The sequence below is a fragment of the Phaethon aethereus genome, assembly GCF_964289735.1.
Source record: "Phaethon aethereus genome assembly, chromosome: Z".
Classification (NCBI taxonomy): Eukaryota; Metazoa; Chordata; class Aves; order Phaethontiformes; family Phaethontidae; genus Phaethon; species Phaethon aethereus.
In genome coordinates this window covers 50,325,955-50,398,043 of record NC_138577.1, presented here as the reverse complement: position 1 = coordinate 50,398,043, position 72,089 = coordinate 50,325,955, and the positions used below count along the sequence as shown (strand labels likewise).

General features: G+C 37.3%; 1 protein-coding gene across 1 annotated transcript; it reads left to right on the top strand.

The window, feature by feature from the left end:
- Nucleotides 1-36,196: 36,196 nt before the first annotated feature.
- Nucleotides 36,197-65,015, top strand: LOC309415966 (hippocampus abundant transcript-like protein 1; the record flags this gene model as incomplete). Its single annotated transcript, XM_082013701.1, has 12 exons — nucleotides 36,197-36,352; nucleotides 44,985-45,080; nucleotides 48,424-48,486; nucleotides 50,735-50,862; nucleotides 51,742-51,856; nucleotides 53,617-53,835; nucleotides 54,516-54,629; nucleotides 55,187-55,258; nucleotides 57,393-57,505; nucleotides 58,427-58,524; nucleotides 60,355-60,512; nucleotides 64,812-65,015. 12 exons carry the CDS (start codon nucleotides 36,197-36,199, stop codon nucleotides 65,013-65,015), a joined length of 1,536 nt encoding a protein of 511 aa, XP_081869827.1.
- Between the last annotated feature and the right edge of the window lie 7,074 nt (nucleotides 65,016-72,089).

Sequence of the window (72,089 nt, the reverse complement as noted above, 5' to 3'; positions counted from 1 at the left end):
CACACACACTGACATCTGTGACAAAGAAAAAATATTTACTCTCTTGGTCTGGATAAGAGCTAGTTTTCAGTTATTTTCCGTCTGTTTTGAATGCATCATGGCTACTTGACATGATAGAATTAGTCCTAGTCTTTAAAGGCTGATATTTAAATCATCCCTGGTAATTTTAACCAAGCTTCTTATGTGTATGAAGAACTAACAAAGACTAGCCAAGTTTACATGCCCCACATTGCTTGATTTAAGCTCTTGCTTTGGAAATCTAGTTTGAAAACACAGAATAATTCTTGATCCAAGTATTTTATGGTCGCCCTCATTGTACTGCTCCAGCTTGCCAGCTTGCCTCTAGGCTCACAGTCTTCTCTCCAGCTGCTGTACTAAACCTCTATATCATTGATAGGACATACTCCTCCTTGAGTCCCAGAATGCATCAACTATGAGATTGCACTTGATCCCTGACTTCGGAAAGACATATGAAAATACATTGTAGGATGAAAAGCAAAATAAATCACATGGGGTTGAAGAGATGCTACCAGGAAATGGATCATGCAGAGCTTAAAGTCCCTTGCATCTCGCTGTTTCCTCTTGCAGTTGCAGGGTTCTTAAATTAGGGGTTTATACAACTTTAAAAATAACAAGCTCCTAACAAGAACCACCCATCAGTGCAGGCACAGATGGCCAGATACCACCCTCCTTAAAAAAAAAGACATGCCACCAAAATAGAAGAGTTGCTCACATCACTGGAAAAACTCCATTACCTCTTGACAGAAGAGCATGAGTCCAATGGAAGACAGAGCTACGCTGCAAAGAAAAGTGGAATTACAGCCTGTTCAGAGGTAAATAGTGGAACATTATAAATGGCCCAGAGCTCTGAGTATCAGCTCATATAGCGCTGCTGTACTTGCCAATATATTCTTACTACTAATTGTAAAGCAGGACTGTGGAGTGCATACTAGTAAAACGGTCTGTAATTGTGGAGGGCAAAGAAAGCTGGAGCATGTTTCTGTGCTAATACCTAAGGGGTGGCATAATGTGATGACATTTCATTACAGTTGAGGAAATTGCTCACTCCTTAATATGCAGTTTTAGGCTAGAAACATAGTAGATACATATCACTGAGATGTTGGTGACTAAGCTCTGTAATTCACAAAATGAGCACTGTACGGCTTAATGAGTCACACAGCCTTTTATGAATGAGACACAGAACTTAGTATCTAAGATACTTTAATGCTCTTTAAAATATCATGAATTAAAATCGTTCCACCGTTGCAAGTGATCCAAAACCATTGATTATATATGTCTGTGTGTTTATAGCCATAAGTACTAATGTTGTGTACACGCCAGGCATTATTTCAATGTGGAGAGAGTTGTTTTTAAAGCTGTTTACATTTGCATTACATGTATGCTGTACTGTATAGATCAGGGACAGCCAATGGCTAGAGGAGTGAGAAGAAATTGGTTTATTAAAGCTGTACTTTTTATTGAGATCAAATTCTACTTGTACAGACTCAGAGCTTAACAGTCTAAGAAGACTTGAAAACAAAAAGATTCCAGTAATCACAGCTTGATCTGTAAAAAATTCTACTGATTTTAAAAGGTTAATATTACAGAGGTAAGTTTTGTTTGGATAGCCCTTTTTTGATCTTTTGTGTATCTGGAGGTAAGTAGACTTGTTCCCAATTAAAAAGCTGCAAGAAGAATAGTAAATTATTGCTCTTTTTGCTTTACTGGAACTGCTTGACTGTTTGAGGATAATCTTGTCTTGTTAAATTGCTATGCTACTATTTTAAAAAACTTTTATGCTGAAATCAATCCTGTTTTAGTACAATGACTATCCAAAGTGCAGGAAGCATTTTTTCCCTGTGAATGCTCACTGTAGCCAGTAAGATCATGTGCCATAGCTCTGTAGCACCAGAACTCAGCAGAACACTCATGAATGTAAAAACATAGTTAAACTTACCCCTGTTCTTAAGTCTTACATACCTACACAGGGCTAAAGCATGTGCTTACAAACTTTCCTGAATTGAGGATCTTATTATTGAAGGAGGGTTGTTATTAAGCTTTAGGCTGCCTGGAGCCTTGAAAAAAACATGGCCGTTGAAAGCAAGAGCAACTAACAGACAGAATACAAAGTCTTCCAGCTTCACAGCTTTTTGTATACTTCTGAATGTGCTGCAGTAGTTAGAGGAGTTTTCATTTTTCCCTGTTTGACTTGGAGCCTTAGGCATAGGTAGAGTTTAGAGCTTCTGTGGCATTACTGACTTAACACAGGATTAATGCCCACACTAGTTTGAATTTGAGATGGTTTGTATCATTAATAATGATGATTTACTCGTTAGGGTCCCCAACTGGGGTCCTATTTTTTATTATTTTTGAACAAAATGTTACAGAGATTACAGAATGTTTGAACCCCTCACACATTAGATGTGGTACTCCTTAAACTGGTATGTTGGTATCTAAGTAGTCCACTGTTCCTACTCATTTTACAACATCTCCAGGCCCTCACCAGAAGGCTGAGGATGAATGTGAGCATCAACAGTTGTTTTCCACCAGACTTAAATATTCTTACACTACCCATTTTAGTGTTGTGTGGAATAAGTGGGACTCTCTGAAGGAAGGTTCTCTTGACTTAGGGTTGAGTATTTCAAGGCAAAACCTTCACTCCCTAGTTTCCTTCATTCAGGGAACCTGTAAGTTTTTACTGAGAGAATCAGTGGTGTTTCTTTCAGCTCTTTTAAATCAAGTCCCAAATATGGAGAGAAGAACTGGAGTCTTGAGCTGTGTTCTACAATAGATCTTGTAGCTAGGTAGGAACAAGTCAGGGTTTCAAAAAGGGAAAGCACTCTGTATATTTGTATTGGTATTCTGTCAAGATTGCTGGAGTTAGATCTCAATGGGAGCAGAGAGCCAAACAAGATGCAGCTGCTTTCTAGACCAAACAAACAGCTCTTCTGTGAAACCGATTCAGACTATTTCTTGTGTTTACCCATATTGATTCTGCTACTTTTGGGGGAGACCATCATACATACCTTGTCACCAAAATCTGTTCATAACCGAACTCTGTCAGCTTCATGCTCATTTACACACACAAACAATTATGGTTGATGTGTGCTTCTGAGCCTGATTTGGGATCATGCAAACTAATTGATTACCACACTCTGTGTAAGGGCATCCACTTCTGGTTTTAATTATGACCTGAGGTCAGAGGCTGAGTCAGTCTTTTGCCATCTAGCTACAGGATGTTTTCCTCCTGAAGCAGTAAGAAATGCTCTCACAGAATTTAACTTTAGATGAGAGCAGGGAGAAGATAAAGATCTCGGCTAACTGCTTCAACATTAACAGTAAGTTATGAATTTACCAGCTGTCCATTGGAAGGATTTATAAGCCTCATCTATCACATCATTGAACTTTCTTCTTTCACTCTGCCAAAGATTTAAAGGTAGGAATTTGAATAAAAGTGAGAGACATCAGTGCAAATCAGCATATGCCAAGAGTACCCAATTGCAAAAAACATGTGTATGAAAGTTTATTGATAACCTCCGCATCCTTTGTACCCTTCTTATATAATATTGCTTTGAAGTATTATGATGAAACCCATATGAAAATTACTCAATGCCTAATTATGCTGCAGCCTTGGAACAGGATGAGGAGCTCTTGCAACTGATACACTGTGTCTGCTGTCTGGGAAATGTAAAGGAATGTGTGGGAGATGTCTAGGTCTCTCTACCCTATGTCACATTTGGTCATACAGTATTTTTGTATGCAACTTGCAGGGTAAGAAAAGTTTTATATGTAAAAGGAGACCTTCAATATTTGGTATGTTCAGGGCAGTGAAATAATAAAGTAAAAACCAAGTAACAAAATGAATGTCAGTTCAAAGGAAAGTGATATAGAGCCAAACAGGTAAGAAAAAGTGGTCAGAGTTTACAGGTATCACTGTGAAAAAGTACACACATACACCAAACAAGTTTTCCCTTATCTGGGCAGTACAAGACATCAAGCAAGCAGAGGTACTAAAAGTTAAACAGCACTGAAAAAAACCCCAAATTAGGAAGTACTGTAAACATGTGGAAAAAATGCCCCAGGAAAATACTTCTGTAATGTAAAAACTGCACCAGATATTAGTGGAAAAGATAGTACAAGCTTGGAGACCATTAGTAAAAGTCTCTTTCATGAGATATATAGTAAAAATAGACATTTCTGGGATCTGAAGAGAAGACCTCGCAAAGGCTATGTATTGCAGGCCTTAACAAATACTCATTTTCTGTCTGCAACTGAGAAAGATGGGAATGTTTGGAATCTCACTGCAAATTTCAGAAATGGTGATAATGCTGTTAAGTCAAAAGACTTGCTGATCTCTCTTTCTACTAGTAATATTTTGCTAGTAGAAAAAAATCCTTAATATATTTCAGCTTTGCAACATACTGATAAACCATGCTCTTCATTGTCAGGTACAACTATTAAACTGCCTTCAGTTCCATTAATGAGATTTGATAGGAACTGAAGTACAGAAGATGACAGACAGTGGGTAAGGAGTAGACAGTGACTATACGTGTAAGAACTGAAGAGACTGCAAGTCAGTATATTGCTTGAATAACCGCTAGCTGCATGCAGAGCACTTAAATCAGCCAAACCAATTGTTTGTTGTGACCCAGGTTTGGCAGAAGGCTTATTCCAATATTGTTTTCCCTGGCATGGCTATGAAGAATAAATGCCACATGGCTGCAGCTACAAGCATGAGACTTTCCTATGTAAAGTGGCATCTTCCATTTCATCTTTTCTATAAAATACAGCAGAAAAAACCAAATATAAAATAGGAGAAATAATATACTGCTAGTGCATTAAGAGACACACCTCTGCAGTGGATTTCATCCTAGGTCTTCTTCATATTACAAGTCCATAGCGTAATGTTTACAAGTCTAGGATATTTGTAGAATTATATTCCTTGCCAAGTAAATAATTGCAGCAATGAAATCTACAGGAGAAGGAATATGCAGGACTCCGGGCAATCACATAATCACAGATAGGAAGATTCTGTCAGGCAGATACCTTTCATTCTTCAGAACAGTGAAGGGTTTAGTTCAAGAAGCTCAAAATGCCTAAAACGGAAGACATTATCCCATTAAAACTATATAGGGTTTATAATAATAAAAATAACTGTATTTGAAACAGGCTGCCAAGAAAATGTTCAAAGGATGACAGATGAAAGGAAAGTCTGTTTGTAATGTCAGAAAGGATAATAATATTATGAGAAAATCTTTTGTATAGACGGAGTAGATTTTAGTCCTGCATGTTTTATAAGCTGTATTTGGGAATCATTTTGCCCACCGGTGGAAGCCACTGAGGAAACATAAGTTGGTTCCTTCCAGAAGTACACAGGCTTGGACTGATTCCTCCCTGAGAGAAAATGTGGTTTTGCTCCAGAGAAGCAGCTGCGGTTACAGGGGCGGTGCAGAGTGCAGGGAAGGGCACAGAAGTGCTGGCACCAATGCCCACAGCTTCAGTATTTCAGTACTTGTTACCTGTCCTGACATCTCCTGGAAAAGTGAATCAGAGATGTTTTGCATTACAGCTCTACATCCACACAGGATGTCCACCATCAAAGGAACCCGCTGGTGGAAATACCTTCTTATTGATGCAAGGCCAGACATTGCACGCATTACAAAAGCAGGTGTCAGAAGAAGATGTGATACTTCTGTGCCGAGGTAAAAGGTGTGACAGACAACAGGGCTGGCCACGGAGAAAGGGCAGGACACATGTAACACAGCATTGCAGTACAGATATTCAGTACATCCCAGAGAAAGGCAGACAAATTCACTTCATTGATTTAAATTTTGGGACTTCAAAATACTTAAGCACGTCAGTTATTTAAAGGAAGAGAAGCTGGTAAAAACAAAATCAAGAAAATCATCAAGCTAACATGAAGAAAATCAAACAACAATGACTTTACAAAAACGAGAATGTTTTATTTTTATCTGATTTTTTTTTTCTTTTACTATTAAAAATTAAATAATTGCCATAAGCAGTTACGCTACCACAACCTCTCTGCACTTCAGGGTGCAAGTCCATGGCTCATCTACCTTTCTCTGTTTCCATTCTGATTTAAAAGAATAACTAAACTTTTAACTTATTTTACTAGAACTGTGTTTGCTTACAGCCATTTTTTTTTTACAGTGGACCACACTAAGAAACTGGTAATTTCCTTGGTAAATAACTGCATGTCTAGGCTGACACACAGACTCATTTGGTACAGGCTGCGTGAGTGAATGCTCACCATAAAAATGAAGCAAAGGGCTCTCAACATGTGTCTGAGGATTTGTGTTATCAGAGATAAATAGGGCTGTATCTTGCAGTCTCCTGGGCAAAATAAGGTGATGGACTGAAGTTGTTTAGCAAACTTGTGTAAAGAAATATTGTAACCTGATTTAACCCATAAAATGCTGTCCAGACTTGCATTAGATATTCCAGACAATTACCAGAGGGCACAGTAACTTTTTTTAAGAAAGCACAAAAAAGCAGACTTAGATTTAATATCCAGTGTTTCTTATGCATAGATATTATACGGTCATCATTACACCTTACAGATTTGCAACTAACTGTTAAATGAAGGATCACAAATTGACTAGTGTTGTGTTTGGATATTCTTTTATACAGTTCCAAGCAGATGCAAAATCCTATTTTGTTGCCCTGGTGTATGTTTAACTAGAATACCTCTGCATGCTGTGTTATTCTATTCAGCAATTAAAAACTGTGCTTCTTGACTAACCCATTTTTGCAATGTTACTTACCTACACTTAATTTCCTTATATTGTTCGCTGGTGCTTTATTGCTATTTTTGAACCCATGCGTTCCTCCAAACAAACAGATAACCTCTAATAAAATATACATATCACCATAGCCAGATCAGTGTCTTATGCAAAGTTTTTCCCACATATATAGGCGGACAGACAAGTATTTATAAGACCAAAAAAATATTCCTTTCACTCACAGAGGAAAAAGAAAAAAAGCGGGGGAAAGAATGAAAGAGGGCGTCAGTTATACTCTCTTATTAAGGACAGAAGGTAAGTGTGGGATTTGATGAAATCTACCATGATTTCTCTGAGTAGACCCCATTGACTAGGTGGGTACTAAGCTATCTAGTATCCTACTACAATTTTAGTGGGTCCTTAGGCATCCTAGATGTTTCCCATGTGCCAGGGAAAGAAAAAGAAACCTCAAGCTGTTGAGAAGTGAGAGACGTTTGGGACTGCAGCTAAAAAACTTGTGCAGTCCCCAGTTCTGGCACATGGGTTGCCTGGTGGCAATGTTTGGATTTTCAAGGGAACAGCCCTGCCAGTCAGCACTCTCACACAATCTCACAGGCTGATTGGCGGTGTGGCAAAAGAGGAGATCACACAATGAACAAATGAACAAATCATGGCTTTTTGTCTTCTGATGTGAACTCGGTGCTTGCAACACTGCACTGCTGGAAATGAATCTCTCAATTATACACCCCTGGGAAGTAGTGAAATTCAAGTAATACCCACATTGTGCTGCTTGTGGCCCTCACCTTAGTGCTGGAAAAATCACACCATAGGGGTGAAAAGAGAGGGGTTCCTTTCTTACCTGTCCTGGATGTCCTATCAGACTTCCAACCTCAGTGTTATTTATTCATGTGGACAACAGCTCTCTTTTCTGATTGTTTTCAAAAATCAAAGAGCCACTAGAAAGTAATGCTATTCAGTCATTATTCTCTTGAAGTTCTTTGAATGCCAAAGGTTGGAGAGCCCTTTTGGAAATCCAGGCCTGCAAGTTGTACCACTGGCTGCAACAGGGCTCAGGGATGTCAGAGGCAGGATCAAGGTGCAGGAGATGCTGCTTTTTTGTCCTCTGCTCAGGCTTTTTGAGCACACTGTTGTTCAGCAAGCCACAGAGTGGAAGACTGCATAGGAACCCCCCTTTATTCTGTCTCTGTTAGAACTCTGAAAATGAGTAATTGATATATTTTTTTACACACTGTAAGGAAAATTATGTTGGACAGAGGTGAAATCAGTCGTTACCTTGTCATGGTGTGCTGTAAATATAATGATGTGTCCTCCCAATGGGTACTTTGACTTTGCATTGCTGCCATATCAGTCTGAGGGAAAATGGCTTAGAATAAGTATCTGATTTCCATTTCTTCCTTTGTTGTCTGAAAACTGTATTTAAAATTCTCCCTCCTTCCCAACAAATCTCAGTTCTTTGAAATGCAGCTATCAAGAGAAAGGTACCTATAAATAAGTAATAGTGCTGTCTGCAGTATAGGGGGTGATGCAAAAAAAAAGAGAATTATCTCCTTCTACTTCTTTCTTAGACTCCTATTTTCTGTGAAAGATTAAGACAGGCTGTCTGCACATCCCACATTGCAAGGAACACTTTGAGTTTCTGACCCTTTGATAGCCACACAAAAGGGCAACCAACAATTTTATTTTAGAGTAAATTTGTTTCACTGTAAAAGTGCCAACATCTCAGCAAAAATGACTAATTTCCAGATGAACCAATTGAAACGAAAGCATGGGTTGCAGGGAATGGGAGCAGGAAAAATGGGGAAGAGAAGAATATTTCAGTAATAAGTCTTAAAGGATAAATATTTCATAGGAGCATAGCATGCTGTAGGATATCAGTGTTGGCTGCAAAAGTCTTCTGCGTCTCCTGGGAAGCTGGTATTAGCAGTTGGCAGGAAACTCTTCTTCTTTAACCTGATATGAACATAAGGGCATTAAATATCTTACAAAGGCAATAATTTGTGATACTGAAAGCTACCTGGATTCAATATATACACATCAGTAGAGTATGTATTTTCATCAGAAAAGCCTCCAAACATAATTTGTCACACTGTAGTAAAAGCATGATCTGAAAAGAATGAAGTAGCTGCTGATTCCAAGAATGTTCCTAGAATTAATTAAATGCAGGGAAAGCAAACTAGCATTAGATGAAGATGAGAATAATATGCAGAAAACATAGCAGCTTTATCTTGCTGTCAGTAGGAGTTTCCTTCCCTTTTCTCAAGAGGTTCTAAATCTTAATTCCATATGCCCAGTTTGTTCCAGCATCACTGAAGCAGTAATTCTTCTTACCACTGGGCTCCTTTCATCCATATTTCTGCATCTTAGCATAACTCTCCAGATGTACAAAATGGGTATGCATTGAGGGTGGAAAGCACTGTGATTCATGCTCTGCTTGAGCTTATAGGAGAATATGAGATTCCTCCTTGAATCAAATAGGTATTGAAGACATATGTCCTTTGTACCATCTGAATGAAATAACATCCATTTCCACATAAAATTATCCAAAACTCCTGAAGAAAACATAGTTTATAAAATGGGCAGACTACTCATCTATTTGAACATCTATTTAGCATATGTAAGACTTCTACAGAACTTTTAAAGTCTTAGGTAAGAAAACAATAGCACCATCCAGGATCTTTAATTTAATAACCTAGGGTTCTGATTTTTTAAAGGAATTTATTAGATTCCCTTAAGGTCTGCTCTATAACATCTGTTTTTATAACAAATCTATTAGTCAGAAGTGTGGCTTTTTGCCTCAATAATTGTACTGGAACAGTCCATTATGGTACTATTTTTCGTATGTATTGTGGGGTATTGCCTAGGATCTTTCTTTAGCAGACCACATTATGCTAGGTACTGCATAAACACAGAAGAAAAAGGTGACGCTTATCCCTCAATTTTGCAGTCTATAACATGGCAGGTTCACTAGTTCCACTTTCTTGTATATGAGCAAGTAACTGTACATTCAACTGTTGCACATGCTTGATCAGGTTATATCAAGAAAAGTCATGGAAAAGCTCTGGACCTTCAGAGCAGGATGCTGTTCACTGCGATACTGCATAGCTCCTTTCTTCAAAGCCTATTTAATCAAGGTGAGAGGATTTAGGTCTACCTACCCACTGTGCAAGCCCCTGTGTTTTATTTGTAGTGAATAATACTTTGTCACGGAAATGTAAATATGGAGCCAAGGTCAGAATGCATACTGTGGCACAACCCATTCTTTGTGTACCTCTTTCATAAAGCAGACCTTGTGATTTTTGCTGAAACGCTTTTTATGGTAAAGGTGGAGGCATGAGAAATATTTTTCCATTACAACTACAGCTCTGAAAAACTGCAGCACACAGGATGGCTAATTAGTGTTTTGATTGTACAGCTGGCATCATAGCCATGAAAAACTAGTCACAATGTTCTTAAATTCTGCATTCCATATGTATTCAAGTTACTTCAGTAACTCAAGTGCAAAGTGTATAAATTCAGTCCTGGTGTAAGAGTGGTGCTGCAATTACTGTTCTGTTTCTGACTGAGGTAAACATATCCTTAAGCTATTTATCTGCTATTTATCAACAGAGTGTGATTATTCCTGTTTTTAACAATCATATTTACTTCTTCTGTTAACCATGATAGTATAACCACATTCATGCCCATTCATTAGATACTGAATTAAACTGAAAGGTAAAAGCAAGATGGGTCAGAAAAATCTTTTTGTACAATTACAAACACATCTGTGTCATTATAAAACTTGTAGTACATATGATTCTGTCAACCATCACAAACACATTTAGCTTGAAACAAAAACAACAAAGGACAAAGGATGGCAGATGGTTATGAAATTAATTTCACAACTAAACTTTCTTGATTCTGCAATCAAAAGTGCAAAGAAAGAGAAGAATCCACATCACAAATCATCTTTATGCACATTACATAATTTGATTTTACTGATACTAGAAAACCCTTCATTTAAAAATATGCTCAACCAATATGTTTTTCTGGGGCACTAAAGCTGCTTAATTTTCCATCCTCTAAAAAGTCTCAGTGAACTTCATTTTTCAAGGAGTCTAAAGCTTCACATTAAGCAGAAAAGACCTTTTATTGTCATATTTCTTAATTTCCTGGAGTATTTCTCCAGGACAATTCTTGTTACAGATTCTTGCATGAGATAAAAAGAAGAAGCACTTTTGTTTACCTACACAGTCATTTGTCATCTTTCATGACTGGAATGACCTGCATATTAAATTAAACTTTTAAATGCTGGGAAACTTACTCATAAGTAGTAGCAATCTGACTGAACTAGAAACATTTACTTTTAGCTAAGGAAATACTCCAGCAGTAGTTGTCTATAATATTTTCCAAGACTGGCTAAATGTTTCAAGAGCTTGCCTAGCTGGATTAGCTTCATATCCACTTCAGAGGGAATTTCCCTTCTAGGACATATTTTAGGATTTTTAGCGATGTACAAAATCACACTATTTATTAATAACCTTTTGTTTTGTTCCTATTTTTTGTTTCTAATCAGGAATTTGTGATTTACTATGAGTTTGCAGATTTTAGCCTTCATAATGTCAGCAGTATCCTTCTGAGTCAGTTTTGGGTGCAGATGCATTTTAAGATTTAGCTTTTATGAACCACCGAAGTCCTATAAGGTGTTTAAACAATTGTCTTTCATTGTTGGATGCCATGCAGGAACAAATCTGGACTTTCAGGCATAATCCATAGCAAAGAAGCCTCGATTGAGTTCAGTTTTGTTTATACAGCTGAGATTCGATTTCTGTGTTAAATATATGGAATTCATCCTATCTTCCCCAAACATTTAGCACTTATTAATTGAATTCTGAATTAATTTTCTCAGGATTTACATATAAAGTGATAAACTGAATAATGGATTAAAAACAACTAAAAATGAGTCAGAATTTTAGTATCTGAGTGAGCTGGTCCTTTGCCCTGAATAATACAAACAATGGAATAAAGCAGCCCTTTCAGGCTCATTGTGAAATCTAATTGAGATTTTCTATACAGGCTATATTTGAAGACACTGTTAATAGTTGCTGAACATATTTAATTCGAAAGACTGGAAGAGGTCATCAACTCTGACGACTTTTAAATGGAATTGCGGGAGTAGGTTAAATAATGACTGTTCATCCTCTAGACCTAACACAGTGAAAAAGTTCTGCTCTTTTTTGTGACTCGGAGATAATGATGAAGCCAGATACTCATGTCACTACCAGATTACATGTTTCATCAATGCCTGTTATACGTCCTATGGTTGCAGACCAGCTCATGTGTCAACGCCTAATGGACACCTGGGGGCAGCAGTGGCTTGGCTATAAACTGGTTAAGCCTAAAGTGATTTTCTTTTCTGAAGCATGACGGTGTCATTAATTAAAAGTCCTGAACTGTTCGGAATTGTTCGATTTGCAAACTGTAGTCTTATAAACTCAATCAACTCCCACCCCTGCCAGCTTTGTTATACATGTACATGGCTATATTCTACATTATTTCACCAAAAGGCCTTAGCAGAAACTTCAACGTGTATTTATAGGATGAGAAAACGTGTCAGTCGGTATTTCTACACAGTCCTTGGCTTCTGCAACAAGGGTGTTAAGAGATGGGATTTTTGTCTACTGTGAAAAGAAGGGAAACCACCAAATATGTTTCACATAATTGCATTATAAAACTAACACATTGTGATCATTGCCAACATAGGGTGGACATAGTGCAGGACAGCAAAAGTGGGAGTCTGTATATTCCATTTCAACCCCTGTGATCTTTCTAGTTTCCTGTAAGTTAATGTATTGTAAAAAATGGAAAAGGAAAAAAAAAATCTGGGGTGAGAGTAACACATAGATTGTTCATGCGTTTGATCTTGGTTTTGAATGTTTGGAGAAACTGCATAAAGGGAGGAGATTCCAGCAAAACTGTTAACACACCCACCCTCAGGCCATCAAACCATTTTAAATCTACTTATTACTGCCTTCAGAAACTGAGGTGCAGGTAAATGACATATCTCCCCCCACCACACCCTGGCCCACTCAAGTTGGAAAGTCAGAAAGTACATGGGATTAATTTAGGTCTCTTGAGCGCGTACTTTGATGTAGTCTGTAACTTTACGGTTGCCTACTTTTTCCTCCTTGAGTCCCTTGCCTCTTTCAGTGCACAATATAAACATTACACATCTCATGGTGAAGAAATAAAATGGAAAAAGAGAAATACCATTGCATAAAACTGTAATGCCACCCATTCAGGTCATCAGTTGACTTGGAATCTGAAAATTCTCTGCACAGACCTCTGTACTTGAACTAATAGACATTTTGCCAGCCTCTCTTTGGACAAGCCCTAAAGGAAGATGAGATAATCCTGTGGTTTTTAGCACCACGTAAATACTGAACCTCCAGAACATTGAGTTACACTGACATGGTTTTCTCCTTCACAACTCAAAAGGTTGTGAAAGGAGAGATTAAGAACACAGAACAGGTAGACAAAAGGTAGACCTTAAATCACAGAATCACAGAATCATTTAGTTTGGAAAAGACCCTTAACATGGAGTCTGACTGTAAACGTAACACTATCAAGTCCACCATGTCCCTAAGCACCACATCTACATGTCTTTAATACCTCCAGAGATGGTGACAACCACGTGTCTGGGCTGCCTGTCCCAGTGCTTGATAACCCTTTTGGTGAAGAAATTTTTTCTAATATTCTACCTAAACCTCCACTGGTGCAACTTGAGGCCATTTCCTCTCATTTTATCGCTAGTTACTTGGAAAAAGAGACCAACATCCACCTCGCCACAATCCCCTTTCAGGTACTTGTAGAGAGCAATAAGGTCTCCCCTCAGCCTCCTCTTCTCCAGATTAAACAACCTTGGTTCCCTCAACCGCTCCTCATAAGACTTGTTCTCCAGACCCCTCACCAGCTTCGCTGCCCTTCCAGCAATTCAATGTCCTTCTTGTAGTGAGAGGCCCAAAACTGAGCACAGTATTCAAGGCGCGCCCTCACCAGTGCCAAGTACCAGCGAACAATCACTTCCCTCCTCCTGCTGGCCATACTATTTCTGATACAAGTCAGGATGCTATTGGCTTTCTTGGCCACCTGGGCACACTGCTGGCTCATGTTCATCTGGCTGTCGACGAACACCCCCAGGTCCTTTTCCACCAGGCAGCTCTCCAGCCACTCTTCCCCAAGCCTCTAGCGTTGCATGTGGTTGTTGTGACCCATGAAAGACTCTCCACAAAATTTCCTGTTATACTTCAAACCTAAGCTTCCTAAAAAGAACGCTTCCCAGAATTTTTCCAGAATTTCAAATCCTGAACAAAACAAAATAGTAATTTTGTTTTTCCCCCCCAGCATCATGGGAGAGACATATGGCTTGTAAAATTGAAGTTGTAATGATTTTGCTTGGCAAAGTTATATGGCATGTTATAATTAGAAGTGATAATTGACCTAAAACTACTAGAAAATTTACTGCCTGAAATATTTACATGTATCTGTAGGAATGTTCTAAGATTTGTATAGTTCATTGAAAGAAACAGACAATTTAGATGCTTATGATACTGTGATTTTAATCATCACAATGATGCTTAACTCATTTCTGTAGAGCTATAATTCTCAAATGACAGGTCAAGACCCTTAAGAAAGTCATGAGTTGTTAGATAGTAAAAGACAGAAAGCAGCAAGCAGCAGTTATTTAATATCCTGTGAGCTGTCCAGAAGCTCAATTCCTTCAAGGTGGAAAAGTGAGAAAAGACCATAGTGACTGACAGCAAGTGTTTGTTAGCCAAGGATCTGCCTTTCATTACTGGCAATCACTCAGTTTCTCCAAAGAAAGGAAGTAAACATAGACACTTGCTGCCAGTTATTTTATTCACGTTCTTCAAGACCCTGTCCTGGAGAAGTCAAGCTGCTAGCATGGGTATACCTTTGCTAGGTTGTTCAAAGAACAGACCTTGCAATGAGTTTGACCACTAATGGAACATGTATGCATTTACCTATATTAATATCCAAATACTTCCCTACATAGTGGACCAATGAGAAAATCACATTGCTTTCAAGTTCCCAAATTCCCGTAAACAAAAACTTAAAAGACTTACATCTGATGAAACTTTAAATAATGGTTGTCATATATGTTGCTACATCTACTGACATACCACGAGAATGAAATCAAAACTCAAAATGTCTTGATGATGCTTCCAAAAAACACTAACAGAGACTACAAATTCCATCTTCTTTTCAAATTTACTGTAAAGCCTGAAGAATCTTGCTCAGGCTCTTCCAGGCATTTTCTCATGGCAGTAGGTGATGAAAGATAATTTTCCCAGCATTTCTCCAACTGAATTGTAGGCTTAGCAGCATTAAATTGTACATATTTTTGTCATGCTTAATAGGGTTTAGTCTTTAATCTTAAATTGCATGAAAGCCTCACTCTGAAAGTAAACCAGCAAGGATGCTGTTTGAGGAATGAATGAAGATTTTTACCCTTTGAAACACCATACACAGTAACCTTTAATTTGTCATTTTGTGTTTTGTTATACTGTCTCTTTTAATGGTTTTTACACTGGCTACACATTTATCACTTACGTATGTGTTACAATAAGAAGTGCATTGCAGAATGTTAATAACAAAAGCATTATTTCTTATTCTATGAGAATAGAAAATTTTGCAGCATTCAAAAATTGTATTATGTAAAGACTGCCTTATAGAGGCAGCAGTGATGACACAAAAATTAAGTTGCTTTGTGATTTGCATTTAAAGCAGCACTGAAATTTTCTTCTCTCAGTTTTCTGACTTTGACATGCTCATTTTTTTGAGGACAATTAAGTATTTCCTGTTACTTAAATTGCAGAAATACTTGCAGAAGAATGTTTTTCTTACCTTAGGTCTTATGCATCCATGTAATACCTCTGTCAAAGTATTTGCTATTTTGACTTCAGTTTATTTCATCTTATTCTCTAGAATATAAACTTCTCAGGCCAGCTAACTGACTTTTTAAATGAGAATCATTTTCATAGCACAGTATCCCATTTGTTTCCAAAGAAATGTTTCTTAAGTACGCATCTTGAATTATCATGTCACAGTCTAAAAATAAGAAAGCATTTTTTCTATGTGTTTAAATGTTAAAAAAAGTTACATTTTTGCAGTGACAATTTTGGAAAAAATACAGAACTATACCATATAGATGATGCTTGGAGCTTGAATTTAAGCTTGAATCTGAAATTTGTTGGTAAATTCATCATTTGTGAGCTCATTTTATTTATTCCTTGTTCTTCACTTAAACTTATTCTTTATCCTCAACTATGATAGTCTTAAAATAATTCATCATTAATCTGCAACCACATACTAAACTAGTGGTTTTAATAGGGGCCTAACTAAGAGATTGTGAAACACAATATTTAATCTTAAACCAAAACTCATAGTAACAGCAGGGTAATTGATTATAACTTGTATAACAACTCCTCTGTAGGAGTTGTAAATTCTAATGAAGAATGAGGACTCTCTAGACAGAACAGAAAGAATGTTACTGATCCAAAAAGGTATTGCCATTATTTTAGCAGCATTAAGAAAGGAATACTTAGATGCAACATAATCCAACATTTTACCAAACCCCAAAAAAGTGCCTAAAGTTATCCAGCTGTGTAACTGGTTGTCCTATACGTAATGACAACAAAAAAAAATCCCATCCAACTAAATGCATCCTTGTGAGTTTCAACTCCATTGAGAGCTAGGTTATTTTCTTAGATGCATAAACATGTGCTTTGGTAGATAATGAGCAGAAAGATGGGGATTTACATGTATGTCCTTAAGTCTTATGCTGTATTGATCTCATGGGAGGAAGTAAGAAACTTATTAAGCAATTCATGTTTATATAGCATATGCCTTAAGTTTTGTAAGCCTGATTTTTAATGGTATTCTTCACTTAATGCAACGCTGTGTGTGCAAACAGAGCTTTCCACTTTCCAGTTGCAGTTTTTCCTAAGGTTGCACAGACTTACTCTGAAACTCAAATATAAGGTTTCACATTGTGAGATATATTTCCTAAACACAGAGACAGATTAGGATGGCTTTATTTACTTGACTGAAAACTTATAGATCATCAATCACTTTCTGATAGTGGATACCACGATACACACAGACACTTTCCCCTTCCACAGCTGAGCTGTGTCTTGAGTGTCTGAGGTGTGATGCTAATAGCTTTTTTATCTTCTGGCATGTTAAAAAAAAACAAAATAAGAAATAGAAATTTTATAAATAGATCTAAAAACCCCTCTTTGCTTTCATTACTTTGGAATGGGAGGGGAACAGGGATGGTGTATCCAGAGAGAATTAACTGAGGTTGGTTCAATGACACAAACTTGCTGTTATAGTGGACAAAACCAATCTGCTGTATCAGCCTTTTTGACAGTGGATGGCATGCACATTTGAGCTACTGAGAATGTCTTGCCTATGTCTGCAGGGATCTGATTTGTACCCAAATTAATTTCCTTTTTTTTTTGACATGTGTGGTTTTGTTGTTTTTTTGTAATTTTAGTCACCTCCTGCTGACTTAGGTTCCTCACGGCACATTATTGGTTAGCCACAGATCCCTAACCACTTTCACTGGGGGTGCAGAGAGGCTGGGGAAAGAGGTTCTAGTCCAGTTACCTTTCTTTATCTGTGTGCACATGTGTTGGGGGGAGTTCAGGGAGATGCAGATTATTATAATCATTATAATTAAATCCTGTTGGATTTAGTGTTTTAAACATACTACAAGGTATAAGAATATTACAACATTGTGTCAGAAAATAAGAGAAAACTTTTTCTTGTGAGAGTAGTTAAACACTGGAAATGGTTGCCATGAAAGGCCGAGGAATTTCCATCCATGAAGATATTCATATCCTGACTAGACATGGTCCAGAGCAACCTGGTGTAGCTTACCCTTCTTTGAGTAGCAGCACTGAACTAGAGGTCCCTTCCAACCTCAGCAATTCTAAGATTCAATGCTAGATATTTTTTTTTTTTTTAAAAAACCCAGCACAATACCATGCATATTTTGGTTATTTGTTGCTCTGGATGGCTACTCCTAAATCTGAGAAAGAAGATAATTCTGCTGCAGCACAGAAGAGAAGAGTGAGCAAGAAGTTGGGTGCTCGAGGGGTCTAAAATAACATCCCTGACCCTGAAAGAAAATATGTATTGGTAGCATTGAAGATACTCCACGACAATAGAACCACAGCCTAAGAATATAACCAGCAGAGGGTATGTGCATTTGGTGAGAAAGAGGGAGAGAGTATGGATGGGACAGAAGGAGGTGTAATAGAAACAGAGGCAGCAGCTGAGTGTATCTGAATGTGTGATAAGAAATGTGTTAATATTTTTCCATACTAATATAAATGCATTAATTATTCCATAACAACTTATCTTGACTTTTATTCATGACAACTTGTTTAGAGACACCCTTACCTCCAGAGGTTAGTGGAATCACTGAAGAGAAAAGCCTAATATCTTCTAGATCAGGCTAGAAAGAGAAAAAAATGGAAGGAGCAGCAGAAACACCATATGACAAGGTGACAAATGAACTGTTAAAGATGATATTAACAACTGACAAATGAGACAGTAAGAAAAAATGGTAGAAAGTGACACTAGAGTTGCAAAGGGTCTAGGAAAAACAGTAGAGAGGATTCTGCTTGGCATAGTGAAGCAGAGAAAACCAGCTGCATGACTGGAAGAGTGAAGTAAAATGGACAGAGCAACACAAATGATTCTGTGATGGTGTGAGTGTTAGGAAGTAAGTGCTAGGCAGAGAAATAAAGAAGCAAAAAAATTATGACTGTAAGATTCTGGGACATATAAACTGCAGGCAGGAGATTTGGCTGTCTGGAAAGAAAAAAAAGGCTTTTTAAGCAATATTAAGGAGGAAGATTTGAACAGACATGGCAATTAATAAAGACATGAAAGCTTAAGATCTCTTATTTTAGTTCCTCACATGGCTCTAACCTTTAATTAGTTTTGGAGAGTAGTAACGAAGATATGTAGTGTTACAGTTACAACTTGTCTTTAGGTCACAAAAAGAGGCAACTTCTAGGTAAACTTATCTAAAACAGCCCATACTATTCTGTCTTACAGAACATTTGAAAAATCAAGCCCAGAGGTACAGTTTTGTGCTCAAAATGAAAAAAAATTACATAATCTCTTCTTTAACAGCACTGGTTAAATCCTACAGTTCCTTTTAGACACAAAGATTTTGTATGCAATAAAAGCACGAGTCTGTATTCTATCCGGTCATGCAGAAGTGCATGGCATTTGCACAAGAATGGTATCTCTGGCATCCTAGCAAATGACAATAGGGTACTGACCTGTCTACCTTTCCTTCCTCAGAAATGCAGATTTTTGGACATACGTCTAAAGCAAGCTGAGACCTGAATTTAATCCCTTATTTCTTCTTCATAAACAACTGTAGTGACAAGTCATGCATCAAGTTGATTGAACTTCATAATTTTATGTCACCTCTTTGGAAGTGATAGATTTTATCCATGCTGTTCAGTCTCAGGATAATAATTAATTAAAAAAACAAGGAAAGCAAAGCAAAGGATCTAAACAAAAATGTGCAAAAAGTCACCTTGCATGAACAAGGCTAACAAAATTCTTATACTCAAAGACTGATGTAAAACCCTGAAGGCAGATACATCTTAAATACTAATAAGAAGGAAATGCAACCTTCCAAAACATAAATTAAGTTCCTTATGTTCTGCCCCTCCATCTACCCAAAAGCAAAGTGAGTCAACAACTTTTTTCTCATCAGTGTGAATCACTGATTCAAATCTGTCTCAACATTAGAGAAATAAAATTCTGTGTGAGTTCTAATGGATCCAATTAAGGTTGCTGGCTGAACACCCTGCAGGTTATGCACTCCACTAGAAATGACAAACACAATCAACCAAAAAATTTGCACAGTTCTTTCTGCAGTTACAGAAGCTTGTAAGTTGCATTCACAGTATCACAGAATTGTTCAATTTATGAGAGGTTTCCTGTTAGCCTAAGCATCCATACTGCTCTATTGCTGAAAAATGCTGTCTCACACTGCTGGTGTAATATAAAATAATAACCATAAAAAGCTGGAAAATGTTAAGGCTGCTTATGATCAGGGGAGTAAAAACAATGAGCATTTGTAATTGCCATGGCAACAGGAGCAACCTAGACTTAGTAGGTCTTATTCTACTATGTGTAATAAGAAGTCACTCATCCATTAATAAACCTGGAAAGTTGAGAAGAAATAAAGTTCTCTGTAGAGTTACCCTTAAATTAGTTCCAAAGTTCCCACGCTTCACCCAATTCACATACAAGCCACATCATATAACAGGTCAGATTTTGCCCTCTGGCCCTTCTCTTGCTATTCCCTCTTCACAGTTGCTTCAGTGATGAATATCTCATGGCCTGTCTTGTGACTGCCCACTCAACAACACCCATCTGCAGTGACCTTTCTCTTCCTTTCTCAAGCCAGTTACAGGGGAGCCACTGGAGCATTGATTGGAGCTGGACCTTACCCATAACTGTTATATGGATGAAGCAGCCCATAATGTATGTGCATGTTTTCAGATAAGAAATAGTCTGATTCAATGTCACTTTACCTGCTGGAGCTGTTTTACCTTTCCGTTTCCCATTATTTCAGGAAATAAAAAAATGTGTCAGTTTTCTGTATTTGGTTTGTTTGTGCCTCTTTAAAAGGCACTTTTTATAAGCTTTGGGACAGATCTCTTCATCTTTCCCACCAGAGTACTTCCGTTTATATTTATTGACCTAAACCAGAGAATTAGAGAGAGAAAGAGAGTGAATAAATCCATAGTCTTGGAGGTGGGTGGGTACCTCAGCTATGAACCACTCAGGTTCACATGCTTGTTGTGCCAGAGTATCCCACATCACATGGAAATGTCCTGTCCCTGGATCACATATTCTCAATATCTCAGTGTTTTTTCAGGGGACCTGATGAAGGAAAGGGAAACTTCGAAATATATTGAGTTTATCCTGATGTTGATGGCAATACTTTGGAAATTATTAAGACATTTCTTCCACCAAGCTCTACACACAATGTCTAGGAACACTTTTCAAGGTGTATTTATTAAAGTTTCTTTTTTTTATATGAACACTGAAAATGACACAGTTGAAAGGACCTGTGCTGAACCACTGTTCTGCTCACTGTTTCAAGCTATGTTCCTTTGCGGAGCTAAGAAGTCTGAAGTGGGACCTGAAATGCTGTACACTGAGAACTGACATGTGGTACAGAATTAGCGTTTTATTCGGAAAGCTCACAGCAAGGAACCTCACCCACTGAGCCAAGCTGCCTGCAGGGAATGAAGTAAGGAGATATGTAAAAAAGGCACTCCTAAGTAAGTTGCATTCTGGCTAGGTCTGTATGGGAAATAAGCTCTAGAATTACAGCATCAGCTATGCCAATAAAAAAAAGTTAACCTATTCCTATATCCATCTTTGTTCTATTAAAACACCAAGAAGCTATCTCTGTAGAGCTGTCTAAAGTCTGGTAGCTAACATGCCTGAAAGCATTCTTTTTATGGAAAAAATTGCTATAATACGCTATACTTTCAGAATCCAAAACAAATTTTCTTAAGTTTTCGTACCTGTAAAGCAATGGTATTCTAAGGCAATTGGTAGATTTTTTGCCATGTAGTATAACATGCATTATATGTATTTAATATTGTGTTTTAGTGTAGGAAATTCTAATATGTATCAATATAATAATCATAATATAACTTTGATATTTTTGGAGGTGATAAGGATATACAGAGATACAGAGTTCTACTAGGGCACAAGCTGAATAGATGGCAATTCTCATCACAAAAACAGCACTGAAAAAGTGCTATATTTGTATAGAAACAAAAAAAAAAGCCTTGCTGTTTGCATTGAACATCCTGCAAATAAATCTAACTTCCCTTCTACTACACTGAAATTTAAAGTAAGGATTGAATGACTGGTTCATAATGTGCTTCCTGAGTTAATAAGTAGAATCTCTATAAAATCCAGCATGTTTTCAAATTTTTTTTTTTTTTTTGCAAATCATGTATGTAAAACATTTACTGGATTAAGGCATAATAAACTTCACCTGCAATCTGATGAAAACTCTTACCCTAACATTGCTTTCATCTAAAGCTTCTGTTTTCAGTGTATTAAAAAGACCTCAAATAATATTACAAACTTCAGAAGTATTACAGAAAAAACCTTCCTTTGATTTTTTTAGAATTAAAATGCCTACTTTCAACTCATTACTGAGTAACTGAAAATAAGTGTTGTTTTGTCCTTGTGACACATCTTTAAGCAGTGTGCATCCCCAGTGCTGCTTGTTCGTGACAGTGTTTATAAGGAAACACAATGAAGCGCATTTTCTTTTCAAGTTTCTAAAAAAGCACTACAACTACTTGCTGTTGAAATGGAACCATGTTATTCTTCCTTCAGTTTAACCAATATGGAGATTTGGATGCCAGCTGTATTTCCCCAGATTTTGTTCTGTTTTTTTTTTTTAATTTTTATATTGATTTCAACAATTTTCGTTTTTTGATGGGTACCAATCTGAATGTTTTACATCATCTTGCTGACATCATGATTTTATATTTGGTGCTTTGGAGTGACTGATATATTTAAGAACATTTACAGAGACATTTGCTAAGCTTTTCTTGCTAAGGAAGGCTGTGCTACTCTTCTATGTTATCTATTACACATATCTAACTGTTGTATACTTTTTCCTGATTAAACATTGGGGATTTTCGATGCATATGCCATTTTATTATATTGATCCCTTACACCGCTTTTGAAAATGCTAGATATATGTCTAAAGCATCTATCTCTAAAATAATGATGCACTAGTAGCAATATATATGTATAGAGAGCAAAAATCCAAACTGTTACTTTGTTTGACAATAGAAAGTTTGATTTATGAGAGTCATCTCACGTGTCTTTTTTATATCCAATACTGAAGTCTATGCAAGAAGTGGAAATCTTAAAAGGAAAGACTACTGCTACAGGCCAAATGGGACATTGGTATAGCAATTGCATGGATTATAAATAGGAGCTTCAGAAACAGATGATTTCAAAACACAGTGATGTCAGCTGTATTTCTGACAGTCCTTCCACATGTCTCTCATGGTTAAGGACTCCCTGCCATGCAACTGTTTGGCTTTCATGTTTTTTTGTTAGTTTTTTTGGCTGCACCACATGAAATCCATTCCAAGCAACGCGATAAAAAATTTCTGAAAGCAGAAAACAGTCACGAGTTTTATGTACTTACTACAATTCTTCTATTTACAAGAATACATATTACAATGACAAATAAATGCAGAATCTGACGGAGAGCGCCAAGAATCAAGGCTAAAGGCTTCTGGGCCTTTTCTAACCATAAACTTGCAAAAACACTAAACCAGTTCTGTTTCTCACCCTCCTCATGTTTTAAGAGGAAGTAATACTAAGCAACTTCACAGGAATCCTGCAAGTTTTGCTTACCTGATACTCTAAAGAGCTTTAGTATTCTTAGAAGTGGCAATATGTTCTTATTTAAGATTAAAAATTCCATTTTTCTTTAAGAATATATGTCTCTCCAGTAGACTAATTGGCTCCATATGGGAAAAGCCTGTGCAAAAGGCAGTGAAGACAATGGCATAAATCAAGGGTAATGTTAAGGAACCTTGCAAATGATTCCAAAATTGTTAACAAATGTGATCTTTTGCTGTGGTGGTGTGTTTCCACTTAGCACTTGGATTGTTTACTGCAGTCAGGCATATGCAGTTCTGTTGATGTGTATTTCCTGAGAAGCCTGCCACTGAGAGCAAAGCTTTGTCTAGCTTAGAGACTGTTGCACCAGAAAATGCTCTGCTTCACCTCAGTGCAGCATATTGCACTAGAAAATTGCTCAGGAATACATCAACATAATTATACAAGAACGATTGTCTCTAACTCATTCACAGATGGAAACCTCACACCACATCATCTAAATTCTGTATTCCCTAACACCAGCATTCTTCAATATCTTTAATTGATAGATCACTTAACCTTTTTAAAATACGCATGCACAACTGCCAGCCTCTACTATTAAGAAGGAGGAAAAAAAGCTGAGCACTGCTGTGTGTAATGTATGTAAATAAAAAGTTATTACCTTAGCAAATTTTGGTTTATCTCAAAATTAGAAACAATTAAGTGCAGAATACCAAAAAAAGAATGTGACACTTGGGCTGGGATGCCAGAAGATACCAACAGCAATCATGAATTAACTCCCAATTTTCCTTTAGGGGACTTGCTATTTTTCTGATTGCAGTATTTTTATGGATTATCTTCTTCTGCCTTATGAGTAACTTGTGACTTATGCACAATGGGCTAAATAACACTGCAGATGTACCAATGAGCTCCCAACAAGAGAAGGAAAATACAGTAGGCATTTGGAATTAGGTGTGAGTGGGGAGAGGGGTTTAAGCCTGTTGGAGGGAGGAGAACAAGGAAGATGATTACAAACCACACAGAGATACTTAGAGAGTTCCATTGTGGCCTCCTCATGCAGTCAATCAGATGTTCAGCTGACAGCACTTACAGGTGTGCCCCCATAGTTTTCAGGACATGTTGGCTGATGCTTCCACCAAAGGGAAGAATTAGTGTCTTCGGGGGAAGTCCTGAGGGTTCAGCCTACAAATCATACTGATTTGTACAAAATACCGTGTTTCCAGGTTCAGTTCTTTAGATCCTCAGGGACCTTGGAGGAAAGTCAGGCGTACTGTGACATAAAATGTACATCCTCCGTGCTAGCAGAGAGAACACGAGACTGAAACCTTAATGGGAAATGGGAATACTTTGCAAACATGTTCTGTGTGCCAAATGGGCACGAGACACCCGCCCTACCTGTATTCACAAAAGCTGCTACTTAACTTGGAAAAGGAAATAAAATACAGGCCTTTTTAATTGTTCCCTTTTTGCTCATGAAGGAAAGGAGCCATAAGCGTGCTCATTTTGGCAACAAAGTACTTCTTCATTTTCTTGAAAAGGGTTACACATACAATTCTCTGTTTTTTTTGCTCCACTCCATTTCTTGCTGGGGGGGGCGGTGGAGAAGAATACTTGTAACTGCACCCTTGAAACAGCAGTTTTAGTCTTGGGAAAAAACATTACCATTATTCACCTGCTTTTTGAAGAGGAAGCAACACTAAGAAGGGCTAAGCTGCTGCTGCTGCAGTATTTATTACATGGCTATATGTGAACTGCAAGTAGGAAAGTGCTGTGCAAAATGTCTGCTTGTCCCTTCTCGCACATTAGACCTGTGCAAAATTATAAAGAACTCCAGTTCTATGTAGAAGGAAAAACACTTTTAAACTGACTCTAAAATACACATATACTTTAGCAGTTCTAGGACTGCTTTGTTTTTTTAATCTTTTCCGAAGTTCTGACGGCACAATGCCAGGCTTCATATTCCAAATAAACAAAAAAACCATGAAGAAGAGCCAAATAATCACCCAGGAGGGAATTCTCAAATGTGATATAGGTGTAAACACAGCTGCAAGGGAAAAAACTGATTCTGCTAAAGCTTAACATGCTCTGTAATGGAGGCACATGTCCTTAACGTCTAAATTTCTCAAAAAAAGCTATAATAGGCTATACCAGAACTCACAATTTCTCTGTAGCTGTAACTTATATGGATATACTTGTTAAGTATGCTGTGAGTTTACACATTCATTTTCATTAATTCTGTTGGCTTTTTAAAATGCTATTTAGTTAATCACTAGCTACTAGTGATAGCTTCTGTCTGGTAAATATTTTTACTACCTTTTTCTTCAAACTGAAAGGCGGGATTAAAAATAATGACCAATTTATAGAATGGTATTAACATTCCTGTTAAAAAGCTGAAGACATACTATTGCAAGGTTTATATGATCATACACAAGAAACTGAAAATTGGAGCTAGTTATTTTCTGCATATGAAAAGGGACACTCTCATCGGAAATCTGAGTCAAGGGGCAAGCAGTGGTAGCAGCTATGACCATCCCTGTTGCAGGAAGCTACCAAACACTACTCTACAGTGCCTGGCAATATGTGAATCCATCATTGAAAGTGAAGTGCTGTGAATGCTCCACATTCAATGCCCTTTCAAACACCTTACATCACTGTTATAGTTCACATTCTATTATTTTGGTAGAAGTATAAAATAGTGAGAACTTAATTCTTCTTCCTTAATTGGTGACATACGCAACATGTAAGGTCAGGGATATAGACAATTCAACACAATAAGGATGGCTTTTCTACCACCCTAGTAGTAAGCTTGAGGCCAAGCTATGGCTTAATAAAATTTTGCTTCATGCCAGAGATGTGGAGGAACAGTAGCACAAGCAACAGATAGATTTAACTGGATAAGGGGAATTGTAGCTGAAATTCCAATAGAGAAAATATCTGGTCACAGCTATACACATTGGAATTTGTGATATTCACATTTCTGTTTCTTGAGCAAATTCAGGTTTAAGTAAGTATGTTCTGCCTTCTTGGTTTTTTTCTTTACTTCACATTGACTCTCCTATATTCTTTATTTTGTCTAATAAATTATACAAGCTGCTGCAAACTATTGAACTGCAGCTATTCGTGGTTCAGTGACTGTTGTAATACAAAGTGAGTAAGTAGTGTCCACTACAGTTAAGACTGTTTTGATTTCCATTCCTCACGTGTAACCAGTAAATTCTTCTGGGGCTCAGCTTAAACGAAGCAGGCTCTGTGTTGATAAGGGTCAAACACCATCTTCCTTTTTTCTGTTTAAATTTGAACTCTTGCATAGGAGTTTCTAGTGCTAGCACCAGTAACTAACCTGCCATTTCCTGCTGACAGGGATACTTGAGAATTTTAACCTTTTTTTGTATTTATCATTAATTTCTACTACTAAAACCCATAGAAAATACAGAAGATATGCATAGATGTATATAGTAGAGACAATTTAAAATACAGAACAGTAATAATTAAAGTGTCTCTCATTTGTTGCAACCTGGATCTCACTTAATGAAGCCACATTTTGATAATACAGTATTTTTCACAACAATTTCTTTTCCTTTGATTACCAACTGGTCACAAGATGTAAATGCACGCAAAGGCCTAGTGCAGTGATAGAGGTGTGAGTGTCTTGCAAGTATGGTATCAACGTCAACCTTGCTGCATGACTGAAGCATTGTTGAATGTGTTATCTCCTTACAGAGTAATTAAAGACAAAAGAACCTAGCAAAACTTCTAACTCCTTTCCCATTGGAAATCAGCTAAATGACTTTCTAGACCTCTAAACAGTGGTCCAATTTTTTTTTAAGCACTGCTGTGAGGCAGCAACATTTTCCATGTTGCCTGTGTATGCTTTCTCCTTCATGCTAACACCCTTGTTCAGTCTGAAAGCATATACCATTTTGACTTACAAATAGGTGTCCTGGTTCCTTTAACCCTCCTAATGGATCACTCTAAGACCATAATAATGGGCTTACTTTCAGTATTGTCCCATAGACTTGGCAGACTATATATTATGAGTTGAATCAATACGTTTCTTAATAGGAATATTCAGCTAACGCCTGTGTTTTGTTTTATGCTTAATGAAATGATACACGAGTATGCAGAAAGTAGCAACTATTCTAATTAAGTCAATAAAAGGATGGTTAGGATTCTAGGCCTTTAATTTAAAGACAGGTTTTGGATGTTTTTTTACTATATATGCCTAAAATTAGGTTTTATCTACCACCAATATCCTTGTCTCAATGGGTCCTGAGGATCTGTGGTAGTCATTGGCGTTGAAAGTGATGGAAGGCATTGACTTGCTTTTTTCTCTGGTGATACGAAAGGAAGATGCAGTTGCCCAACACAGCTGATAGTACGGCCATTCATTTTAAGGTGATCACTTTTAGATAATCAGATTTTACAGTTTTGGCTTGCATGTTTGCTAACGCATGTCTTATTACACAGTGCATAAACAGCCCTTATTACACAAACCTTCTGTCTTGCCAAATGTATCAGTATCATAATTTCTGATATTCTTAAATCTCTGTAATTTTCCAGGTATGTAGATTTATACAGTATCATTTTTGTAATGTAGTTAAGCAGTAGAATTTCCTGCTACAGGGCAACCTTTCCTCCCACACCTCTCAAGTGGATGGACCTCAGGGCAGGGACTGGGGAACCAAAGTCCCTCCCACTGTAAGAGCAAATTAGGTTCGTGACCACCTGAGGAACCTGAACACACATAAATCTATGGACCTTGACGAGATACATCGCAGAGTCCTGAGGGAATTGGCTGATGCAGTTGCCAAGCCAGTTGCCATCATATTTGAAAAGTCCTGGCAGTCAAAGTCCCTGGACACTGGAAAAAGCAAAACATTACACCCATTTTAAAAAAAGGTAGCAAGGAGGCCCCTGAGAACTGCTGACCCACCAGCCTCACCACTGTGCCTGGGAAAATCATGGAGCAGATCATCACAGAAGCTATGCTAAGGCACATGGAGGACAGGAAGATGACTCAAGACAGCTATCACATCAAGCAAGCCCTGCCTGAGCAAACTAGGAGCCTTCTGTGATGGGGTGACCACATAGGTAGACAAGGGAAGAGCTACTGATGTTGCCTATCTGGACTTCTGTAAGGCCTTTCACATGGTCCCCCACAAGATCCTTCTCTCTCAATTGGAGACTATGGATTTGAGGTTTGGACTGTTGGGTGGATGAGGAATTGGTTGGATGGTCACATCCAGGGTATAGAGTCAACAGCTCAATGTCCAGATGGAGATCAGTGATGAGTGGTGTCCCTCAGGGGTCTGTACTGGGACCAGTACTCTTTTATATCTTCATCAATGACATAGGCAGTGGAATCAAGTGCACCCTCAGCAAGTTTGCAGATGACACCAAGCTGAGTGGTGTGGTTGACACCCCTGAGGGATGGGATGCCATCTACAGGGACACTGACAGGCTCGAGGAATGGGTCCATGTGAACCTCATAAGGTTCAACAAGGCCAAGTCCAGGGTCCTGCACCTGGGTTGAGGCAACCTCCAATATCAATACAGGCTGAAGGATGAACGGATGGAGAGCAGCCCTGCTGAGAAGAACTTGGGAGTACTGGTGTATGAAAAGCTGGACATGAGCTGGCAGTGTGTGCTCACAGACCAGAAGGCCATCTGCATCCTTGGTTGCATCAGAAGAAGCGTGGACAGCAGGTTAAGGGAGGTGATTCTGTCCCTCTACTCTGCTCTGGTGAGACCCCACCCTGGAGTACTGCATCCAGCTCTGGAGCCCTCAGCACAGGAAAGATATGGAACTGCTGGAGCGGGTTCAGATGAGGGCCACAAAAATGATCAGAGGGATGGAACACCTCAACTGTGAGGACAATCTGAGAGAGCTGGGTTTGTTCAGCCTGGAGAAGAGAAGGCTCCAGGGAGTCCTTACTGCAGCCTTTCAGTACTTAAAGGGGACCTAATAAGAAAGATGGGGACAGACTTTCTAGCAGGGCCTGTAGCGATAGGACAAGGGGTAATGGTTTTAAATGAAAAGAGGGTAGATTTAGGCCAGATATAAGGAAGACCTTTTTCACCATGAGGGTGGTGAAACAGTGGTACAAGTTGCCTAGAGGTGGCAGATGCCCCATCGCTGGAAACATTCAAGGTCAGGTTGGATGTGGCTGTGAGCAACCTGATCTAGTTGTTGATGTCCCTGCTCATTGCAGGGGGGTTGGGCTAGATGACCTGTAAAGGTCCTTTCCAGCCCAAACTATTCTATGATTCTATGAAATAATATTTGGCTGTGGGATTCTTCATTCAGAAGGAACCCAAACCACTATGCAAACAGTTTATAAATTTAAGATTATTCTAGGCATGTACATATATATTATTTCACTATGTAAGTGTTCCTGAGTAGTGGTAAAAGCAGGTCAATTTTTGGGAACAAAACCAGATTTTGACCACATCATGATGTAAACTCCTTAATTGTGCAATAACTGTACTAAATGCATGACCTAAAAAATAACTGCAGAAGATCGTCAATGTATTACAATATATGAGGGCCAAGTGATTTTTAGTTAATTCTAAGATTCAAGCACAGGGAAGAGATAAAAATGGTAAGTATAAGCAAAAGCTGAATTTTTTATTCATAGGCCTAGCAAATGTAGCAACACATAAAAAAGTCTCATCGAAGCTGATTTATAATGTAATGCAGATATGCAATTGGAAGACATCTGGAAAGAAATGGGTAAATTAACATAATATATCTTAAGATTGGATGATCTTCAATGACCTCTTCTGTAACCCAGTTTCCACTTACTAATGTCATCTTTCAACAATGGAGGGCAAAAAAGGTATTGTTAAGAACTTCAGCAAGAATGTTTGGAAATGTATTAATGAACTCAGTTACTTCACTTAAAGAATTTGGAAGAAGGCAAATAGCCATTGCATATTTATTATGCTTGTTATTATTGCGTACAGTAAATGAAAGTACTTCTGACAGCTCCCAAGCTAGAAATATCCTTTGTTGGAAAAAAAATGTTTAAATATTGAGAATCAGTGAGGTGCAAGAGAAGTAAAAAAACCCCTCTTTCACTTTTTTTCTCTTTTCCTTCATCACATATTCTACTCACCTGTTGTACCTGTTGTTTCCACTTGTACTGTAATGACTATCTGTAGGTTCAATGTATTGTCAGAAATTCTATTCTCAGAATTTGAACTAAATTAGAACTCATAGTATGGCTAGGAAAGGGAGATGCTAAATTACTTTTCAAAGTAGAGATGTCATAAGTTTTACATAATTTTGAAAAAGTTGCTTGATTTTACAGTACCTCTTACTGGAACTCACAACTGTTGATATTATCATTAGATTACTTTTAATTTCCCTGTGTTCCTGCCCTTGTCCAGATCCCTCTTTTTTCTTTTTTCAGTGATTTTCAAAGCTAAATTTAATTTGTTATCCTTTGCATTAGAACTTGTAGATAGAAGTGATTTAGTAGTAATCACATTCTATTAACTTCATTAGAATGGGGATGACCCTTAAGATTTCTATCATCATTCTTAAATGGAAAAGCATTACTATAATTATTAATTAAATTGATGGAGGAATGAAAAGTGTGCTAAGCATAATAACAACAAATATGGTGCCAGAATATCAATATAAGTTTTTAAATAATCACAAACTAGGCAATGTCAAAAATTAATTTTCCCTATTGATCTCAATTTGTTTTCATTGGATTTGTGTGTATGCATTCTTCCTTTTAGTTATTACTACATTTGATTAATTCTTATTTGAGAAACTTCTTTTAAAACTGAGCAGTAACAAGGATCTAAGAACACAATTATTGCTTATATTCAGTGTAATTATTTAGTATTTGCCTTCAGGAGAATTTGAACCCAATTATAGGGCACCCCTGTGCTAACCAGTCTTCCTTCATAAAAAATAATAAACAAATAAATCCTGTGTTCCAAATGGTTCAGAGTTTATGGCATTATTGGTGTTACTAATTGAAAATTAACAAGATTTGTGCCAGAGATTTTTCATGTAATTGTGATACGGTAGCTTATAAAATGGTACTGCAGTAGTGCTAGGGAGCGAGACGGAAAAAAAACCCCAGAATAACAGATTTTCAGCCCCTGAAATCTATGAACAGTGGCAACGGTTCCCCAAACACATCAATCAATTTACTCAGATAAAATGTCCTGGTTTCAATTGGGACAGAGTTACTTTTCTTCCCAATAACTGGCACAGTGCTGTGTTTTGGATTTGGGATGAAAATAATATTGACAACATACTGATGTTTTTAACTGTGGCTAAGCAGTCAAGGGTTGTTCAGCTTGTTGTGCTGGCCTGACAGCGAGCAGGCGAGGGGTGCACGGGAAGCTGGGAGGGGGCACAGCCGGGACAACAGACCCAAACTGTCCAAAGGGATATTCCATACCATAGGACATCATGCCCTGTATATAAGCTGAGGGAGTTGGCTGGGGAAGGGCTTTGGCTCTGGAACTAACTGGGCATCGGTCAGCGGGTGGTGAGCAATTGTGCTGTACATCGCTTATTTTGTATATTCTTTTATCATTATTATAATAGTTATTATTATCAGTATTATTACTCTTTTTTCCCTGTCCTATTAAACTGTGGTGAGCAAATGGCTGCTCCATTGTTTTAGCTACCTGCCAGGTTAAACCATGACATAAAGCTACAACGGCTTATGCTGAACATAAGAATGGTAAAAAAAGTCTATTGGCAAACTGAAGAATTATGTAGGTAACTTGAATAAAATAAGAAGCAAAAAAATGCTTGTCCTCAAACCAGATTAGAAAATACTCTTCCTTTGAAACTATAACCCCATCTAGTGGGACTCCTTTTTAATAGCTGATAGGATTTCATCTGTTCCTTACTCTGACTTTGAGTACTTTGTGCTAGTAGGGACCATCAAATAAAAGCGGGAGATCCCCAGGTTTTGCCTACATGTTATTTCTCCTTAAAGTATACTATTTTTGCTACCGTTATGATTGCTTTATCAGTTACAAAGGGCTGATGCATAAAGAGAACAATCTACTGTATTGTCTGCATGAGTGCTTGAAAAAGGTTAGAGTAACACTATGGAAAAAATACAAGTATCCAGTTTTATGACATGTAAACGAGTAGAGGTAGAAAGGTACAATGTAGCAGAAGTGTTGGTCAATGGTCCTGCAGTACCCATGCTGCAGGGATTTCCTTCAAAGTTGGCTGTGGTCACAGGAAATTAATACATTACAAGGAGGCCCAAGAGCATAAAAGAAAGTAATGTTGGGGATGAGGCTATAATGACTTTGAGCAAATCAGTAATGGATCGCCCAGGGAGGGGGTCAAACATTGGAACAGGCTGCCCAGGGAGGTGGTGGAGTCACCATCTCTGGAAATGTTCAAAAAACATGTGAATGTGGCACTTCAGGACATGGTTTAGGGGACATGGTGGCATTGGGTTAATGGTTGGACTTGATGATCTTGAAGGTCCTTTCCAACCTCAGTGATTCTGTGAATTCTGGCAGTGTACAGAGCTAAACTGCAGTATGAACACTTGCCACTGATTTTGTCCCTCTTGCCTTCAACAACACAAAGAAATTGAAAAGGGAAGATGGCTTGTCAGTCCTAAGCCCTTCTCACCAGCAACTGTGATGTATGCAGTAAGGAGAGGGTGGAGGGTGTTTCTGGTCCGTAACACCTATAGCTCACATTACTGTAACACATAGCTCAGACTGAATGCAGAGACTGTGGCAAGTGGCTTCCTTGGAGAATGAGCTGGCCCACCCTACTGCTTCATCGACACGAGCCTTCAAGTTGGTTTTATTGACAGCTCCCTGAGTAAGAGCATCTCCATCAGCACCCTGCCAAGACAAAGCCCTCTCACAAGCTGCACGGATGGCTTTCTCAAGTGCTGCCTAGCTGGATCCAACTGACGACATCACTTTCTGTGTTCAAATGATTCTGTAATCTTTGGTATTTCTTTGATCAGTAATAATGGTTATCACCATTGACATACAAATTATCATCAGTTTTCTAGAGAGTATACACCCAGTGACACAAATGGGGCAGTCATACATCTGTCAGACCAGCTGCTGGATACTTGCAAAGTTGGTCAGACAGTGCTATTGTGTTTTTTGTTTCAAGACTTTCAAGTCTTAAAGAATCTGTAACATTGCCAAGACTCAAGCTTTAAAGTACAAGAGCAGATATGCAGAGCTACACCACACTTGCACCCATCTTGGTTCCGAGATAGTGTATACTTACGGAAAGAATGCAAAATGTGAGCAACAGCAGTGGGATCTTCCAACTAACTCACCCACCTTCGTGTAGCCAGCAGCTTACGGACTTTCTCTTGCTTAAGATCCCTTAATGGAGTTTTATCCCACAAAATTGTATAATTGCCTTTTAAACCACTTGTGCGTTTGAACCAAAATATCCTGTGGAAATGAGTTCCATGATTTAATGACAATTTGCCTGGAAAAACACTTGCTTCTGTTTATTTTAAACGTGTTACCTGATCATTCCATGTAGTGCCTCTTCCTGCATTATAAGATAATATCAAGTACTAATCATAGACTTTCTCCTTACGAGTCAGGATTTTATAATTGCTGTCATATCGTCCCTTTCCCTGTTATCTCTCACATGCTGAAGCCATTCCATGACTCTGCTTATCCTGGTCTCCATGTTCTACTTCTGTTGTTGCTGTTGTTGATTACATCTTTTTTGAGATGGGGATGAGAACATAGGACTTCATGGATTCATCACATGTTGACATAGTGTTTTCAATTCTGTTTCTCATCTAGCTATTTCCTCATATTTTCAAAACCACTTCTGAGCATTCAGAAAACTATCTATACAGTTTCTAATACCTTTCCTAAGTAGAAATAGCTAATTCAGAGATCTATAAACCCAATGAGTAATTAGAATTCTTTTCCCCTTGATGACCTATCTTCATTCAACACTTTCAGCTGAAATTTTAGCATTACTTAAGATCATTATATTCTTTTACAACTCTTTATTGTTGAATAGCATTCTATAATAAACTTTATATCTTCATTATTAATCCCCAGATAGCTTAAAAATATAGCTTAGGAATATTCTAAAAAGCATAGAGCACAGAATTGAGAGGAACTGTACTAGTAACATCTCTTCATAAACTGAGTATTTAGTCCTTTTTGTTTCCGGTTATTTGGTTAACTAGTTCTTAATAAATATTATATACATAGCTCAGCATGTAAACAAAACCCTTCCAACTTCAAATTCTGTACAGGATAAGGACATAATGACATAAAATTACTAGTAGCCATCTACTGAGCCTGAATCAAAAGCCATAAAAGCTGATGGATGACTTTCAATTGATTTGTTATGAATTGGAATAAATACTTAAGTGATATATGTAAATATTTTAATGCTGAAATCTTTAAAATACAGTGATGATTTCAGGCAAGACTTTACATGAACCTGATGTGGTAGCAAGAAACCTGTCTCCCTACAAAAGCTGATATATTAAGCTTATAAATTCATACCTTTCTAATGGAGGAAGCTGTTTGAATTAAAAAAAAATTCACAGTATTTTGAAGCCTGTTAATTAAAAAAATCCAACCAACAAAGCACCCAAAACTGTAAGGGATGAAGTCCCTTGGTTTTCAGGTCAATAGAAAAATGGTTGAGTCTTCAAAGGAGAAAAAATATTACTGTATATCATAGTGGTGACTACTTTTGAAGAAATGAAAGGTTTTGTAAGAGCTTCTAGGCTACCAGAACAAAAAAAAAAATGGAAAGAAAGCATAAAATTCCACACACAATGGGCTTGGGTTGGCTACGAAAAGTAATTTTAAAGAATATGTGTTGGTTTACTAATCCCTATCTAATAGGAAAGATAATTTTGTGCATCTGTTTAGTTCACGGTATCCAATGTTCCTCTTAAAATGCTGGTGCCTACTTTAAACAAAATGGAGCTTCAGGAAAGGTCATATAGAGAAGCGCTTTCAAGTCAACACATGCTACTTTGCTAAAAGAGAACACTTGTTAAATTGCTGTGTAACGTTCCATAGAAGGTAAATTTCTCAATGTGCTATATTTAGCAAGTATATAGCTTGTTATACACTGACAAAATAGATATGCAGCAAACGGGCAATGGCATTTTAAATTAACATTTATTATTCTAGCAAATTGAAAAGTTCTGATCCTGTAAACAGCTTAGTGCTTAGCAGAGAACACGTGGGGTTCCAGGGAAAACAATGGTTTGACCCCAATAATGTACCAAGACGGAAGGAAGCGCTTGCACAATGAAAGCCTCTCAGTGTTAGGCCACGCACAGGCATTTTGAGCTCTCTGGTAACCAGCTTACTCTGGGCGGGCGACTGGCCTGCTGTATTGGTTTTTCATAGTCTGCTAACAGTCATAAAATTGACTGTCAGCACTACGCTATCTCAAGGCACTCCATTTGCGCACATTTGGTGAACTGAGAGGCCGGCAGCTCTACTTCTGATGACTTGTGGTACTTCTTACGATAACCGGCTGACCCCGTAGTACTTAAGCGAGAGGAACAGGAGCTTGCAATAACACCCGCCCGGTGACGAAAGGCCCAGGGGCCCCTCAAGGTTTAACGAAGACGTAAGACGAAACAGGACGCTAGTTTGGGAGAGATTCACCTTCCCGGAGGGACGCTGGGAGCCCCGGGCGTACCCCGCGGGCCAGCAAGGGCAGGACGCCCAGCAGCGCCCAAGCCGCTAACAGCCCCGCGGCTCCCGGCCGGCCGGCAGCATTGCTGCCGAGGCGGCGGGGCCAGGGCGGGGCCGCGCGGTCACGTGAGCCCGGCGGCGGCTCCCCGCCCAGGCGGCGCGGCGGAGGCGGCCGCGGGCCGGAGGCCGCCCCCAGCCCGCTCCGCACCCGCTGTTTCTCCGCCCGGCCTCTCTGGGAGGATGGTGGGAGCGAGATGAGCCCCGAGCCGAAGCCGCCCCTAACCTCGGCCCGGGAGGGAGAGGAGGTGGCGGAGGCGGCGCCGCCGAGGGAGGGCGGCGGCGCCGCCAGGCTGGGTGCCTGCATCATGCTGGTGAAGAGGGTCGGCCTGAAGGCGGGCGGCGGCGCCGCGGTGAGTGCGGGGCAGGGCTGGGGGGTGCCCGGCTCCGAGCTGCGCGGGGTCGGTGGCGGCGCAGGCCGCCGTGGTGCGGGTCGGGCCCGGCTCGGCCCGGCTGGGCTCCCTGTGGCGGCCAGCGCCCGTCCCGCCTCCCCCCCCGTGAGGGGCCGGCTGCCCCCCAGAGCATCCTCCAGGTGCCCCCGCGGCCCTGGAAACGTTTTGGAAATTGGTGTGCGCGGGTTGCCGGGCTCCCGCCGGCTGCGGCAGCTAAAAGGCTTAATGTTCCTTTGGAATTCTAGGAGGTGCTTCTTGGTGAATCGAAACCCTAGAGTTACTGTGCAGTTTTAGTAACTTCCTGCTCTTCCTGTTTCGTCTCTTCGCACCACATGAAGCAGTAAGATGTCTTCGTGCAAATAAAAGGAGCTGGAAAGGAGTGGTCTGTGCAGAAACTTGAAAGCATTCCTAGAAAAGTTGTGTTTGTAAGTGTGGCAGTGGTGCATTAATGACTTCCGAGCAGAAGGGTCTTTCGAGTGGCTTAAGCCTTTCCTTTTGAACCTGCATGCTCCTGAGATGCCTTAAAGGCAGATCTGAGATGACATCTCCTCACTTTCTGCAGTAGGTGGGGACGGGTGACTTGTTTCAGGCAGGTGTAACCCATCCTGTTTTGTTGGCAGTGATCCCAGAGCATAAGGTAGGAGTGGAGGAACCCAGGGGAATGTACAGAATGGCAAAACAGATGATCTGTCATTGACGGGTTTTGAAGGGGTACAGATAGAAAACTAGGCAAAACCTTGCCATGATAAATCTCTTTTGGCAAGTTGAAATTATGTAAATTTTATTTGTAACCTGACTTACTAGCTATTAATACTTTTTTAGACTATATTAATGTTTGGATGTTCCTGAATAATGTATTTATTACTAGTTTACTTTGAAATTAGATATGCTGAAAGCATTGCTTATGCCAGAAGTTTTAAAACATTGTTAAGTTTGTGTCAGGGAGCCAACTTCTGCTACATGTGTCACTTACCCTCCCACAGATAAGCACCTCTGCTGTTGGAACGAGGATAGTTTACAGTTTCATGTGAATGTGAAGCGAATGAACTTGTAATATCTTTAGCTGATGTGTAATGTTAATGTGACATCATGGCTAGAGCTCAAGAATGTAAAAAAATAATCTTGAAACTGTTTGATATAAGTATGTTCTTTGTCCCTTAGTCATATCTGATGAAGGAGTTACGGTGCTTTTAATATGTGACTAACCCAGAGAAGGTATAGAAAAGTTTTTCTTCTGTGGAATTCATTAGTCAAATAAGTTATTTTATGTAAGTTAATTCCAAAGCGACTGCTTCACACTTCTTGTAACTGATCATGTCTATTTTCAGGTCTTTCAGTTTTCTTACAGAAATGGTTATGCATTCCAAAAAGCAGGTTGGGCTCTTTCAAGAAGTGCAGCTGATGTCTGCTGTATGGTATATTTTCTGTTCTAGGTTTGCGTACAGCAACTCCCATTTAGGACTGTAGATATATATGATGCAGTAACCCAATCTGAAGTCAGAATAAGGAAAGTAACTCTAGAAGAGGCATGTTAAATTTTTAGTTAAAAAATGTAAGTTTCAGTTTTATCACCAGAGATGATGTGAAAGAAATAAAGGGTGATGTAATTATATAGAAGAAAAACTGGTGAATTTATTTAAATATGAACAGAGGGTAGGAAATGGAGGTTACAGGTAGAGGAATTTAAAAAAAAAAATCAAAGAACTGTGATTTTTTTCTCTAACTTTGAAGAAGAGTGAAACTGAAACGGAACAGAAATCCATAACGAACAAAGGCTATAACCTGTTTTTTTAATTCATGGATAGCATGTTTGTTAAAGTTGGATTAAGGATTAAAATAATGCTTTTGAGTACTAAAATATGCTGTTTTATCAGTTTGAAAATTTAGCTTCTCAATGTCTTAAATTCTTAATTTATAAAGTGGTCTCAGATTTTGCTTCCTTGGTGGCTTTTTTGCCCGCTCCCTCCTAGTTGTGCCCTTAAGGGACTTTGTGTTCTTGTAACACATCTTCTGCAAGAGAGAAAGACATGGGGCTCTAGCCTTTTTTTCTGTACATTGGTATAGTGGTAATACAATTATACTTACATCAGTTTAGACGCTGCTTCACAATTCCTGACTGAACAGTCTGTTTCCTACTTTTTTACTGCAGTTCCTGCACCTCCCTGTGATTCTCATGTGGCTGTCATATTGCTAGAACTGTCTGCCTAGACTTTGCTGAAAGAGCTTATTCAGACTAAAATGTGAGGGGCCGGATCATGGCTTTAGATGCAATTGCAGAGATCTCTTTGATATCAGTGGGAGTGCATCCCTGGCATTTGAAAGTGGAAGCTTGCCCTTTGGGCTGCTGATGAAGAAGTAAATACAGAAATGAAATTTTCGTGAACTGCTTCTTGGGTCTGTGAACGATGTTTTAATTTTAATTTTTATTCTGATTCTTTTGTCACATCAGATCAGCAGGACAAAGTGGAAGAGTATGACCAAGTCTGTCAGGTTGCGCAAAGCTTTCTCCCTTGACCCTCCAACTTGGGAGTAACAAGCTTCTGGTTTTTGATTTATCTGTAACTAACTTCACCCTGTTGAATTCAGTGCCTTCACTGAATTAAAGAACTAAAATATAAACACTGAACAAATGACTTTCTATGAATTGAGTTACTGGCTCAAAACTAATAAGAACAATAGTATGTTTAAGTAAATTCCACTGCAATTAAATCAGTTTCTGTTGGCTGTATTACCCCAATTTCAGTGAGCTTCAGAAATTGAAGTGAATGCTGCCATGGACATTTTGTTACTGGTTATGCAATCTCGTTCCATCTGAATTATGAACACTGGTAGTGTAAAATTTAGCATGACATTCAGAATATTTGTACCACGTACTTCATTTCTATGCAACCTATTGTCAGTAAAATAATGCCAGACTAAGGCAGCTTTTTAGCAGAATACAGCACCGTACTGTCTAAATAAAGTGCTTTTATGGGACAAGTCCCCAAATGGGATATATAAGGAGAACGCACACGTACTTACCTCTTTGGGAATTAATCGTACGTTAGTTTCATATCCTTGGACACTATAAAATGCCTCGGCTATTGCAAAGCCCAAGACCTATGTATTTTTTAGAATCATAATGAAAGCATTCTGAAGGTTAAAACTGTATATCTCAGAAGTTTGCCAGCCTTTATTCCTTAAACTGTTTACACAGCGAAGCACAACTGGCATATACACAAAGAATTACAGGTTTTTACCCTTACCGCTAGCATTTTTAATACTTCAGAAAAAATATAACATGGTGGAAGTGAGGCAGCATGATTTAATATTGTGAGACTTTACTGAAACACTTTTCAGTCCGGTAAGCTGTTTTCTTAAATTTCTTGCCTGTAGAATTTAAATTGAATTGCTAGTAGTAAGCACATAGTCTAAATTGGCAGATTGGGTATTTAGTCCATTGTGGAGCACTATTTTCTCCTACAAAAAAATTACTTTCCCGTTAAATCTGAATAATTAGAGATAAACAGTGTTGCCTTCTCAAGGCTGACAATGTCATTCTGGATCTTCCCATCATGTTAAATTAACACTGAGTCTGAACTCTGAACCATTACCAGGAGCGATTATCTGCTGTCTTTAAAAAAAATCACTGTTGTTTATAGTCACACTGAGAGGGCACTTCTGCTGTTTTGTGCTTGCTGTTACTGATCCTTTAGCTTCTAGGAATCTGGAAGGTTTTGTATTCAGAGAGAGGTATGCTAGGCTAGAGCAATAGAAATTTAATTACATAAGTAAGACTTGATATTTTACTACTCAAGATCCAAACTTAACCACTGGGCAATGAGCTTGAGTAATTATCTATGCCATGAAGAAGCATGTGAGTTAACTAAGCAGTCTGTGCTTTTTAGAGGAATGTCTTGAGTGTTGTACATCTTTCTGCATTTTAGGAAAAATAATTCAGCAACGGATAAATCACCTTGCAATTTGATGTAGTGTAATATGCTAGTTATTTGTTCTTTCTGTAAGAAGTAGTTTACTTAGACAATGCAGTACTGTCTAAAGCTGAGCTTTCAGAATGTGGCAGGGCATATGGCTGTTGTTCTTAGATGCTTTTCCTACCCTTGATGGCCTCAGCCTCAAAGACTGAACCAAGAAATGGTATTTTCATGTTTTATGCTCTTCATAAGCTTGTCCAGTCTAAACTTAGATGTGAATGTGTTCCCAGCAGAAAAAATGATGTGGCAAGATATTTAGACCCTGAGAGTAAATTGTGTGACGTGCCATATAATTTAAACTTGTTGTCTCGGGTCCTGTTTTGCTTATTTTCTTGTATTTTAGTGTAAGGCAGCAGTGACATTGTTTTCTCTTCACACTCTGTATGTCATTCCCAGTTCAATAAACTCCACCTGTATCTTTCTGCAGATTTTTTGACTGCAGCTTGGAGGAACCTACTTCAGCATTCCTCCATACTTTTGGCAATGTTCTTTGTCCTTCAGTAGACCTCTTTCACTTGTGCCTCTGTAAAATAGACTATTCAACAATGTGTATCGCTTAAAGCTTCTGAACAAAACAAGCAGTTGTGGCATAAGATGGAAGATCTTTACATAAATCTAATAAAAACGGTTAGAACACCAGAAGCAGAGGCTTAGTAAGGCAGACACATCACATGTTTATGTGGTAATATAATGATAATTTTTTCCTGACAGGGTGTATTTTTGAATATCCTTTTGTAAACTACTTGCTGAATGCTAAACTGATGTCTTTCATGGAGCTGTTTTCTCCAGTATCACATTCCTAAGTAGTAGTCATCCTATGTATGGAATTAAAATTGTTTTTTCATGTTTGCATTGGCTAAATTTATCTACATTAATTTTAATGTGCCATTTAATTTGTTTTATTGATTCCATCAACTTCTGATGTTCTTCAGCATTGCACTCTAACTTTTCTAATGTGACTTGTGTTTTGTCATCAGTTAACTTTATCACATCTCTTTCACACTTTTTACAGCTCAGTTATGAATGTGCTGAACTATGTAGGCTCTAGGACAGAGCACTGGGACTTGTCTGGTAACTTCCCCCTGCTGTGAAAACAGATTTTTTTTTTTTTTTTTCAAATTTATCCTGTTTCTTTTCTACCTTTTTTTATTTTTTAATTCCTTTGAAGAATTTGCACTCTTTTCTGCTTGCTCTAAGAGCCTTTGGTGAGGGTCTTTGTGTATGTTTACTTATCTCAGAAGGCTTATTAGTATGATCTCACATACCCATACAAGTTCTTTTGAGAACTCCAAGAATTTTTTAAGGCACAATTTCTGTTTACAAAATCTGTACAGGCTTTTCCATTTTGAACAAGCTGTTGTTCTGATACTCTAGATCTGTGGAATATGATTTAGCCTATCTTTTTCTTGAGAGAGTGCATCATGATCTTACTGTCCAGATACAGATCTGCTTAAGGTATTTCTTTTGCGACTGAAATAGAATTTTAGACAACATATGAGCTGAATTAGTTATGATTTCTGTTCCAGCTCACAAGGCACATCTAAAATGCTTAAAGGCTGTACTGGATTGGAAAATACTTTCAGTTTTGTTCAGTGTATTTTTGCACTGCATACAAGTTACATGTCTCAGACTGAGGTTTGTATACATAATTACTTGATTGCCTCATGTGACAAAGGCAGCTAAGGTCTTCAGGGTGATTTTTTTTTTTTGCACTGGAGTGAATTCTTACGAGTTCCAATGCATGGGGCATTTGTGGGGAACAGTTATAATCAAGGTGGTCCCTAAATACTTCTGTTTGAAAATTAAAGGCAATAGGCACTAGAAGGAGGTAAACACGCAATATGCCTAGAGAGCTACCTGGGTAATATGTGTGGGGAAAAGAGCATCCATAATATGGTGACATGGATTGGAGCATAATATTTGTGCTAGAATAAGCTAAAATGATTAAATAGTGATTTAGTGAAGGACACCAGGAAAAGTTTGCATTGGAAATTGTTGAATTTTGGAGGGAAATGAAGAAAATCTTAGTGAAGATAAATGTGGAAAAGGAATGTGCTTTATAATTTGGTATGAACTTTCAGATCGGAATGATTCATACATGGAAGTGTATTTCTCAAAATGTTTTACTGATTCGGTTACTTCAGTTCTTTGTTTTCTTGAAGACATGAGAGTTAACACAGTTGACTGCAGTGTAGGTAGTTGTTTAAAACAATGTACTTGTAGCAGTTAATTTTTGTTGGGAGAGAATGTTTCTGTAGACAATTTTTTTAAAAGAAGGTAAGAAAACTCTTCATACTAATGCAGTTGAATGCTGGTTTACGTACTGTGGAAGGACAGTGAGTGCTGTGTGCAAAGTTCTTTGCATTGGAAGTAGAACAAGCAGCTAGCAGGCTCTCATGAGAGACCCTGCTACCTGGTGGGAAGGAATTTCTTAGAGGAGGGTATTGGGGGAAAAGGGGTGATTGTTCAGAAGTTCAGTTTGAATTTGGTTGTTATCTGCCTGAGAGATAACAGGATTATTTTACTGGAAAGGTCCTTTAGGGAGATCTCTTCCTCCTCAGGGCCAGATCAGCTGTGATGCCTCAGCAGGTAGCCTACAGCTTTTCCAGTTGAGTATTGAAACCCTTCAATGACAGAGAATGCATGTCCAGCTCTGTGGGCAGTGGGCTCTGCTGCTTCACCCTCATGGGAGGAAACAAGTGTGTTGTGTTTATCCAGTCGAGTCTTTTTCTTAATCTGCCTAGCTGGACTATGCGTCCCTCATCAAAATGTGGAAAGTTTGAAAAGGTGCTCTGGAGGACTTCAGGATTTGAACAGTCACAAGTGGTTTTGTTCTGAAATAAGCACATTGCTTAAGAGAAACGGTTAAGCATGTTTGAAATTGGATGTTGAGGTGCTTTTGCAGCCATTTGAACAATTTTAATTGTTAAATTACAGATTTGAATTAACAGATAAATAGTTACCTAAAAGTTGTGTGAATAATTGAATACTGTGAATTCTAGATTTGCTCTGAAGATCTGTGACTGGCTATAAAATTGCATCTTGCTGTGGAGTACTTTAGGGTGAATTGTATTAGCTCTCCTTCAAAATGTCTAAGATAAGGTATTTGTACTGATACTACATTGCAATTTTTTTCCCCTTTTCTATGAGCAATACCTTGCCAGCTGGATTTATGATCTTGACATCTTCTCATGGGATTATTCATGTCCAACAGATGTCTTCTGCTTTAAAACAAAGTCTGTATTGCATCCAAGTAGTTCTTCCTGTTGTCTTCAAATTAACTTTGGGTTTATTCTATCTCCAATAAAACGCAGAAGAAAAAAATGTTTGTTTTTTTTAGACTTGGGTATGGGTGAAAAGAAGCATAGAAAGCGCAGAAGTATAAAATTGGAGATATAATGGATATATTGTTAGAACATCTAGGTCTTCAGATTTATAATGATGGCCTTAAGCTGCTGTTGTTAAGCATTTGAGATTACCTAATATTTTGCTCATTGTTTATGCAAGTATAATAGCTTGACCAGCAGCTGCATTTGAAAGCAATTGTAATGCTCATACATAGTTTCTCAGTCCACACACTGGGCTGTCATATGAAGAAGATGTGTGGGCGGAAAATAAGCCCATAACAGATTTGAAGACTTTCCTGAGGACATCATTAGCACTTTAAAATTGGGGGGTGGAATATGATGAAAGCAACTTGTATGTTGACTGTATTTGTGCTAATTCTGAAATTCTGTTTAAATCTTTTTAATCATAAAGAATTCAGTAGGTTGTCCCCATATTGTCTATGCCAAGAAGCCTAAAGCTCCTTGTGTTCAAGTTTATGCTAATTTTCTGCATGTGTGTCTCAAATTCATTATTTATATAAATTGCATGCGGTTGTGTTCTGTTGCAAAATATTTTCTCAATTAGAAATGAGCCACACCCATTACTACTGGAGTAGCTTCATTTTAAAAGCAAGTGTGAAGTGTTTTTAGAAAGCTCTTTGATTTTTTAAATGCTCAAAGAGGTTTTGTTGCCTTTTTATCGGTGGTCCCGGCAGTGTATGTGGTCAGTCAAAAAGTATGTTCTTTTCTTGAAAATAACTTGATGTTTGATTAAAAATTGAAAGCTTTCCTAATGAGTTTTTAGGACCTACAGAAAATATAGGCATCCATGTTGGTCCATTTGACAATGTCAATGAACTTTCCTGTTTGTATGATTCTAGTTTCCTGATACAGTCATTCCCACAAGTGTTCTTGAATTAATCTGGGCATTTAGGGCTCTGTAAAGAAAACTGAAAATCATCAACTACCGTTTATGTCGGTCATGGATTGGTAGCTGTTGGTATATCTGATGTGGAATGCTTTGTCTTGATTTTCCCAGGTGCATCTTCCTTTCAGGATTTAAATTCTGCTTTTCCAGATTATGTCTTGAATCAATTTTTTCTCAAGTTCCTGGAGATCTTTACTCATTTTGCAATAACTTTTCTCCACCCTGGCTTGGCTTACTATTGTTCCCAAGGGCTTGGCAGTAGGTCATCCTGAAAGTTGGTTATGCTCAAAATATGTTTGTAAGAGATCTTTGCACATGTAATGAACTGGATGTTTACAACCACTGCATGTGTTTTTCTTTCTTAGCAGCAAGGTATTGGTCGGCCAAGCATGTACCATGCGGTGGTGGTCATATTTCTAGAATTCTTTGCCTGGGGGCTATTGACAACTCCAATGCTAACGGTAAGTGTCACAGATCAGCTATCATCTTAGCAGTAATGACAAAAATCAATTTTTTAATTCCTAGGGATTGGGGTTTTAATTTGTTTTACACTTTCTGCTTACCTCATTAACTGAATTCCAGGAGTCTTAACATTCAACACTGTGCAATGGTGGTGTACTACAGCTAAGATCTGGACTGCTGAAAGACTAAAAGATAGTGAAGATTAAATTAGCAAAGTGCTGTACTGCTCTAACTTTTACTTGACTTTTAGAGTTAACATCAGTTTAATGTATTGATGAAAGTTTCTGGAAATTCTGGCTTTTTTCAAGATTTCATAGTTCAATTCATCTTCCAGGCCAGCATGTAACTTGGAAGTAACATGTAAAGGCTTTCATGTAAGAAATGGATTTTATAAGTATTTAATCTGTTCTAAAATGCAGTTATTTTCCAGATGAATAGATAATTTGAGTGTTTGTTAATAGGATATGGAGCCTTTCATTTGAAGACATGGGTCGTATTCATTGAAATCAGACCTGCCTGAGAGAAGTCAATAAAAGTCTATTAGTCCAGTTTTTCATCAGATAATACCTGAGAGCACTTCGACTACATGGCGAGCAAGGTTTTGTGGGATTGAAAGACCTTGAAGTTAATTATTTTCTTTCCTCAAACTCCAAATAAAATCATCTATATAACTCCTGAAAGGTGTTTGTCTAACTTTCCTAAAGACAATCACTGATCTTTTAAACATACCTTAATAATAAAAAAGTTCATATAAACAGTTAACAGATTTCCATAAAGTAGATCTCTCACTAAATTACCATCCTGTGATGCTGTTTTGCCAGTGTCAAAATACGGGGAAACTTACTGGGTGGTCATTCTTGTTTCTTTTTTTTTCTTTCCTTTCTTTTCTTAACCAAAATGTTCATCTTAAATTTTCCCTAGCTTGACACTTCTCATTTAAAGGAATAATATTCAAATCATAGTGCTTATGCAGTCTTCAGAAAAAAAAACAACAAAACTGTAATAAAACTGTATGTTAGGTGTGTTCTTCAATAGTGTATTCCGGCTGAAATAGTTCCATATGAAATTATACTTAGTCACATGCAGCTGAAATATTAACTCTTGTAATTAGTATTTATCATTGCACTTTGTCTAATGGGAGTGTTATAAAATGCTTCTCATGTAAAGCTAAATTCTTACTTTGACTGAAATACGTGGATTCAGTACAGTTGTGTTCTTGTGTGCCTTGTATTTTGAATGTTTTCCTCTCTTAAGTGGTCTTGAATTCTTACGATGCTGTTGCATTGGATTGAAAAATTAAAGGACTGAGTTACATATAGTCATGTAACTTACCTTACACAGGTGTAAATGACTTCTGTGTTCTTGGGGTGATCATCTTTATTTGTATACATTTTGCATACACTGAAAGGCTGCTGTTTGATTTAAATAATTGCAAATCTGGTTTGATACTTTGCTCCCCTCTGTCTTGTAACATACTTTTGGTAACTTACCTTGGCCTGCTGATCAGCCAGCAGTACTAGATGTCATGTGGAGCTGTATTAGGAGCAAGGTTCAGCCTTTGAATTGCCCGCTGCCCACTTTTGCTTAAGCAGGTTAGTCTGGCATGAAGGGCAGAAATGGAAATGCCTGGCCTGTTGATCAAAGCTCGTGATCACTTAAATGTTTTGTTGTTGTGTTGGGATTCTTCAGTTCATTGTCAACATTCAGTCAGATTAAAATGTTTTTGTTGTATTATCAAAATAAATTATATGTATTCTATGATAGCTATTACTTAAAGTTCATTTTTTTAATTACTTTTTTACATCTTTTGACATCTGTCAACAAAGCTGTAGTGTTTGTTACATGACACTATACTTAGAGAAGTGTTTATAAAATGCACAAAGGCTATTTGGTTCAGAGACTGCCAAAGATTATGCTCATTACTCATATTTATGGACTTGTAAGCCAATATTAGTAAATCACTGTAAGCAATATTAATCATTTAATGGCATATGCTGTCTTCAATATAATCTTTTTTTTTGATTATATAAATATTTCTATAGGTAGAACTTGAGTAAAGCAGTTCCCTCTAGCAGTTTGTCAACTTGCATTTCTCTTGTCTGTAAAGTAACAGAAATTAATCTCAAAAGCTTGAACCAATATCAGCAGTAATTGTATCCCAAGAAAAATACTGGAGTGCACTTTACAGAAAGATAATTAGATTTGACTCTATGATCTTCCTGCTTGCTTTCTTTTTTGACTTGGAAGAAATCTTCTTTCTAAATCTCTCATTTGAACCCTGACTTTTTTTTCCTCTCCATTTGTATCATAAGATTGGTGGTGGAACAGGTGCAATATTATTTTAAATATCTAAACAGAAGATGAGACCAGAAGGAAAAAGGGGTGTAAATAAGCAGAATTATCTGACCAGTAGTTAACATGGGAACAACCACCTTTACTAAACCTATGATTTGAGAATCTCAGTCATCCTTGAAAAATGATGCTGATATTTTTCATTGACACTAAAGTATTGTGTTTCTTCAGGCTAGTGGCTTTCTCAGTATGCATATAAATAATATTTGTAGTTGTTGGCACTTGTCTATAGATTAAAAACAGCAAATGAATTTGAAGTGTATGTGCATACACGCTTTGATAATTGCAGTAACATTTTTAATTGGCACATTAGCACCTGTGAGGCCTTTTAACTCTCTTGTATATTTATGGTAAATCTGTTTAGTATAGATTAACATGCTTGCCCTTGAATTAAGACTGCTGGTAAAGCACATTAAATGAATTCATAGCTGTACTTAAAGGATACATGAAACACTTATAACTATTTATAAGCATCTACTTGTTCATCAGAAGTTTTTCTAACTGTATGACTATTGAATATCTGCCATTTGTTCAGAAACAACTTGCACAGTGCCTTTTTGGGCAGTTGTGAATATAGTGCTGCTTTTTTCTTGACAGAGTAAGTTAGCTGAATCTCATTTTCACTCCTAATTAGTAGCAATGATTGAGTCAACCTTTTGAAGGAATTATTTACCTTCAAAAAGTCTGTGATTTGTACCACATGGAGATGCTTTTTGCTTACATTGATCCCCTTTCTGAGCAAAATACCCTAAACCAAACTATCTCTGCAGTACATTGTGTCCTGTGCCAACAGAGGAATATATGCCATTAAATTTATATTAGAACTTGTCAATATTTTCTCATGAAGACAAATAAAAGTATAATTTTGGGATAAGATACTCTTTTAACAAGTCCCAGTAGAGCTATCCTGTTTTACAAATCAAATTTAAACTTCGAATCAACTTTCTTCAGTCTCTGCTGATTCAAATAAATGCTTTTTTCCCCTCTCAGGTCTTACATGAAACGTTTTCCCATCATACATTTTTAATGAATGGTCTTATTCAAGGTGTTAAGGTAAGATTGTTTTAAAACCTTTGATCTAAATATTCTGTGTGTTCCTGTATTGCAGTTTGTCTTTCCTGCATTCTCCTTAAGAACTTCCAAAACAATGAGAATGTAATTAATTCTTCAACCATTTTTTCATTGTAATGGTTGTGTTCTTGGGCTCAGTTCAAGATTTACTGCTAATTACATCTTGAAACAAGTGGAATATTTCTCAGAAGTTTAAATTTCTCTCCTTTGAGTAGGTACCAGTTGTAGCTATTGTAATCTTGATAAGGATCCTTCTGAAAGTGGAACTAAGTTTTTAATGTCTGTTTCCTAATGTTAGTTGATTTATATCAGAAGCAGATTAATGCAGCCGTAATGGTACCATTGAGATAAAAAATGAGGCACTTAAACACTGTGATTTTGTCCAAGATGTGGTATAAAAGCTAATTTTCAGCAGGTTTGGGTTTTTCTTGTCCCCCTCATCTTTTTTTATAATTTTTTGAGCATTCTGTGATGGTCAAGATACTCAGGGCAGCTTACAGCTTACTTATGCCACTGGATTCACACAGTGGTCATGCTGGATTATTGCCACAAAAAAGCTTGCAAAATTTTTCTAGCATAAGTAAAACTTGAAAGGCTTTTCTTTGAGAACTGTCTTATTGAGAGGCTTCAAAGCAGTTAGTGTAACTTATGACTAAGTTACTTTATAGCACTCAGAAATTACCTACATTTGTATTCTGTAATCAGTCTAAACCATTGTTTTTATCTGTAAGAACATGACATCTTTAGGATGCTGTCTTGATATCTTCCATAGTGGATTGGTAGAACATCATGCACTAGGGATGTCGAGATATCTCCAACTGAAAGAGGAATTTAACTTTGCATTGTTTTCTTAGAAAAACAAAGTTCATATTCCTCCTGGTGTTTTCTTTCAACTCTGTTCACAGTGCAGTGTAACTATGGGTATCACTTGAAAGTAGTGAATGGAGAGTTCCCCATATATTTTCTACAGAGCGTATCTGTAGAAAAGTGCATAAATATCATGGTCTAAATGTATGTATTGCTCTAAAAGGTGTAATAAACAGAGGAGCTTGAACTTCAGTGTCCAATATTTTCTTTAAAATGCTGTTTATGAAACATAAAAAGCATTTTGGGTCACAGCAAAACATGTTAATTGATATTCAGCTGAAATCTGACTCTTAAGGAGCAAAAACATTGACTTCATCTAAGGCATATACATTCCCTAGGGTCATGTGGCTGTATAGCTTTTGCTTTCAGTTTACTTACTGAAATCATTGGAATCAAGAGTTTTTTATTGGGATTTGGCAGAACAGCAATTTTGTATAGTAGTCTGTACACATATGTTAAATTTGAAGGTGACTATATTTGAATACCAGAGGTTAGCTGGAGTAGACCTCCAGTATATTGAGGTGCTTACAGAATGTATTTACTGATGTTTGAATTTACGGCACAGTTGTATTGATGAGAGACCGATATACTAATTTGGAGGAACATGCATCTGTTCTGGAGGTTTTGCAGTTAACAAACCTGTGAAAGGCTTTGCCTATTTTATTTCTTCTGTGTAATACAGAACAGATTTCAGGTGTAGATTCTAGGACTTTATGAAATGCTGAAAAATCTCGTATTTGGTCCTTAGCCAATTTTTTCCATGACAACTGTACCTGTAAGTGTGACTTTTGTCACTGGAGTATCATTCTGGTGTTCCACTGTCTCAATTTACCAAACTTGCTCAAGTGGTCCTCATAGTTCTTGCAATCTACAAATGTCCTGCACATGATAAATATGTAGTATAAAGCAGTAAGCATTCTGTTTAATTTGTTTCAGAGAACAGTTAGGTTACCAAAAACTATCCCTTAGAACAGTCCAAATTAGAGGGGAATTTGGGTTTTTGGGATCTAGCACTAAGTCTGTGATAGAGGTAAGAAGATTTCCTTTGTGAAACTAGACTGTAGATTTTGGAGATTTTTAGGAAGCTTTTGCAGTCTGTGGTACTTCTATATTGAATCAAATGGATCTTGAAAAAAATGCATGCTTTTTTTTGTTTAAATGCACTCAGGTTTAATAGATTTGAAACGTAAAATGTCAGAGTAACGTTAAAAGTAGACTGTAATTGAAATTGTTCACAATTTCTTCTATCTACAATTTTGTGTTTAATTTCAAAGCAAGTTGCAATTCTAGTATTTTTTTTATTTATGGTTAAAGTGAAACTTGGAAATGTAAATACAGACATATTGTTTTTCTTCTGTCACAGGGTTTTTTGTCCTTTCTCAGTGCTCCGCTAATAGGTGCTCTTTCAGATGCTTGGGGAAGAAAATCTTTTCTTCTTCTTACAGTTTTCTTCACCTGTGCCCCAATTCCATTAATGAGACTAAGTCCATGGTAAGTGGTACAGACTGCAGTAGAGATCTTGTCAGTACAGCAGAAATTCAATCAGAAGAGTAGTTTGGGGAAGCGGGAGTGGGACAGTAAAACAAGAGGAGAGGCACTTTCAAGATGTGATCGCGTTATTCTGGACGTTTTCTGTTTGAGAGGTGTTAAAACTGTGTATCTTAAAAGTAGAAATTATGGAATGTGATTTAGTTACTGTATTCACGCAAACATAACAGTAGTTGAAATGGTTTGATAGCCCTATCTAACTCAGTTTCAAGCTCAGCTGTTAATTTTTTTCTCTTGAGGACTGACAACGCTATAATAAACATTTTTAAAGCTGTATGAACCTTAGAATGTATTGACCACAGAAAAGTATAATTGCTGCAAATGCGATCTTTTAGCTTTTTGATTAGCCACCTTTGAAGTCTTAACTGAGTGGAATTGATTTGTTTTCAGTTTCATTTACATTCGTTGAGACACTTAGGAGGATTACAAAAGAACTTTGTGTACACAGTGCATTCAGAGTTCAGCTTCTGAAGCATTATGTATGAGTTTATTCCTTAATTGGTTGAGAAGCTGAGTTTTAAAGTAATTCCTTTTTCATAATTTAAACTTGCTTCAGCTTTGAGAGTGTTAAAATGTATTACTACCATGTCCTGAAGGGGCCATGTCTTCTTTTAGGCTGATGTATTGTAAACAGTAGAATATGAAAAATTTAAAATGCTGTTTTTCAATATTTAAGTAAGACTGCACAATCACTCATCCTCAGTAAAGCTCTATGTTAGTTCTTGAGGAACGCTTCTCATAGATTAAATACAAACTTGATTATTAAGAGAAAAGCAAGAGGTCTTAGTTTAAACTTTCTAATTGTTGCTTTTAAATCATTAGGTGGTACTTCGCTATGATTTCGGTATCTGGAATCTTTTCTGTTACTTTTTCTGTAATATTTGCCTATGTAGCTGATGTAACACAAGAACATGAAAGAATTACAGCCTATGGACTGGTAAGATATGCTAAACTTGGAAAAAAGGTCGGATTATGACCTTCGTATTGAACTTGTGTTTTGATGCACGGATTATTTCCTGATTAATGCAGTGAAGTTGACAGAGAAAGGAATGAACCATGCATTAAGGCACTGTGTTAGATTTTGGGAAATCTAGACTTCTTAATGCTGCACAGACTGCTCTGTGCTCATAGGAATGGCACAAGAATTTGACAACTTCACCTGCATAGAGGGCATGTGTAACAAAACATGTTTTAAGTTTTGCAGGCAGAACAAGTAGCGTTGTTGAAGGCAATGCAAGTTATTTAATACTTTCTCTGGCAGTATCTTTCCCCCACCTGTAAACTGCACTTTTAGTTTATGTGATTTATTTTTAATAGAGAATGGCTTTTTCTATAGTCAAAACAGGCAGGAAAGGCAAAAATGCGTAATGCAGTATTTTTAGTAACTTAGTCATGACCTTTCTTAATTAGCAAGAGAAGAGGAAGATAGTTCAGTTAGCACAAACTAGCCTTTGCAGTAATATCTCTGTTACTTTCCTAAATATCTATATTGGTTTCAGTTTTAGAGGCCCTTTGGTAGATGCCCTTAGCCTTTGAATGTCATTTATCCCTTCATCCTCTGTTTTCACTATGCAGATGTTCATTGACTTGTTTCTTGGCTGACTGTACTGTACTTGGAGCTGTTAAGGTTTCCCTTTATTTTTAGCCTTAGGGGTGTATGATTCCTCAGATGTTGATTTAACAGTTAAGAACATAAAGGACTCTTGAACCAAACTTGAGTGTATTGTTGTAGCAGAGCACAAAACAGGTTTAAAAGTTCTGGAATTTCCAATTTATTTCTCCTGTCTATAAAGAGGGCCATAACTATATTTGGAGCATATGTTTGCCTGCCTTCAAACAGTTTTTTGTTAATAGAAACAGCTTGATCTAAAATTCTGTAAAGTGATAGACCCGAGTGCCCTTGCTTTGAGGTTTCTATCTCTTTTTAATCAGTTTGTTTGTTACATCTTTTCCTTAGGACTTTTTTCTAGCTTGGGGCAAATGTAAATTTCTAGCTTGTGTTCTTACTTATTCTATAAAATAGTTAGGCAGAGTGTTTTTATTTTGGGGACTGGAAAAAGTATTAATTAAAAACAAACAAACTAGCTTTATTCTGACCTTTTGTGATGATTTTTTTATAGCGAAATTTAACTACAGCACTTGATTTTTCATCATGTTCTGTATGTAAATATAGTAAGTGATCTGTTAGTAGCTTCATGTCACTACAACATAGTATGAAGCAATACAGTTGTCAAAGCTGTTGTCATGGCTAATGCAGTGGTAGCTATGTATTTAAAATGCAAACTGTTAACAAAGGCATTATATATTAGTCTATGTATTACCCAGAGTGCTGAGGCTCAGGTACAGCTAAGCAGGCATTTAAATGTGCTGTCAACATTTTCAGTGAAGTCTCAAGTTCATAACTGGAAAATAAAATACATTTTAGTCTATTTGAAAGTAAGAGTTGTTTTCTTTTGAGCCATACTCGCTCTTTGACTGTGAATCCTGTCTCATCTGGTGGGCTGTGGAGGAGGTTGGAGAAACTTTATTTATTGTCATAAGTGACTCTTTTTTTTACTTAAATTTTGACTGGTCTTGTTTAAAACCACACTTCTGGGGAGGGGTGGTGTTGTTCAGCAGGTTACTTAATTTTTTTTTTTTTTTCTGCAGTGGCAGAATAACCACTTTGACAAGTTTGTACACTGTTCTTGTGCATAGGTATCTGCCACCTTTGCAGCAAGTTTGGTAACGAGCCCTGCCATTGGAGCATACCTGTCTGCCAGCTACGGAGATAACCTTGTTGTACTAGTGGCCACATTGGTGGCTGTTGTGGACATCTGCTTCATCCTGCTAGCTGTTCCAGAATCTCTGCCAGAAAAAATGAGACCTGCTTCATGGGGAGCTTCTATATCATGGGAACAAGCAGACCCTTTTGCAGTAAGATGCACTTCAAGAAGTAATTAATAAATAATTGATTATTAATTAATAATACAAATTAATTACATTTTTTAAGCTTGAGAATTCTTTAATCTTATTGGTAGCCTGACTATTCAGTATACCATAATCTCTGTTCTCTACTCTTGCACAAAAAAATCATAGCTACATTTAAAAACCAAAGCCAAACCAAACTTTGTGGAATAAATGATTCTTGAATTGGAAACGTTTTGTGTGAAATCCAAAGGAAAGATGCTTTACTTTTCTAACTTACTTACTTTCTTTTATTATAAGAGAAATGCTGAATTCTTACACTGCTACAGACCCCAAAACATGATATAGTAAGGCTTTTCCATATTCATTTTATGCTTTGTACTTCTGGTTGGCAATCTCTCTCTCTACTCTTAAATTCCATTTTTTGGTTATACATGGTTTCTTTTTAATACAGAATTGATCTAAAAAGCCTGACTTTTTTTTTTCCCCTAGAGGCATATATAGGAAGCTTAATGTTAATATATAGGAAGTTAATGTTCAGCTTAACTGTTTACATGTGTGACTTTTTTGACTTGTATATATGGGTAAAAACGGATTTTAAAAAAGTGAATCCACTGTCTGCTTTCTTTATGCTTTCATTAGACTTTGTATAAAAGTCCCAGTACTTGTTTTGTTTCATTGTTTTGCAGTCACTGAAGAAGGTTAGAAAAGATTCTACAGTTCTCCCGATCTGCATTACAGTGTTTCTTTCCTATCTGCCCGAGGCTGGCCAGTATTCTAGCTTTTTTCTGTACTTGCGACAGGTAAATGTTTGTGTCTTCACATCTTACTAAAGATGTTTAAATAAATATTCCCTAAAACCTGTTTCACGTTGAAGACTTCACTTAGAAAACTGCTTTCTGGCAAAATACAGCTTTAAAAGGTAAAGGCAGGGTACTTTGCTAAGCCAAGAACCGAGTAACACTTGACTCCTGAAGGTTAAGCCCTGCCATAGCTTAAGCATGTATTAACAAAGCTAAGCAGACCTTTGTTCCCATTCAGGGCAGCAGTTTGCATGTCTCAAGGTGGGACCTTGCCTGTCAGTAGCTGTTGTGTCAGTGGGAGGGGATAGAGGACTTCAGTTTCCAGATATGTGACTTCCACTGTCTCCTTTTTCAAGGCAGTTTCTTTTTCTTGTGTGGTTTTCTTGGCAAGCAGTCAAGTTAAGGATTAGTCTCAAAAGTGGACACTTCCTGCATGAAGTATTCCTGTGTGAATTTAGATTATAAGCAGCATTTTCTTTGAAGAAGGTACCTGTTTGCTAGTGATTGTCCTGGACTGTGTTTGGCATTTGGTTTATGCATTATTTGTTTCTATTCAGATTATAGGTTTTGGATCTGCTAGCATTGCGGCATTTATAGCTGTGGTTGGCATTCTGTCTATAATAGCTCAGGTAAGCTTTATTCTTCTTAGTGTTTTATTAAACAGTACAAACTGAACGTGAGGCACGCTCTTCTGACTGTTAAGCTTGTCTATAAACTTAACATGTTCTAAAATGTCAGTGTATCTTGCATTCACTAAAGGTTATATTCATATGTATAGTCTACGTAAATGTCTTGCTTTAAATCTGCTTTCCTTAGAAATGCTGGACCTGGGCATCAGAAAATGAAATTAACATTTGCTGAGCTTAGATCAGTAAATTTACTGGAACTCAAGCTTTAAATGATTAAAATGATGTAGGAAGTTGGTTACTTAACATGTTTCCCTTTCAGAAGGCCTTGCATTATTTGTTTTAACCAAAAGTCATGCTACTTGCAGCTGTTCAGTTGGCTCATGCTATCAAACTTGTATGCAAACAATGCATGTGTTCACATGGTCTGTCCAGGGTTATTTAGGCTCAGCATGGAGACTGAGGAGCTGTGAGGCCTTGGTTTATTGCTTTCATACTTCTTAACAGGCAACAGTGAGATAGTTTTTGGACAGGTCCTTTATGCCTTTTAGAAATCATACAGTTTTTATGATGCTATCTTTGGTATCTTTGTGGGTGCAGTTTGTCTTTCCATTGTGATAACAGGAAGAGGAGTGGCACATACAATGTGCTGTAACCTTGTCGCCATCCTTAGCAGAGTGGAGGTGTCGCTGTTTTGATGTAAAGAACATGTTCCTTCATGATTACCAGTTTTATTGGTGTCAGTTGTGTCCATTATCAATACAAGTCATTATTTTGTGTTTAAAAAATGTGTGGATGTGGTGCTTCAAGACATGGTTTAGGGAACATGGTGGCACTGGATTAATGGTTGGACTTGATGATCTTGAAGGTCCTTTCCAACCTTAGTGATTCTGTGATTTTAATCTTTGCTTTGTGATTTGTTCTGATGCTTTTATGTGCAGTCACATTTGCTAGTGATATTTTCTTAGCAAAAATACTGGTCTGAATAATGTCTAAGATAGCTGCCCTTCTGGTTCATAATTTTCAGTGTTAAAATGAGGAAACCGCACTGATTTTTTTGAACTCTTTGAAGAGTGCAGCTTATTGAAATAAGCTTTGATTCATAAATACTGATTTGTGTTGGCATGTTGGAGATCTCCAGAAAGAACTGATCACATGTAGATTACTGTATTTTTGCTATTTAGCTTTCAAACTAGCTGCTTTGAAGAGTGAGAAACAAGAAAACTAGTGTGAGTAAGATGTACCCAAGAGAGGAAGTGTGCTCTGCTCTGCAGTCCTTCTGGTTCCTTTTCTCTGGCTTTTTACTGATACATTGCTGAGTTTCTCATGTTAAAGAAAAACGTGTACACTGTTAACTGAAGTTGTCCCTATGGACTCTGCCTTACTAGGAACAGTCTGCATCTTGCCATGAGTGTATTGCTGTTGTATCTGAATTGGCACCTCCTTCCTCCTCAGCAGTAACACTTCTAACAGATAAAAAACAATAGTCTTCCTTTAGGATTAGTTTCCATGTGCAATAAAAAGGTCATATGAGTGGTGTAAATAGCCAGCAGAAAATGCAAGTAAAGATGCCTAGGAATTGGCCTTGGCCAAATCTCAGTTTGTGTGGTGAAGCTGGAAAAGCAGCAGGATTAACTTCCTGGTTTTAATTGTAAATTTGGGTAGTAATTCACCTGCCCTAAAGAGGTTACTTTTTTCCTGAGCTAACAGTCATTTTTTTTCTCTAGTATTTGTGGATACTGGTAAATTCAACGCATATCCAGCCTGTGCTATCTTAACTTGATACCAGCGTTTATTGTGGAACTCTTTAGTCTGTAATGAAACAGAATTGTAGAGGTAGAAATGAAAGCCTGCTTGCAGTAGAAACAGACACTGAGATAAAATGTCCATAGAGAAGGCAATACATATGCTTCTCAATGTCCTGAAGGAGAAACTCTTTAATAGTTAAGAATGTCAGTACATCAGATGTTGATATGAATAGTCTGCATTTTGGATTTAATACAGAGGAAGTAAGAACATGAATAATGTGAAGTTCCTCAGCAGCTGAAAGGTCTGAATTACTTTCTGTAGAAGGCGAAATTACTTTAGCAATCTGGCTTTTTAAAATAACTTTTGGATGAACTGATTTCTCTTGCAGACTGTGTTTCTCAGTATCTTGATGAGGTCGATAGGGAACAAAAATACAGTTCTCCTTGGCCTTGGCTTTCAAATCCTTCAGTTGGCTTGGTATGGTTTTGGATCTCAGTCTTGGTAAGCATGCATTTTCATAGGTACATACCTGTTAAGGAACTGAAAATGCTTTTCCAAGAAATTCTAGCATTTAATTCTGTTGTCATGACTATTTAAATGTTCTGTGAATTAAGCAATCTCATTTGCATTACACTACCAAAGTGTAGTATGTATTTTGCACATATAGGAATGATAGAATTTTCCAGATAGTCTGCAACTTACGCTATCTAGCTATCAGCCCTTTCGAAAAAGGGGTCTTTGTACCATTTCCGTCCATTGAGTTTTATGTCTACAAATGTGGTTAGAACCTTTTTTAAACTCACAAACTAGTAATTAGTATGTTCTGTCTAGTAATTCTGCTAGGTCCATTCTAACCAGTTACCGGACCTCTACTTTTTTCTAACATGTCATTCTCTTACTATAACTGTATTTGGTCTTGGAAACTATCTAGAGCTTCTTTTGTTGCAAAAACTTGGTAAATAAAGTGAACTAGAACTGTAAGCTGGAACAGCTTTTTCTTTACAAAGTTTGTCCTCCTGACAGTGATGAATGCTTGTTCTTTATCAGAGCACTTCCTAATGAATTACAGAAGTTAGAGAACTGCCTCACTGGGCCACTCTGTGAAATTGTTCTTTTGTACAGCCCCCTACAGAGAGGGAAGGCCTGTGCATCACTTCACTCCCACCCCCTTCTTTTTCTCAGTTGTTATAGCTAGTGTAGAATCAAATGCACTTCTGTTCCAACAAGCTCAGGGTAAGTTGTGGGAGGGGAGCAGGAAGAAGGCCCTGACTAGAAAGTTTCCAGTGTTTAGGTATTTTAGCAAGAGTAATTTGAAAGGGCATTAAGCCTTAAATGAAGGTACCCTTGTGGTCTTTTTTGCAGGACTAGGGAGTAATTATATGGGCAGTCTCATTTTTAATTCAAATTGTGCATTTAACACAGGATGATGTGGGCAGCAGGAGCTGTAGCAGCCATGTCAAGCATTACATTCCCTGCAATCAGTGCTCTGGTTTCACGAAATGCAGAATCAGATCAACAAGGTGAGTATTGGATGAATTTCTGTTTCACCATCAGACTGCCTTCTTGGATGACTCTTCCATCTAGAAAGCAGAATACGAGGTGTACTTTTCAAATATGTTGATAAGTAATGAGTTTCTTTAGTGGAAAATGTGGAAGTCTGGCAATCTGTGTAGAGAGGAAGGAGGTACACAAATTTATCAGATTTGCATTGCAAAATACATAGTTTCTGCCTGACCATCTACTTCTCTTCTAGCTTCCTGTAAAAGTACTACAAAAGCAACAAAAACAGATGTGGTAACTTTAATGTTTTTTCCTTCCTCTTTTTTTTATTAAAATTAATATTCTCTAAGTAGATAGTTTAGTGTAACAGTACAGTCTTTTTTAATAGAAAATAAAAACACATCTTACCAGATTAAAATAAGGCTATACAAGAAGCTCTATTCTGTGGAAAAGTTGGCTCTATTTGCTATAATACTTCAGATTTTCGTGGAATAGAAAAGGAAGCTTAAGTAAATAGCTGATCTGAGAAGACAGAAGTATTCACTGGTTTTCATGGGAACAGGAATGAACTATCATAAATACTTCTTAATTTAAAATGAATGAGGGAAGCAAGCATCTCAAAGTATAACACTGGCATATGATAACTGAATTTAGTTTTCTCTTTAAAAAAATCCTGTACATATAAACCATAAGTGTCAGTCTTGCTTTAACATTGTAAAACTTGAAGTTAGATAAGTGCAGTTAATATGGAAGGTACAAAAGATGTGCAGTTCTAGGAGGCAGATTTCTATTGACACTGGAAGGTGGAAAAGGCAGTGTTTTACATGGCTTTTTAATAATTTCCCCTTCCCCCACTTTTGTTTCTAATAAAGGCATTTAAAAGAGTTTTAAAAGACTTGTTCTCTATTTGTGTCATAAAATGAATAGCTTAGTTAAATTGACAGAAGTAATTGATCTTCTATTTTACATAGGAGAAACTACTGTTAATAGCTCAGGCATACAAGTGAAGTTTTGCCACCTAGTGGCATGAAGATAAGTTTACATGTCCACATGAAGAAAAAACTTTGGTTTTGGGACAGCTTTGGTTTTGGCATGTTTTCTTTCCTTCCTTTTTACAAGTTACTGCCTTAAGAAGGAAGAGGATACACAGACTACTAATACTGTAAAAATAGTGTTTTGTAAAATCTTAATCTGTAAGACAGTAAAAAAACTTCTTGCACTGACATAATCATTTAATGAAGTTGAAATAGAAATACACCCATAGAACTTAATTGATTAATCAAGCTTTTAAAATAATGTAATTTAAAACTGCCAGTAGTCTAGTATTGTGAATTTACTGCACTACTGCTGAATTTACTGCCCTGAATAAGTCACTTGGTACTTAAATAAAGCCTAGTTTTGGACTGGTGAAGGGAAGAAATCTGTTAAAGTTTGTGTCTATTTTGCCAATAACAACCCTTAACACATAGATATATTACTCTAAATTTCACTTGAAAATAAGTTGAGCAGGTACCACACTTCACCTCTGCTTTCTTCATTGTAGGCCTTGGGTGAGGGTGGAAGAACTCTCTCACACAGAGAATTAGACTTGCACATAGATTTAGTCACTCGTGTTCAAAACACATGTAGCTTCCAATAGAATGCAAGTACAATAACAGAACTATGGTCATGCAGAGGATTATTTTAATCTAACAAAGTTGTCTACAACGTATTTCTTAAGATTTTAGTATGTAGAGATAATGGAGGCGTTCTATTTTGGAACAGGCATTAAAATACACTGCCAACAGCTCTGAGTGTTTTATTGTTCACTGAAAAAAAAAATCGTACTTTTTTTTTTTTTTCTTCATTAGGTGTTGTCCAAGGAATAATAACTGGAATAAGAGGTCTGTGCAATGGCCTGGGACCAGCACTGTATGGCTTTATTTTCTTTCTCTTTCATGTGGAGCTCAATGAATTGCCTCCTGATCAGCCTTCTGGAAAAAAAGCAATGCAAGATCCCAGTGATGAGGTAAGTTTAAAATTTCATGTGAAGTTTGCAGTGTAGAACTCATAAGGGTAGTAATCTGTCATTTATTGTTAATTCAAATGTTGATATCTAATTCTTGAACTACTTAATTCTCATTTGTCAGCTTTATTGAACTACTAAGATAGCTCATAATTTAAATCTGGTAGTAAATATTTTGATTTACATTAGTAGCAGCTTTTGTTTCAGTATTCTAATGGAACCAGGTAATTTCTTTTAATGTAAATCTACTCAAACCCCAGCTGTAATCGTGAATTACAGCGGAACATGAAATCTTGACCCAGGAAGGTAATTTTTGGCAACTCAGTAAATTATATCAAGTTTATGTTTGAACCTCACAGCAATAGGTTAATTAGTCATGTATAAAAGTAATTCAGTATACAGTTGAGATACTTCCCCCCCACACCATGGCAGTAACAATGCTGTTCATCCCCTTTCCTTACCTGTATGAAACTTGGTGGTGAGGGGAGAAATCAATCCTATACAACATTTCTTTGGAACTCCCTTGAGTCTTTTCTTTTACCCTTTCTATCTTTGCTTTAGGTCTGCATTTTTGTCTCCTTTGTTCTTTCCTGTTTGGCTTCCAAAATACCAAACATTTCCTTAGCAGAGTTTGGAGAATCTTATGGACCCTTTTTTCTTTTTAGCTTGATTGCTCTGATTTCTTCAGCTGCAATTTCATTGCTTTTTCAAAATACTAAGAATGGACTTTTCAGAGATGATCTCTTGGGTTGTCATTAAGATGATTAAGAAAGACAACAGATTAGCTTAATTTGTAAATAACTGGTGTTACTGTGGAAACAACTTTGTTTTTCATTTCCCAGTCCATGCATCTCTCCAAGTATTAACTGTAACTGGTGCTTGAATATACTGCTCACTTCTCTACCTGTGGTGAGGTGCTCCATAATTCGCTCAAGCAAACTGAGTAGAGTTTTAGAGTAAGGGGGCAAAGACGCTCTTTTGTTGTACAAAAAGGAAACTAGTAAAATATGGGAAAACCTTTTAATCATTATTTTGGATTTTCAAGAGCTTTATCATGCTTCCACTAGTTAAAATTTCACTGTTGAACTCTGTCTTTTGAAGTATTGAATCACATAAGCTTTTCTTGGGGGCATGTAGTGGTGTTGGCTTTTTTGACCTTGTGCACGTATTTCTGTTACAAGTAATGTCAGTATGTTCTGTTACTTCAAGAATATCCACGTTTTTTTTTGTTGAAGTGGCCCAGGTGTATTACAGTGGAGCAACTGACTGCTCTAGTAAGTTATAAATGAGTCAAAACTTCTGTTGTGGAACTTTCTAAAGCTTATGGTAGAAGAAATACCTGCGCTGAAGCTTAATGTATGAACTTCCATATAAAATAATGTTTTTTCTAAGCTGTAAGTGTAAAATAAACCATCATTTCAGATGTCCTTGTTTTCTTGAAAACCTACTTAATAAATAAGTAGACATTTTTTTGTTAGCAGTACAACAAAATCAATAAGTATTTGCGTAACTCAGATTGCTTTTTATTCTGATTTCAGTGGGACAACTTTTATGTTGAATTATGTATGTACTCATAAGTTTTGTTAAATGTCTGTAATTACATCTGTCCCTGTTAATAGCTACCAGGCACCTAACATGTAAAACTGTCATTCAGGAAAATAACAATACAATTTGTTTTCCCTACTAATTCTTATGTTCAAGTCTAATATAACAGTGGGAAAGAACTCCACAATTTAAATATTATGTAACTTCAAAAATTGATCTAAGTAAAATGAGTGGAAGTGAAAACCAGGGAATGCACCAAGATTAGACAAGGAAATTGGCAAATGTGTACAAGCCTAGCTTACAAGACTACAACTTAATACCTTGGATTTGTGAGGCCCAAATGCAAGCTAACTGTCTCTTGATTTTTTTCAGTGTTTTAAGTTGATAACTAGGAGTTGCTTTGCAGGTATACATAGCTTGAAAAATATTTTCTTGATTTTTATTAAATGCTAATAAATGTTCACTAAGAAGCATTTTAGTAACAAGTTTAAATGGTCAGGTACCTTGTTTTAAAAAATTACTGGATGTCTGTGGAACTGCAGTTAACTGATATAACATGTTTTTGTCTGTGACAAGCATTGTTAATTTTTTTTTTTGTGCTTGAGCTTGTATTCTACCCCTGCTTGTCAAAAGCAGTAAGTCTATAGGAACTCAACTGAGAATGCACTCTTACTGTGCTGAATCTTGATGAAACCCAGTGTGCTGTTGAGGTGAACTAAAACCAGTTCTTCCTCCTTTGTTTTCACTGCTGTAATAGTGTGTTACTGCAACTACAGGAAATAGATTTCTAAGTTGTTACCAGAAATAGGTTATTTCTACAGGTATTGTTAAAATTATTAATGTGAAGAATAGATCTGTTTATGTAACTTTTCACACATTTTTACTTTGAGAGAAAGCTGTCTCGTCTCATTTAAAAAAAAAAATTAAGTTTAACTTAACTAGTGAAAGCTGATTATTGTCATAATTTAGTATTGTGCCTTTCAGATATAAATTCTTCTGTGTTCACTGATGGGCTAAGTGCCAAAACAAATTGATAGATGTAATGGTTTTGTAAACCTTCATATTGAAACAGTGGTGACAGGGAGGTCTGTATGCAAATTTCAGTTACTTAACATGTAGAGTAAATGGATGAGAATATATCCTAGTGGTCATTTCTGGTGTTTTTTTAAGCAGCTTGAACTTTTTATTTTTTTACTTGCCTTTAAGTATTCATTTCTGTTACTCTAGAGGACTTAAGAAAAGGATTTTATTGAATATAACTTTTTTTTTTCCTCATGGAAGTGGGAGAACTGCTGTATTACCACAGGTCACACTTGTGATTGTTTTCCATCAAAGAAAAGATCTGATGGACCTATTCAAGAAAGATGATGTATCTGCTCTGCAGAACATCAACAGTAGAAGTAAAGCATATCTGTCTTCATTCCTATTCAAGTAACTGTTTTCAAAACTGGACAGCCTAAAGAGGAGAGTGAGGTTGCACTGATATAATTATCCACTGGGAGCCCTTACAGCAAACATTGCAGTCATAGGCTGTGTTTGGAGAGTAATAACAACACTTGGCAATGCAATGAGCAAGGGCAGCTTTTCAAAACTTCTTACTCCCTTCAGTGAAACTGCAATAGTGGAATATTCAAAAGCTGCTCAGATAAATCAGCTGTTATACTACAAATGAGGATATTAATTTATAGAAGTTTATTACATTCTTTAAGTAGCTTAGCACAACTTGAAGACTGAATTAATATTGTTAATATAAATTCTGTTAATATGGTTATATACTTTAAATTTAGACACCGTCAGCAGAAAAATTAGGCCTCTGCTTGTAACAAGTTGAAGCAAGGGAAATATCCTGTTGCTGTATGCTTAATTTCAGCTACTTTCCCACTTCATATCAGAATAACTTCCTGCATTTCATTTGGTAGAAAAAAAAATGTACACTGGATTGACAAGTTTCATCTTCTGAATTTTTTTTTAGCTGACAAAAAGTGCAGAAAAGTTGTTTAAGGTTAAAAAAAAATAAATCACTGGATTCCTGACACTTTCTTTTGTAGAGTTTTGTCATCAGACTTACCTGGTTTAAAATTAGTCTTACAATCTTTCCGTTAATTGTGGTTATGAAATGTGGATAAGTTGTATTTTAAATTTTAAAATAAACCGCTTAGAAGCAAGAGAGAATAACTCCAAATACCGGGTTATCATACATGCCAGCAACCTGTCTCTGCAGTGAGAATTGTATGTGCTGCATAGCCTCCTATTACTTTCTTCACTCATGTATTAGCGTTTAGGGGTGTTTGTTTATTCAGCTAACTTGATTCTAAAATATGTCAGCCATGGAAGCAAGTGGAAAAAGTGAAGGTAAGTTAAAGATTTATTGAGCATTTGTACTTCTGGATGTTGAAACCTTATCCTATTAATCTTCAGAGGAGTCTTGCTGATTTAACAAGCTTGTTGCCTAAAGACAAAAAAATTACAAAGCAGCATCAGTCAACGTCTGTCTCATCTGCTAGGCAATCCTATTGCCAACAGATAGTTTTGTGCATGTTTCTGTTTTTTAGATCAGTGTGCTGATTGGGTGAGGAATTCGTAGGGATGGTAGATGTAGTAAATTCATGTTGCAGTGCACGTATAAACTTGTTTGCATAAACTTTATATCACTGTATATTCATCTCCCATTGTCTCCTGCCTTAATGGTATAGTTCTTAATGCAGAAGTTGATGTCTAAAACTCCATTAATTCTTCAATATGCTTGTTTCCCCACAGAGAGCAATCATTCCTGGTCCACCCTTCCTGGTTGGAGCATGCATTGTTCTTCTGGCTTTTCTGGTCGCCTTATTTATTCCTGAGCACAGCAAAGCAAGTAGTACCAGAAAACACAGCAACAGCATCAGCAGTACTCTGAGTAATGACCTAGACCGAAGTACCGAAGAGGACATTGAACCGTTGCTGCAAGATAGCAGTGTATGAAGGCTAGCTTCTGAGGAGACGATGGAACAAATTCATCCACTGAATTGTGGCTCTGGAAGCTTGGTGGGGTGTACAGAATATCTGGCCTCTGAAAGGAAGGCAGCTGTGTACAAGGGAAGGTCACATCCTGTATGATACTTGAGGCTGATACCATACTTGTAGGAGGGTTTGTTTAGCATGGCGTGTCACAGCTAGGTGTGATTGTACCCAGTATTGGACTGCAAGTGCTATATCAAATCCTGGTATTGGGTAGAAACCCAAATATACAGACATATTGAAACTTTTTTTTAAAGTCTGAATGTTCAATTCCCAAAGTTATATGCAAAATAATCAGGTGTGAGGCAGAACAGTTTCTGCCACCACTGTTAAAGGTTGTTTTGCATTTCTTAGGCCTTTTGTCTGCATATATGCTACATGTAGCCCTCACGATGTGAGGGGGACTGATTTATATAGTTTGATATCTGAAATAACAGATATCAATTAAAGCAATTTAAATTTCCTGAAGACACATTCTCAAATATTATTTAGTAATGACAAGTCCAGTAATTGCCAGAAAGCATTGATGAAACTGAGATGACTTTTGAGGGTATATGGTCACACATGACAGTCATTACCCATCAATAAATGTCATACTGAAATCTTAAACCCACGTTCCAGAACAGTCAGTTCTCAGCAGATAAGCAAATCCAGATGGCACCTGAGAGCACTGGTCACATTAACGTTTTGCTGATGAAAAATAGAATTTTAATTATAAAATGAGCAGTGTCAGAAATATGGACAGTCCTGACTTCTGAGGCAGAAAAAACAGTGGGTGCCAGAGTAGTTTACGTCAAGAAATATGTATATTTATTGCATTTTGTCACTTTATCTGCCATATGAAATAATCTTTCTTATTAATTCTTTTCACCCCTGCCTTAACTGCTACTTAGTGTTCAGTTATTAACCATATTTATAGCCTACATATCACTGTCTTACCTGCTGAATCTCATGGATGTATTCATATAAAATTTCTTTTCTAAAAGATGCTTTAAAGGAGTTATGGCTACAAATGTGCAAATTTTTAGAGACATTTTATGAAAAATACACAGATTTATATGTATTTTTCTGCAGTGTAAATGGACCATTAAACCCAACTTTAATGAAGTACTCCTATGAATGTTTTATACGTATGCAATATATGTAGATAATTTGTAAGGAGTTTTAATTTTTCCAGATGCGGTGCTGTGTAAATCATGTATTTATAAATGTAATGAGGGTACTGACAGATATACAGTTTTTTAAAAGGATTGTGTATTGACTGAACAAATTTTTAAAATATATATTTTGAAACTTGTTCCACATTGAGCAGAGGTAACAAACCTTTTGTACTATGCAGTTTGGTTTTTAAGTTAATAAGCTTCCTAATGCATAATAAATCTACATCTTCTAGGTTTCATGTGTAAGTGTGTGTTCTTCCAAATTCACTGTTGTGCCTCCTCTGTTTCAGAAAAGAAGTGGTTTAATGCCAGTGGTGGATTACAGTACCTGAAGTCATCAAGCATCGTGAAAAGCATGCGTTGCTCAGAAGTCTATTTGATGTCTGACATGGTGTCCACTGGTGTAGAGAAGTGGCAAGAGTGGGAGGGAGTGAATTTAAAAAAAAAAAAAAAGGCGTTGCTGATCTGAACAGTACTACAGAATTAAGATGCCTTTTCTCGTGAGGCTTGGGTGTTTCTTTTACTTTGAATTACTTGGAATTCAAGCCTGGACTTTTATGTTGAATATTTTATTTTTGCTGTAGGCCACACTGCTGTCAAGTAGGTTTTGCATGATGCCAGTGTAGAATGTATTAAACTTGATAATGGAACTTAGGACATCATACAGTATGTTAGTGTTAAAAGTAGCAGAAGCAGTGGGTCAAATTTGAATTTTTAGAGTAGAATCTTAGAATCGCAGAGTGGTTGGGGTTGGAAGGGACCTTTCAAGGTCATCTAGTCTCACGCCTAGATGAGATCAGCTAGATCAGGTTGCTTAGAGCCCTGTCCAACCTTGAATGTTGACAGGGGTGGGGCATCTACCGCCTCTCTGGGCAACCTGTGCCAGTGTTTCACCACTGTCATTGTAAACAAACTTCTTTCTTATGTCCAGTCTAAACTTACCATTTCAGTTTAAAACTCTTGCCCCTGGTTCTGTCACTACAGGTCTTGGTAAAATGTCTCTGTCTTTATTATAAGCCCCCTTTATGTATTGAAGGGATTTCCCCAGAGCCTTCTCTCTTCTGGGCTAAACAACCCCAACTCTCTCAGCCTTTCTTCACAGGAGAGGTGTTCCATCCTCTGATAATTTTTGTGGCCCTCCTCTGGCCTGTATTTAACAGGTCCATTGTCTGTTTTGTGCTATGGAACCCAGAGCTAGATGCAAAAAAATTATTGTGAGCATGCACTCATATTACATATGTTTATAAATTATATACATGTACTGCTGGACTAATAAAGTACATTATAAAAATAAAAGAAAAAAGGTGAGATACAGATTAAGTAAACAATTATAAAATAGTTTTATTAGTGGTACAAAATAACTTTTTGCTCTCACTAGAAAACTAATAAAAATGATGCTGTAGTATATGCTTCATTATTTTTTAAAATCTTGGTTTAAAACTACAGTAGAGAGATTCAAAGGTCTGGTTCTAGGTTGAATTTATTTTGATACTTGGTTTAATGGCTGTCATTGCTGAAAAAGATACCATACAAAGATGCATAGATCTAAATGGAAGAAGTGCTGTGCTTACTAAACCATGATGCTCATTTTTTCAATCCCATCCACCAATTATGCAAAGGTGTTTGTTAAAATTCAGCTAGTAAGTTTACATCTTCCCTGATGTCAGTCACTTGTTCTTGCAAGCTAACTGGAAGGTCTTGAATTTTTGTGTTTTTTAACAAGCGTATTGAAAACCTACTGAAACTCCTCATTTGGATGATCTTTAGACAGGTTAGAAAATTGTTTCCAAGTTCAAGTGTACAGGTATGAGAGTTTTCATAGATGACACCTCTGCACTGCTTTTTGCAACAAGATCCTATGATGATAGAAACATTTCCAAACTTTTGTTTTCAAAATGCTTGCTCTATACAATGAGTTTCTTTAAAAAAGCAGATTTCTCACTTGTTAAAATGTCACCTTTACCTTGAAGAGACAGATTACATGTTTTTGTTTTTCTAAAATATTGGCCTAGGCAGCTTAGTACTGACAGGCCCTTTTCATGACAGAAAAGGTCAGCAGATCTGGAATGCTTGCTTGTCTTCCTGTGAAAGAAAAACACCTACTCATCTTTAAGTTTGACAACTCTTTTAAGCACTTTGCCACAAACCAGTGAACCTTTATGGTACAAAAGACTTTCGTGGTCACTCCCCATCTCTTTCCAAAGTATAGTAAAGATTCTAGTGATGAAAGGTCTTGTTTTTACAAAATAAACCACATTGACGACATCTTGTAGCACTTTGTGTGCTTCTGCCTCCAACTTTTTTTGCTGCACAAGCTTGGCCATGAGTAATCCAGTGAATGAATTTCACTATTGCTGTAACCTTTTTTATTCCAGTCAAAGCAGACGCTCCATTGGTGGTTACTTTTGTGCAGTTTTTCCATGAAGCATCATTTTTAATGAAGAAAATGTTTAATCTTGAATATATCTTCTCTAGTATATCTAGAGTATATCTTTATTGACACATCTTTAGTGACTCACAAAGAAGTTGTCCTTCATGTATTTCATACACCTAAAGGCACAGTATACACTTAAGCTGAGGTTCATTGTTAATGATAGTGGATGTAAATTCATATTTCAAATAGTTGTCTTGATAATTTTGATTTTTTGGCCAGCTTTGTAAAACCCAATTAGATTGTAATTACTATTATCATGCAATGTGGTTGACGAAGGGCTCATACTAGGAGCCAAAATGTCAGCTCTATGACTTTCTTGTTTGTGCTTGTATTACTAGTATTACCTTCACTCTGCAGGGTTTTTTTCCAGGAATGTTTTTAAGCCAATTGGTCATTTTGTGAGGGTTAGTTTAGTTACATCTAGATAATATAATCCATAGATCCACTTAACTGGCCACATGGAAACTGCAATATGTCTCAATACACTGAAAGCCAACAATGAATGAGGGTGCCACTGTCAAACCCCTTTTGTGTTGTGGAACACCCATTCTTGCCCAAGGATACCTTGTGTACTGTCTGCATTGATGTGTGACCATCTGACATACAGACCAAATGAGGGTGCCAGTGTCAAGACATTAAGTATTAGTGGTTTCATTTCTTTCTTCCTTTTTAAGATAAAAAATAAACAGAAATTCTAATATATTCTTCCTGCACCCCAGTGAATTTCCTTGCAAACCCCAAGGGTGTTCACTGGGGTGTTCTTCTCCAGAGCATTTTATTGTAGTGCAAGAATGTGCAGTAACAGTAAAACAGTGCCTCACTTCCTTCAGGGGGGTAATGGGCATGCTTCGTTAGGGCAGCTGCTGGTCTTCGTTTGTGTTGAGCTGTGCTTCCCTGATGGAGAGAAACAAAATTCTAGTTGTTCTGGTGCAATGTCTCTCTCTCCTTTTTTTCAGGAGAAATCAAACATAGTCTTGCCCCCAAAAAACTAGGGGAGAGGAAAAGGGGAGGGAGATGAAAGACCTGGAAAACTATGATTAGGCTACTTGTTTCCTTTTCCTCTGTGCAGACATTGTGGTCTGCTATGTACATGCATTTGTCACAAAAATATGATGCTACTGTACTTTGATTATAATGTACTGGAAGATTATAATAAAACCTTGATCTATGATTTAGCTTGTTTAAACAAGTGTGTTAACAAACCTGTTATATATACTGGCATCAGAACGTCTTTTAACAAGAAGAGAATTTGATTTAAAATCTGCTCAGACTTTCCTGATGTGGTTGATGTGGTCCAAAAGCCTTCACTTATAGAATCTTCCAAGATTAATTAGTTAAGCTCAGACACTTCCTAGTCAATATGAAAATGTTTGGGAATCAGGATGGGAAGCACATACAGAAAATATCTATCTTTCATAGATATTCTATATATCTGTATATATCTATACGTATAGCAGATGCCTATGTTCTATAGATACAGATATTCTGCTTATCTGAAGATCAGCAGAATAGCCTGTTTTTTATATGATTGAGGAAAGCAAGCATGATTTCTAGTCCTCTGTTTATTTGCATGCTGGCTCTGTTGTGTTCCAGGGGCTTGGTGGTGATGAGATTGATCTAAGAGTAGAGGTAAAAGCTTGAATCCCATGTGTTAAAAGAACTATATTAAACCATTTTTTAATTTTCTAGACAATTTCTCTTGAATAAGTGTTGCAGTAAAGAAGGTGCTATTTGCCTTCTCTCATTGCCTCAAAAGAAGAACAGTCTTGCTCCATTCTCTAAAAGAACACTTTGCAGGAAGAGGATGGAAGATGTTGGGCAAGGTTCAAGATACATTCTCAGGCCTAGCATTACTATTCCCTGGCCCCTGCAGCCCGCCTATTTTGTGTAGGTATAAAGATGCCTTTATCTCACATATTGCATATAGACCGTCAGTGCCTTAAAGCAAGAGTGTTAAATTCCTTCCATAATTTGAAAGTAATTGCTGGATCAGTTACTGAATCCCTGAGAAATATAGAGGTGGATAATGTAAATGCAATCAACTGAATGAGGTGCTAACAATTTTGAAGTCAGAGTATTTTTTATAATCCTTGGTTTTGTTGGCAGGAAACGATGGTCACGTCTGACTGCATGTCTGAGTGAGAATTCAGGCTTATGGATTTCAGAAAGCTACTTGTATCTGAAGTGTCCCTTAATTGCTGCCTTATGTATCCCTTAGTGCTGATGTATCAATATAATTCTGTAAGAAACAGACTGTAAAGGAAACTGTGCTGCTATCTTTGTTCCATCTGAATGAAGGCAAAAATCTGCTCAGAAGGACCTTAATTAGTCATGGTGCGACAAAAACTGGCAGTGAACAACAGGCAAGTAACATCAAGCCATGTCAAATGACTTTCTACATATGTAGAGAGTGGTGTTGTTCTTGAAAACTTTGCTGTGGTTGCAAAATTGTTTTCTCCAGAAAATCTGTCTTAGAGACAGAGTTTGTCTTACAGGTAACCAGTTTTCTTTCCCTTCTCCTCCTCCCAGTTTTGATAAAGAGTATTTTTAAGCATATTTTTACGCTTTGCAGCAAAATACTGCAGTGTTTTCTGAAAGTGATGAGTTCCCTTTTGTTAGAGATACTTAATCATATACTGAAGTGTCTGCTCTATGGTATGCAGACAACTTTTGACAACGATGCCTTTTCTCAGAGCAAAGATTCAAACATCCCTCTGAAGAATAGTGAAGGAAAAAATACCAAGGCAAAATTTTCAAAATCAACAGACTGAAGTGTCAAGCGCTGAACTAAAAATGAAACATACAGGTCTAAGCATCGTTCCATTTTGCTTAAAGCTCCAAAGCAGTTTTTTCTAGCTGTCATACTTATTTGTGTGTGCATGATAACTGAAATGTATTTTGTAATTATTGGCAGCATCTGTAGCTGGCTTATAAGTAGCTGCAACATCAAACTTTTGGAGGCTTGACCAGCTAGCCCGCTAGCCTGGATACTTTGTGCTCCTGTTAAATGGGTTGGGAGTTTTAATTTAATGCATCAAGTGGTCTCAGCGAGTACTAGACATGCATTTAAGTGCTAGTGGAATACTTTAAATACAGTATTTAAGGAGGTGTACAAAATGTACATTTTATGGTTTTGTTAACACTGAGAGAGAAATAAATCTGGAAAGGGAGTGAGGAATGTAAATATTCACTAGACTATGCCACCTAAAGCCAATTGCATTCTGCAGATCCTTGTCAGGCACACATTTCCACCTCTGAAAGTTGTTGCAGGCCTCTGTGCATTCCTTAGGAAAAAGCTGTTTTCAGAGCTTCTAACTTGCAATCTTAACTGAGCGGTTAAGGATTTAATGTGCTTGGACAATGGGTTTCCATTTTTTCTCAAGAAGCAAGCTCTCCTTGCCAATGCGTTAGCTTTCATTTTTCAAATGTGAAGGCATGCTGGGT